This window comes from Aquarana catesbeiana, linkage group LG02 (assembly GCF_042186555.1).
Source record: "Aquarana catesbeiana isolate 2022-GZ linkage group LG02, ASM4218655v1, whole genome shotgun sequence".
NCBI classification, from domain to species: domain Eukaryota; kingdom Metazoa; phylum Chordata; class Amphibia; order Anura; family Ranidae; genus Aquarana; species Aquarana catesbeiana.
The window spans coordinates 88,105,623-88,173,766 of NC_133325.1; the positions used below are offsets into that span (position 1 = coordinate 88,105,623).

The 68,144-nt window shown below is 42.3% G+C and overlaps 1 long non-coding RNA gene across 1 annotated transcript; it reads left to right on the top strand.

The window, feature by feature from the left end:
* Nucleotides 1–48,662: 48,662 nt before the first annotated feature.
* Nucleotides 48,663–59,687, top strand: LOC141127025 (uncharacterized). The gene is made up of 2 exons (XR_012241480.1): nt 48,663–48,738; nt 59,133–59,687. It is a non-coding gene; the product is annotated as an uncharacterized lncRNA (long non-coding RNA).
* Nucleotides 59,688–68,144: the final 8,457 nt, after the last annotated feature.

Here is a 68,144-nt window from a genome sequence, read left to right on the forward strand (position 1 = left end):
TAGTCTGGTGATATAAAAGAAAAGACATGGTTAGATAAGGAAATTTATTTTGTGGAAATAAAAAGAACATACATCTTTGTATAGATATAATGTTGCACATTTGAACTTCATCAATCGTTATGCCAACATACAATGTTCCCTGTACTTTTACCGCAATGTCATGTTATATTGAAGTTTTAAGCAGGAATACAACCACAATACATTTATTGAAATAGAAACATATGACACACATCCTCTTCCTTCTTTCATAACATTAGTAAGTACAGGAGATTTTGTGTCATTAAATGGTGGTATATACTAACAATTGTCTACTTTTTATTTTGAGTAGAAAGTCCCCTCATAAAATGTTTTAATGGGTATCTTTGTGCTTTTATTTATAATTAGACAATAAGTAATAACTTTCGCTAAGTCAACAGAGAAGGCACATGGTGCAAAGTCTTTGCCAAACTTAGTTGCACAACAAACAAAAACTGTAACTATAGCGTGTCAGAATGAATTCCCAACATTTCTCCATACAAAGCTTTGCCTGAATGGTTTGCTATCCCTCGGTTAATTGTACATTGCTGTTTATAAAAGACAAAGGTAAATGGAAGGTAATAGTCCACCTCACTACCTCCTTCGCTCAAACATAATGGACTTGCCAGCGATTAAAATGTTGCAGCTTGTTGTTTTGGTAAACACTAAAAACAAACTACTGTCAATACTGTGGTTACGTAGATTTATGTTTCTGTACTGTTGTGGAATTTGCATCCAAAATCTGTAATGTGTCCAATATGTTGTTCTTATTTCATAAATCGCTGTCACATTATGGTATTGGAAAATTATATTGATTATTTAAAAGAATGTTTGTCTTTGTGCTTACTTAAATTTAAAAGCTCCATTCTAGGTTAACACATTTTTTTTCCATTCACTTCTACCCACCCCCTCTAAGCTAGGGATGGGTGAACGGTTCGGCCCGAGCATGAGTTTGGGCCAAACATTTGCCTGTTCGGCCATTCGCTGAACACCCGAATTTGCAGGGTGTTCACCCAGACAAACACTCTGCAACCCTGCAATGCACTGTGCGCCCCCTTCTGACGTCACATGCCCAGCATGCACCAGTCTGTGACGTCAGAAGGGGCAGTGCCACCGAGAGAGGTAGCCAGGTGGCCCCTCTTTCCTATTTAAAAATAAAGGGGTTGGGAGCCTGGTCCCCAGCCAGTTCTCACCAAGAAGAAAAAAGGGGCAAATGGACTATCTTGGTACGGTGCAGTGAAGATAAATTCAAATGCGTGAACAATTGTAATAATAGTACAAAAGTTTATGAATACATAACACGTAACAGAAAAGTCAGTTGCAAATTAAAAACATGGTTAACAGTCCATGTGTATCACCAAAATAATACTCTCCAAGTAGGGAAGATCACAGTGGGATAGTTGATCACGAATAGCATCTCAACTAGTTTCGCGGACTGAGCCACTTCATCAGGAAGATATCTGTAATTTGATTAGCACATGATCAATAACAATGTAATTAATCACATACATGGGGAAAAACATTGTTTAAAGCAATTTATGCTTGAAAGAAAAGAGCTGGTGGTTTTATTGTTTTATGTAAGTATAATAATTTAATAAAGCCATTTTAATTTTAATACTATACTATGGGAAAAAGTTTGATTTATATGCCAGCCCTATACTAAAGAGCAGAGGGGGAACAAGGGTTGATTTTGGAAAACACGACTAAAGGAGAGAAGGAAAGGAGTGGAAAATTCTGGTGGTTCCTAATTTAAAGAGTTTTATTGAGCGGTTGGAGTCCTGGTGGAAGGGGAAGTAGCTTGGATATCCAAAAAAAACGTATTTATGTGCATTTCATAATTCATGTAGCAGTAAGAGGTCATGGAGATTGGTGAGTCTTTTATTTATTGGGCATGTGAAGTATGACACTGACTTGTGGGACTTTTGTCACTATTTGAGTTTGACATTGTGTAAATCAGGCTTTGACTAACCAAAATAAAACAAATCCTCTAAATGGGACTTTTTGGGGCATCAATCACTACAACGTTATGTACAAAAGTACATTTCTTTATACAAAGTTAAAAAAATATATACCATAACACAATACACTATAATAACAAGATGCAGTTGACATGACAAATAACCATCTGATCAACACTTTGGTTTGATGAAGATCATGTTAGCCCAATGTGTTTCAATATACACAAATGTTAGCTTTTTAGTTATAGTTATCTATAATACAAAAAACAAACAATATTACAACCATGATCCTTTTAACACAAAAGGTGTTGGGGAGAAATGTATGGATATGTCCACTGACCCGTTAAGGTGAGAGTGATTGCATATAAAAAATATGGATTCTAAATCCTTTATTAATTACTGTTTTTTTAGGTATTGCAATTGGGGGCTTATTGAGACACCAGTTGATACCTTTTATACTTTTTGAATATCTGGCTGTTGTCCTTACCCTTCTTTGATGAATAGTCTGATTTTCAAAGTGGCATCCAAAAGCAATATTTCTACCCTACACATCTGGTTATTCGATAGGCCTGCTGTCCTCTCACAAGGACACTTCAGTGTCTTCATATATTTCTAACAAATTCAAGTAAGTCTATTCAGTATTACCTTGGTTCCATTCCATCTAAGTTTAACTCACCTAATTGCGTGTGGTTATGTGTAAATGCACGTGTGTATATGCACATGTGTATGTACATACACATATATGGAACCATTTATTCTATCATTTTATTTTACCAGATTGGGCCGATCTTCAACAATAAGCATATACATGGTGGGGACTATCTATCCCTCAGTGGTTGTGGGTGTGTGTACTCTTGCGGGGTCCTCCATTCCCCGTGGGAATCACAGCAGCAGAGAATAAGCTTTCTTTTTGTAAGCATCAATGATGCGGTTTTATATGAAATCCCTCTCACCTTAATGGGTCAGTGGACATATCCATACATTTCTCTCCAACACCTTTTGTGCTAAAATGATCATGGTTGTAAAATTGTTTGTTTTTTGTATTATAGATAACATCTTTTGACTTGTAATTTCCCCTGAAGAAGAAAAGGCTAACATTTGTGTAAATTTGAAACTCGTTGGGCTAACATGATCTTCATCAAACCAAAGTGTTGATCAGATGGTTATTTGTCATGTCAACTGCATCTTTTTTTTTTTATAGTATATTGTGTTATGGTATAACTTTTTTTAACTTTGTATAATAAAATTGACTCTTTTATATAACATTGTAGTGATTGATGCACCAAAAAGTCCCATTTAGAGGATTTGTTTTATTGTGGTTTATCAATTAGGGATGTGGGCCCATCACTCTTTTCCTTTACAACAGACTTTTCAATTAATCAAGCTTTGACTATTTCATTGCATATTATAATATATGTTTTCATTGAATGGGAAATCTAACACAGGTATATGAAGCATGACATGGATTTTTTGGGGATATTTTATTTTCATTACCTATAGTGCAAAGTTTTGATATTCCACTATATATAAACACGTTTTCAGTATGTTAGAACACTTGTGGGTTTCTATCTTTATTATCTATTCATTACTGACATGGAGCTGGTTCACTTATATAGTTGTATTTATTGAGCACCAGGGGGTGTTTTTTCCCAGTTGCTTGAGGGATGACATTGGAGTTTATCTAGCACAGAGATTCAAATATTCATAAACATTGAAATGTAAAATGTCTTCTTCTACTGAAGGTGTTAAGTTTTACAAGCAAAAAGAAAGTGTATAATATATCACACAAGTCACAATGCAATAACAAACTGCTACAGTCTTTCCTGCCCATTGGAGCTTGCAATGTATATAACATAGTGGAAAACAGAGACATAGTATGAAGGTTAGAGTGTGACTTAGAGCAAATCCATCTCAGCAAGCCCTTGGTGGAGTTTATAGGCATCTTAAAAGGAGATGAATGTGATTGGATTAGAAGAACATCTAATTATTCCATACTACTGCACAATTAGCTTTTTTAAATGATTTGTAAATGTAACCACAACCAGCATAATGTCTACATAGCTATTTGTGGTGGTTGGTTGAATTGGAATTACAGAAAAAAATAAAGATGACCTATATAACAGTCTGTCAACATCGCTAACACAGCAGTTTTTTTTACTTATGATCCTGACAGTGGATCTGTTATTTTTCCATCATTTACTTCTGATTTCCGTTTCAAATAAACTAGCACACAAATATTCATACTTTTTTCGCTCAATGCAGTACAAACAGCAGATGAGCAATATTTATTAGACCAATGTACAGTGCCTATGCTTTGCACATTTGATTTGGTAGATGCTCTCAATGCTTTCTCAGTATAGTGGAATGGGGGGTGGATTAGGTGGAGGAAACTTGTTATAGTGAATGGGATAGAGTTGCCTAAACTAAAGTACGGTTCAACACTGAACAACAAAAAGCGATAAATAGAAGTCTGCACTGAGCTGTTTGGCTTACTACAGCCTTTCAAATGGTTCAACAATTGGCAACTGTTAAAAACATTTTCCAACCTGCTTCTTTTCACATCCATGTGAACTAGCCCATAGGGTCAATTTTTAATAAACAAAGAAAGCTTCTCAAGGTGAGTGAGTCTCCAGTTAATCCCCACACACCCTAGTTAGGTGCTATCCCAGCTTGCATGCTGTCTATCATAAAGCAATGATTCCTGCTCCATCTGTTAACATTAAGCTTCAATAAAGAGGATTTTTGGAAGCGTACCTGTCCAGAATCATTGCTTTATAGAGTCCATTTTTACTTTGCAGACGACATTTCAGTAACATGCATTTAAACGCGTACCCTGCTGCATTGCACATTAATGTTACCTGCTTTAGTGCATGGTAGTGCCAATCGTTTTATATGGCTCTCCAAGTCAATAACCCAACAGACCTCTGAACCTCAGACACGCATGCATTGACCTAATACTGTGCATTGTGGGGTGCCACTTCATCAGAAAAAATGCTACATGTTTTTCTTTTGTCTATTCTGGTGCAATGGGCAGCCTTAAAGGGTTATTTCAGCTTTTCAGGAAAATGAAAAGGTGAGCTGACACCCTACACCCTTCTAACTTCCCTGCTCCATGCTCTACCTACCTCTGTTGGTAAAGAAGCGGTCAGTGCTCTCACAGCACATTCAGCAGTTTGGGGATTCAAAATCATCACTCTTCGCCCTTTTCTCTCTGCAGGGTTTTCAGGATGGATCAGGGTTATGCTGTGTGTTGGTGATGACCAATCATAATTACTTTGATCCATCCCAGAAACCCTGCAGAGAGAATTGGGATAAGAGTGGGGATTTCAAAGCCAACAACTGCTGCCCCAGCTGTGTGGATACAGACAACTTAACAACTATGGTGGTAGGTACAGCGGGGGTGGGAAGGGTGTATGGTGTTAGTTTTACATTTTTTCTGAAAAGGTGAATGTACTCTTTAATGAAATGCACATTAAAGCTCTTTAATGCAATGCACAAGTACAGCAAAGTGTGAACTGGCCCTAGTTCATGCTTAAAATTGTATCACTGGCTAGGGCGGGTTGCCAGTTAATGAAATATCTTTAAAGGCGTATTACAGTTTGCAGTTAATGAGAGATCACATGAGCTATTTCTTCCCTTTTATTTATACATGCCCTAACTGTTAATGACTGGCAACCACTGTCACACATGTACGTCAGAGGACTGAAGTTTGACAGCAATAGTTTGTCCTATATTACGTGAAAAGCAACTATAAATCACTAAGACCATGTACAAAGAATGATTAAGCTTATAGTTATGATACTTGTGCCTTGACTGGTTTACAAAGATTTGTTTGGAGACAAACACATTGTAATTAAACCCATTATTGTTTTGCATTTTATGCTTGGAAATTTTGACAGCTTTTAAAGAGCAGTGTTGCTTGACTTGAGTGCGTAAAATATTTTTTGTTCCAAGTCTAAAGCAAACACACTAGATACATCCATCCTTGCCAGATTTTCTCAGGATTAACACTCTGCCAGTGCCAGTTGTTCTCAATGAAGCACTTGATAGCCTAATGAAAACCGGTTGGGTGAGATAGAACTTTTACACTGCAAACAGCCGGACAAAGCATTGTGTATGTACCAGTGAATGAGAGAATTGTGAACTGAGCAGGAAAGAGACCAAGTCAAATGTGCTCTTATTTTTCTTTTAAATTGTATCTCGCTATCTCCATAGAGTATTTGTCCCAAATGTTCATTATTTATTATGTATTGTTATACAGGGCTTTTTTTCTCAGAGAATAGGTTCAGGAACTCCCCTCTTCAAGTCACCCCTTGTCTTCGCCCCCTATCCACCTCTGAGCACCATCCCTTGGTTCCATCCTCTACCCACCTTCCTGTAAGGCCCTTTTTAGAGAATACAGAACCAAGTATCATTTTGTGGTGCTAAGAGATTTGTATAGATTTTATTAATAAGCATTAAGATATGCACCCTCCTTTTCAACAATAGACCCCCCGCAACAAAATGACCCTCCAGTAACAAAAGATCCACCCTAGTAACAACATATCCACGCCAGCAACAATAGACCCTCCAGCAGCCAGCAACAATAAACCCCTCTCTCATCAGTAGATCCCTCCCAGCAACAATTGCCCCCCAGCAAAGATAGACCCCCCCAACAGCCAACATCAATAGACCCTCCAGCAGCCAACAACAATAGAGCCTTACCTCAACAGTAGATTCCTCCCATCAACAATAGATCTCCCAGCCTTTGCCATTACATACATTCAGTGCATATTTATTCTATACATTAAATATATTTTCTATATTTAATAATCATTAAATGTGTTTTATTGAAAATTGTGTAAGATCCTGAATTTATCTTGGCATCAGCATCTTGTATTCACCTATACAGAAGCACCATGATTGGAAATGGGGGCTCAGGGAGCCCATCTGGCTTTCCTACATGATTACATGCTGGATAAGATTAAAATAGAAGTATAATCTCTTTAGTCTGCTGCTGCACCTTCATCCTCCAATCACAGGCTGAGGTTAGGATGGTGACCTTGTAGGCATGTGCCTAAAATGTTTCTGTTTTTTTTACACTAAGGGGTTAAAGAGTGTTTACTCAGAAGGTAATTGTGTGCTGTAGTGTAACTTCCCCCTGCATGTGTCTCCTTATTTTTCGAAGAGATACAGTAGGAAGTCGCGCTACGGGGTATTTAACCAGATGAGACGTTGGAAGTGAGACCATAGATGAAAGATCAGGAGTGGGGCAACCCCTTAGTGGGACCCTGTGATGGGGCAGTGGACTAAACCTTATTGATCATGTTTATGTAATAAGTTCTAAAGGTATGGACAACACAGTCCAGCTAAAGCCCTGTGCACATGCATTTGCGGGCATCAAATCGTATGGCACCGCAGTATCATACCATGCCATGTGTGTGATCCACCTCTCATTTTTCTTCAAGCAGGCACACAATGGTAAACACCAGCTTTGCTTTGCACTCCATTTCAGTTACACAGCTCTATCTCCCTGCTCACAAAACTATCAACAAAGGGGTAGAGGAGGTGACTTGCCTATAACATCCCCTCCAATAATGGGGTATTGAGAAAAACACAGCTAAGCTCATTTATAAATCGCAACTATCTGCAGGAAATATTTGAAATTTTTCAAGAGCAGATTACCTGCGTTTAGCTGCTATTAGATACAAACATCTGTGTAAATGTAGCTTAATGCTGAAACAAATACTGTCTAAATACAGGAGATGTGTATTGAATCTTTGTGTGCTTTGTGTACTTACATAGTTACATAGTTACATAGTAGGTGAGGTTGAAAAAAGACACAAGTCCATCAAGTCCAACCTATGTGTGTGATTATGGGTCAGTATTACATTATATATCCCTGTATGTTGCAGTCATTCAGGTGATTATCTAATAGTTTCTTGAAGCTATCAATGCTCCCCGCTGAGACCACCGCCTGTGGAAGGGAATTCCACATCCTTACCGCTCTTACAGTAAAGAACCCTCTACGTAGTTTAAGGTTAAACCTCTTTTCTTCTAATTGTAATGAGTGGCCCCGAGTCTTATTAAACTCTCTTCTGCGAAAAAGTTTTATCCCTATTGTGGGGTCACCAATACAGTATTTGTAAATTGAAATCATATCCCCTCTCAAGCGTCTCTTCTCCAGAGAGAATAAGTTCAACGCTCGCAACCTTTCCTCATAACTAAGATCCTCCAGACCCTTTATTAGCTTTGTTGCCCTTCTTTGTACTCGCTCCATTTCCAGTACATCCTTCCTGAGGACTGGTGCCCAGAACTGGACAGCATATTCCAGGTGCGGCCGGACCAGAGTCTTGTAGAGCGGGAGAATTATCGTTTTATCTCTGGAGTTGATCCCCCTTTTAATACATGCCAATATTCTGTTTGCCTTATTAGCAGCAGCTTGGCATTGCATACCATTGCTGAGCCTATCATCTACTAGGACCCCCAGGTCCTTTACCATCCTAGATTCCCCCAGAGGTTCTCCCCCCAGTGTATAGATTGCATTCATATTTTTGCCACCCAAATGCATTATTTTACATTTTTCTACATTGAACCTCATTTGCCATGTAGTCGCCCACCCCATTAATTTGTTCAGGTCTTTTTGCAAGGTTTCCACATCCTGCAGAGAAGTTATTGCCCTGCTTAGCTTAGTATCGTCCGCAAATACAGAGATTGAACTGTTTATCCCATCCTCCAGATCATTTATAAACAAATTAAATAGGATTGGTCCCAGCACAGAACCCTGGGGAACCCCACTACCCACCCCTGACCATTCTGAGTACTCCCCATTTATCACCACCCTTTGAACACGCCCTTGTAGCCAGTTTTCAATCCATGTACTCACCCTATGGTCCATGCCAACGGACCCTGTTTTGTACAGTAAACGTTTATGGGAAACTGTGTCAAATGCTTTTGCAAAATCCAGATACACCACGTCTACGGGCCTTCCTTTATCTAGATGGCAGCTCACCTCCTCATAGAAGGTTAATAGATTGGTTTGGCAAGAACGATTCTTCATGAATCCATGCTGATTACTGCTAATGATATCGTTCTTATTACTAAAATCTTGTATATAGTCCCTTATCATCCCCTCCAAGATTTTACATACTATTGATGTTAGGCTAACTGGTCTGTAATTCCCAGGGATGTTTTTTGGGCCCTTTTTAAATATTGGTGCTACATTGGCTTTTCTCCAATCAGCTGGTACCATTCCAGTCAATAGACTGTCTGTAAAAATTAGGAACAACGGTCTGGCAATCACCTGACTGAGTTCCCTAAGTACCCTCGGATGCAAGCCATCTGGTCCCGGTGATTTATTAATGTTAAGTTTCTCAAGTCTAATTTTAATTCCGTCCTCTGTTAACCATGGAGGTGCTTCCTGTGTTGTGTCATGAGGATAAACACTGCAGTTTTGGTTACTGAAGCCCCCCGATTCACTCGTGAAGACTGAGGAGAAGAATAAATTCAATACCTTTGCCATCTCCCCATCCTTTGTAACCAGATGTCCTTCCTCATTCTTTATGGGGCCAATATGAAAGAATACATCATTCTACATTATTCTTCTTCTTCCAGATCTGCACAATAATCTGGTGTGAAACTTTGCCTCTGTGCAGCAGCTGCCTGTAATAAAGACCACTCGCTGCTACTCTCTCTCCTTGTGCAGGGTCATTGGTCTTGTCTCCGCTCCATCCTGTAGTTATCTGCAGGCAGCCTGTAGTGGGTGGTGTCAGCTGGGCCCCTCCCACAGCTCTGCTCTATGCACAGGCTATGTACAGCATTGTGATGATGTCACTGCTTCTTTTAACCACTTCAGCCCCGGAAGGCTTTACCCCCTTCCTGACCAAGACCTTTTTTGCGATACGGCACTGCGTCGCTATAACTGAGAATCGCGCAGTTGTGCGACGTTGTACCCAAACAAAATTGATGTCCTTTTTCCCCACAAATAGAGCTTTCTTTTCGTGGTATTTGATCACCTCTGCCATTTTTATTTTTTGCGCTATAAACAAAAAAAGAGCGACAATTTTGAAAAAAAAAAAAAAAACAATATTTTTAACTTTTTGCTATAATAAATACCCCCCAAAAATATATAAAAAAAACACATTTCTTCCACAGTTTAGGCCAATATGTATTCTTCTACATATTTGTTGGTAAAAAAAATATCGCAATAAGCATATATTGAATGGTTTGCGCAAAAGTTATCGTGTCTATAAAATAGGGGATAAATTTATGGCATTCTTATAAATTTTTTTTTTATTAGTAATGGCAGCGATCTGTGATTTTTATCGTGACTGCGTCATTGCGGCAGACATATCGGACACTTTTGACACTATTTTGGGATCATTGGCATTTATACAGCAATCAGGGCTATAAAAATACACTGTTTACTGCGTAAATGTCACTGACAGGGAAGGGGTTAAACACCAGGGGGCAATCAAGAGGTTAACTGTGTTCCCTCAGCATGTTCTAACTGTGGGGGGATGGGCTCACTAGAACATGACAGATCACTGCTCCTGATCACTGGGAGCAGTAGGTCCCTGTCATATTGCTAGGCAGAACAGGGAAATGCCTTGTTTACATAGGCATCTCCCCGTTCTTCCTCTCCATGCCACGATCGCGGGCCACCGGCAGACAATGAGTCCGCGGGACGATGCATGTGTGCACGCGCGTCCCGGCTGCGTGCGCGCGCCCGCTAGCCTGCGAATGACACAGCGACCTGTATGTTGTTTTGCGCACCTGTGCCACTTTGCCAGCGTATATTGGCATGAGCCGAGCGGCAAGTGGTTAAAAGGTAATATTTGGGTTTGCATAGGCATTTGATGCTTTAAATCAGGGGTAGGCAACCTTGGCCCTTCAGGCTGTGGTGAAACTACAAGTCCCATGAGACATTGCAAGAACCTGACAATCTCAGGCATGACTCCTAGAGGCAGAGGTATGATGGGATTTGTAGTTTCACCACAGCTGGAGTGCAGACGTTGCCTACCCCTGCTTTATATCCTTACTGGCTAATAAAGAATATATATTAAAATTAATATTTTTCATGCTCTACCTCTCTGGCCGGGGTTTTCGGCTCTTGATTGGATAGATTGATAGCAGCGCAAACATTGGCTCCCACTGCTGTCAATCAAATCCAATGACGCGGGCCCCGGGGGGCGGGGCCGAGTCCGGCATTCTGTGTCTATGAACACAAATGCTGGACTCGGGAGCGCGCTCGCATGGTAACCCCCAGGGAGAGCATTTCTCCAAGTGGGTTTACCGATGCGGGGAGGAGCCGCGAGCACCCTTGGGGGATCACACAAGATGATGATTGGGGCCACTCTGTGCAAAACGAACTGCACAGTGGAGATAAGTATGATATGTTTGTTATTTAAAAAAAAGAAAATGAGGGTTTACAACCCATGTAAACTACATATTGCACCACAGATGTAATTGTTGGCATCAAAATTTACTTAAAGTGATATTAAAGGTTTTTTTAGTTTAAAAATAACAAACATGTTATACTTACCTGCTCTGTGCAGTGGTTTTGCACAGAGCAGCCCAAATCCTCCTCTTCTCGGGTCCCTCGCTGGCGCTCCTGGCCCCCCCTCCTGCCGAGTGCACCCACAGAAAGAAACTTGCTATGGGGGCACTCGAGCTGAGCCGCTGCTCTGTGTGTCCCCCTCTCTCTCCTCATTGGCTCACTGACTTTGAGTGACAGCAGCGGGAGCCAATGACACCCCCTGCTGTCTTAGCCAATAAGGTGGGAGAGTTCCGGACAGCCGAGGCTCTCATGCAACATCACTGGATCGAGAGGGGGCTCAGGTAATTATTAGGGGGGGCTTCTGCACACAGAAGGTTTTTTTTTTATCTTAATGCATAGAATGCAATAAGATAAAAAACCTTCTGACTTTAGAACCACTTTAAGTGTAAAGTAAGGTGAGGTATAAATACGTTAAACATGTGAAGGAAAAACAGTAGTGGTTAAAAATTTTCCTGCACTTGGTTCTTTTGGAGGAGTTGTAGATTGTGTGATATCATAAAACAATATATAGTAAATCAATGTTTGTGTGCATGTGCAATTAACCCTAAATGGATCATGTGAAAAATATTGCAGGTCATATAACAAAAATGGTTTCTTTATACATTCAATCACACTTTCGATTAAGGTAAGTAAGGGAGGAAAAATGTGACAAATTTTGACTTTACTCCTTGATGCAATCTATAAATGAATCAATTCAAAACGGATGCATGTGTGGCTAGCATTATATATTGACAATGACAGAAGCTCTTTATAATCTGACATATTGTCATTTACAGGATGATTAATAATGTACTGTTCAAGCTGCATCCTTTATATCATTCTTATGGCAGAGTTCTCACCTCTGCATCGGAGACAACATCCTCTTCCTTTTCATCATATTTTGTTTTAGTTCATTAACCTGACATAGGTGGAGGAGTTTATATTAGTCAGTTTTCTTCTATCCGTACCTAGAATATGTTATGTATCCCTCTAAATGATCATGCTATTATCATTATAATTATAGGCAATCTCTTTCATTACCAGTCTACAATAATGCAAGAAGAACATTTTCAGCATTAAAACCTCCTTATATAAGCCATAAAACTGAACAATAAATATGCATTCTGTGATCATTCATCCTTTTACAATCATTAGGCTTAATTTGGAATTTGTTAGAAAATTTATAAACAAAACGAAATTAAAATAAATGAATTCCAAAATGAATCAATGAAACAAAATTAGTAACATAACTAAACAAAACAAATGTTTCCTTCCTGCACATGTCTACCACTGCCAGATCACCATACAACTACTTGTAAACCTTGTAGAAAAATTGGAGTGCAGTGGGGTGTTTCCTCAGATATGGCGACCCATCACATTTGGCTACCCTCTGGAGAGCGCATGCGTGACGCGGCCATATGCGTTCCAACACTGTTGTAAGACACCACTTTGCCACAGGGCCCCCTTCGCTCGGCATAATTATAATCTAACTCTATGTCCACTTGGATGGTGGGGCTTGAACCTGGTCTCAGGGGTGTGGCCACAAAATTCTGCGCAAGCGCAGATCGCCATAGTGTTGGAACGCATATGGCGACATCGCACATGCGCAGTCCAGCGGGTAGCCAAATGTGATGGGTCGCCATATGTGACGAAACAGGGGCTGCGGGATTTTCATGGTAATGTCAAAGGACAAATTTGATAGTATTAAAAGCAGTATATTTTGTTACAAACATATACAAGTTAAAAAAAAGTCCATCAGGACAACAAGATTTTTTGAAGATTACAATACATGAAAAGAATTTGGGTCCCTCTTGACGGCTCCTACACCCCCACCAGGGCAGCCACCTCTACCTGAGAAGCCGCTCACTTGTAAACCTTTCTCACTCACATTATACGTAATTTCTCTAACGTTTGTAATTAGTTACTATGACCTGACAAATCAGAGGGATCAGGAAGTTGGTAATGATGTTCATCGTAGTTCACGCTGGATATACGTCATAATCTGTCGCTGTGTTTTTAATCATTTTTGATTTTAACTTTTTTTGGTGAATATGTAGGGGTACAAAGTACCCCATACCCATTCACATAGAGGGGGCCAGGATCAAGGGGGACCCCTTGTTAAAGGAGGCTTTCAGATTCTGATAAGCCCCTTGCCCGCAGACCCCCATAACCACCGGCCAGGGTTGTGGGGAAGAGGCCCTTGTCCCTATCAACATATGCACCACCCATGTTGCGCACATGTGGTCTGGTAGGGTATGGGGGGGCGTTCACTAATTGCCCCCCTTTCCTGCATGCTCAGATAAGGGTCTGGTATGGATTTTGGGGGGCCCCCACACCATTTTTTTTTAAATATTGGTTTGGGGTTCCCCACAAAATCTATACTAGACCTAAGGGTCTGGTGTGGTTTTGGTCGGGACCCCGCGTCATTTTTGTTGTTCATTTTTCATTGCCTGCAATTATTTTTTTCACATTTAGCTGTCAGCGGGATTATGGATGCAGTGGCCGGCTTTCAGGCATGCTCCTTAACAACCAGCTATTCTTAAAGACGCCAGTGGCCGCCTGCTCCAAAAATATGCATCTTAACCATATCTAGAAATCGCAGCTGAACTGCTGAACAGCTGCTTTGGTCATTCACAGTGAAAAGTGAGGGGAGATTTGTACCAGACATGTGCGAACCTAGCGTAAAGCATGGAGGTGGTAATATCCTGTTATGAGGGAAAGGAAAAATGAATGGGGCAAAATACCATCAAATTCTTAAGGGAAATCTGCTACCCTCTTCCAGAAAGTGAGCAAAAATGACCACACAGTGGTTGAAGGAGAAAGGGGTGAATGCTCTTGCATGGCCTAGTCAGAGCCCAGACTTAAACCCTGTTGAAAATCTGTGGAATGACTTGAAGACTGCAATCCACAAATGGTCACCATTAAATTTAACTGAACTTGAGCAGTTCTGCATAGAAGAGTGGGCAAATATAGAAAAATCTAGATGTGCAAATTTAGTAGAGACATATCCCAACAGACTAAAGGCTGGAATAAAAGCAAAAGGTGGGTCAACAAAATATTTTTCCAACTCAGTGATTCTGTATTTAATTTTTTTTTTTGATATGTTGGTGTTATATCTTTGACTTGGATGTTGTTATACATTGCAGTGAGTAAACACAGCTGGATAAAACAAAAACAGTGTCTGTTTTCATTTCAGGCTGCACAGCAACAAAATTTGATTATTTAAAAAGGGGTGATTCTTTTCTTTACCCACTCTAGTTTCATAGTGCCATTTGTTACCTTGTACACACAGTCTATAATAAATAAAATAAAAATAAAAGTAAATCTTCACAATCTAGTGTCAGAACTTTCTGTTTGTTTTCAAACTAATGCCGCGTACACACGAGCGGACATTACGGCGGACTTTGCCCGGCGGACTTTTCGATGTACTTTCCGACGGACTTTCTGAATGAACGGACTTGCCTACACACAATCCACCAAAGTCCGTCGAATTCGTACGTGATGACGTACGACCGGACTTAAACAAGGAAGTTCATAGCCAGTAGCCAATAGCTGCCCTAGCATGGCTTTTTGTCCGTCGAACTAGCATACAGACGGCGGACTTTTCGACCGGACTCGATTTCAACGGATAAATTTTAAACAAGTTTCAAATCTAAGTCCGTCCAACTTTTGAGAAAACAAAGTCCGCTGGAGCCCACACACATCGAATTGTCCGACGAAATCCAGTCCGCCGGGCAAAGTCCGCCGTAATGTCCGCTCGTGTGTACGCGGCATAAGGCATGCTGCATAGCACTGCACTGGTTAAAGTGATTGTAAACCTCTGAAAGGAAAATGAAGGTGAATGAATACATGGACATGAAGGTGAATGAAAAAAATGAAGGTGAATGAATACATGGACATATGTTAATCAATCATTCATGACACTACAAACTGCAGCCACAACATGTGAGCCCATCATTACCGGCATAGGTGTGCACAGCCTATTGCATTAGGGTGTGCCCCCCAAGGTTCAAACACACATGCCTTTCTCTGCAGCCTCAGCTGCAGGGGCAGTGAATCAATGGGAAGTGTTCTGTGTTACATAGTTACATAGGTGAGGTAAAAAAAGACACAAGTCCATCAAGTCCAACCTATGTGTCTGATTATATGTCAGTATTACATTGTATATCCATAGAAGTTGTGGTCGTTCAGGTGTTTATCAAATAGTTTCTTGAAACTATTGATGCTCTCCTCTGAGACCACTGCCTGTGGAAGGGAATTCCACATCCTTGCCGCTATTACAATAAAGAACCCTCTACGTAGTTTAAGGTTAAACCTCTTTTCTTCTAATTTTAATGAGTGGCCACGTGTCTTGTTAAACTCTCTTCCACAAAAAAGTTTTATCCCTATTGTGGGGTCACCAGTATGGTATTTGTAAGTTGAAAACATATCCCCTCTCAAGCGTCTCTTCTCCAGAGAGAATTAGTTCAGTGCTCGCAACCTTTCCTCATAACTAATATCCTCCAGACCCTTTATTAGCTGTGTTGCCCTTCTTTGTACTCGCTCCATTTCCAGTACATCCTTCCTGAGGACTGGTGCCCAGAACTGGACAGCAGACCACAGGCCGGACCAGAGTCTTGTAGAGCAGGAGAATTATCGTTTTATCTCTAAAATGAATCCCCTTTTTAATGCATGCCAATATTCTGTTTGCTTTGTTAGCAGCAGCTTGGCATTGCATGCCATTGCTGAGCCTATCATCTACTAGGACCCCCAGGTCCTTTTCCATCCTAGATTCCCCCAGAGGTTCTCCCCCCAGTGTATAGATTGCCTTCATATTTTTGCCACCCAAATGCATTATTTTACATTTTTCTACATTGAACCTCATTTACCATGTAGTTGCCCACCCCATTAATTTGTTCAGATTTTTTTGCAAGGTTTCCACATCCTGCGGAGAAGTTATTGCCCTGCTTAGCTTAGTATCATCCGCAAATACAGAGATTGAACTGTTTACCCCATCCTACAGGTCATTTATGAACAAATTAAACAGGATTGATCCCAGCACAGAACCCTGGGGGACCCTACTACCCACCCCTGACCATTCCGAGTACCCCCCATTTATCTCCACCCTCTGAACTCGCCCTTGTAGCCAGTTTTCAATCCATGTACTCACCCTATGGTCCATGCCAACAGACCTTATTTTGTAGTAAACGTTTATGGGAAACTGTGTCAAATGCTTTTGCAAAATCCAGATACACCACGTCTACGGTCCTTCCTTTATTTAGATGGCAACTCACCTCCTCATAGAAGGTTAATAGATTGGTTTGGCAATAACGATTCTTCATGAATCCATGCTGATTACTGCTAATGATACCATTCTCATAACTAAAATCTTGTATATAGTCCCTTGTCATCCCCTCCAAGAGTTTACATACTATTGATGTTAGGCTAACTGGTCTCTAATTCCCAGGGATGTATTTTGGTACCATTCCAGTCAGTAGACTGTCAGTAAAAATTTGGAACAATGGTCTGGCAATTACTTGACTGAGTTCCCTAAGTACTCTCGGGTGTAAGCCATCTGGTCCTGGTGATTTAATAATGTTAAGTTTCCCAAGACTAATTTTAATTCTGTCCTCTGTTAACCATTGAGGTGCTTCCTGTGATGTGTCATGAGGATAAACACTGCAGTTTTGGTTACTGAAGCCCCCCAATTCCCTCGTGAAGACTGAGGAGAAGAATTAATTCAATACCTTCGCCATCTCCCCATCCTTTGTAACCAGATGTCCTTCCTCTCCTGCCGCCGATAACGGAGATCTTGCGGCAAATCTGCCGCAGAGACCACCATTATCATTAACAGGACCGCTCACTGAAAAGATGGATGCCTCGGTTATGGCAGCAGCTGCTGCCCTAACAAGATATCCATCTTTAAAGTGCCGACGTATATGTACAGGAGCCGGTCTTTAAGTGGTATAAGTTTTTCCATACAACTTCATCGGTCAATCAAAAAAAACTCTCTAGGCAAGAGGGATGGGCATTCCTCACAACACAAGGAAGGAGTGACTCACATTGTATGGGAAGCAGCATCCACCGCTTGCTTCCTGGTATGTCTCTTCCTGCTCGTGGAACGCACTCGTCACATCCGGTCGTCACAAGGTCACGCCCTGACTAGTTTTGTCGTTACGACTTCCTCCGAGGGAGTGGCCTTACGACGCGATGTCCTACGCATGCATCCTGATTACCTGCACTAGCGGCAAGCAAAATCGTTTTTTATTCTGTAATAGCAGCAACAGAGCATAGAGGACTAGTACATACATATATATGTATATAACAGTACTATACGATCATAATAATCGGTAAACATTCTTAAGACATCACCTGAAATCTAAAACATTATATAAAAAAAGAGCAACATCTTCATGATCAGTAAAATAAGAGGACAATATTGTACATAATTAGTAAAACATCCCCATATTATAGGTAATCCGTACAAGAAAATACATTAAAATGGGGTTAGAATTTAAAAGATTAATTATCATTTTTGTCTTTCTCACAATAATTTTTGGCTCAATAATAAAAAAATTTCCCAAAAGAAAGGCGTGGCTATGGGCACTAAATTTGTGCCCAGTATTGCTAACTTCATCATGGGAGAGTGGGAGGACAAGTATGTGTTTAAGAAGAGAAACGAACTTCTGTTTTATAGATGGTATATAGATGACCTTATGTTCATATAAGCAGGTTCTGAATCCTCCCTGATGGATTATTTGGACTAAACAGTAATAGTAATAATATAAATCTAACCAGTCAGTGGAGTAAAAATCAGGTTAATTTCCTAGATGTCAGTATATATAGGGTTAATGATAGCTTGGAGACTAAGGTTTATTTTAAACCAACTGATACCCCTTCAGAGTGGCCATCATCAGTTATGGTTAAAGAACATCCCAAAGGGGCAGATAATGCGTGTGAAGAGGAACTGTTCAACTATAGAGAACTTTTAGATACAATCAGAAATATTGAAAGAACGTTTTATATAGAAAGGGTATGACCCTCAGAGATTGGATGTGGTCATTAATGAGATAAAGGATATGCCACATGAGGAATGTTTGGGGAATACAACAGTGGACAGGACACATACAGACTATGAATGGAGTTTTATGACATAATTTCATACCCAATACAAAGATGTAGAGTCTATATTTAAAGCCCATTGGCATGTCCTGAGTCTAGATAAGACCCTCAAGCCTGTTTTACCTTTGGTTCCCAAGTTCATATACAGAAAAGCCCCTTATGTGGGAGACAGAGTGGTAAAGAGAGTTTTAAACCCTCCCTCCAGACTGTCCAGTTTTTGGGACAAAGATGGTTTCTATGCGTGCCGAAAATGCAAGGCATGCAGGGAGGTGTCAACCCCTATGAGAGGAATGGTTAAATTGACCTCAACAGTGAATCACAGGGAATTTGAGATAAAGGAATTTATAACATGTAATGTCACGCACGTGGTGTATGAACTGACATGCCCATGTGGGTTGATGTATGTGGGCCGCACAAAAAGGCTGTTGAAGGTCCGTATTGCGGAACATATACAAAATATAAAACTTGGATTTAAAGACCATAATGTTTCATTGCACTTTAAACTGTATCACAATCAAGACCCTATGGGATTAAAGTTCTGTGGAGTAAATCATGTAACACCAGTGTGGAGAGGGTCCAATCAGGTGAGGGAACTCTCCAAACGTGAAACTTATTGGATTTTTTTAATCGGTACACTTTCCCCTAAAGGGTTAAACATGGAGTTAGGCATTAACTGTTTTATCAGTGATTACTGAGGTTATACAGTAACTGCCTCTATTTCTTGTGCCCTTTATTACATTTTTATTAATTATGTATTTTGTGTGGGTATCCCGCTAGTCCCTTATTGTATATTTTATTATGTCATTTTAATATGTCATCTTTGATATTGTAGCCCATACTGATATCAATATATATGTAGTGTCACTATATTATTCATAGTAGTGATGGTTATATTTAATCAGTAATTTTAGGTTTTGATAATTAATCTTTTAAAATCTAACCCCGTTTTAATGTATTTTCTTGTACGGATAATATGGGGATGTTTTACTAATTATGTAGAATGTTGTCCTTTTATTGTACTGATCATGAAGATGTTGTTCTTTTTTTATATAATGTTTTAGATTTCAGGTGATGTCTTAAGAATGCTTACCGATTATTATGATCGTATAGTACTGTTATATATATGTATGTACTAGTCTTCTATGCTCTGTTGCTGCTATTACAGAATCAAAACCAATTTTGCTTGCCGCTAGTGCAGGTAATCAGGATGCATGCGTAGGATTGACATTTTCATGTTGTTCGGTTGGTATATAAGGCCAGGACATCGCGTCGTAAAGCCACGCCCTCGGAGGAAGTCGTAACGACAAAACTAGTCAGACGGTGACCTTGCGACGACCAGATGTGATGAGTTCGTTCCACGACCAGGAAGAGACACACCAGGAAGCAAGCAGTGGACGCTGCTTCCCATACAACGTGAGTCGCTTCTTCCTTGTGTTGTGAGGAATGCACTTCCTTCTTGCCTAGAGAGTTTTTATTGATTGACCGATGAAGTTGTATGGAAAAACTTTAATAAACTTAAGAGAGAAGTTTACACTCACATGAAATTTAATGGCATCCCTGTCTTAGTCCGTAGGGTTCAATATTGTGTTGGCCTACCATTTTGCAGCTATAGCAGCTTCAATTCTTCAAGGTTTAAGAGTGTGTCTATGGGAATGTTTGACCATTCTTTCCAGAAGTGCAATTGTGAGGTCAGGAACTGATGTTGCACAAGAAGGTCTGGCTCAAAGTGTCCTCTCTAATTCATCCCAAATGTGTTCTATCGGGTTGAGGTTAGGACTCTGTGCAGGCCAGTCAAGTTCCTCCATCCCCATCTCGCTCATCCATGACTTTATGGACCTTACATTGTGCTCTGGTGCACATCATGTTGGAACAGGAAGGGGCCATCCCCAAATTGCTCCTACAAATTTGGGAGCATGAAATTGTCCAAAATGTCTTGGTATGATGATGCCTTATGGGTTCCCTTCACTGGAACTAAGGGGCCAAGCCCAAACCCTGAAAAACAACCCCACACCATAATCCCCCCTCCTCCAAATGATTTGGACCAGTGCAGTTCTCTTTCTTCTATACACATCTAAAACCAACAACTCTCATGTAACGAAGATGAACAAAGGCAGGCATGTTTGAAGTTCAGCCATGGTGACAATCAGGCTTCCATAGATACAATGGAGGAGTTAATTACTGTTTTAAAATAAAGGGGAAAAGCCTGAAAGAAGTAAACTAATGCAACCACCACATCTAAGGACTTCTAGGCTTCAATATATAGTTTTTATTTCTGGATGTAGATATCTTTTCAGGTATTTAGCTTTGCCTACAGAGGCAAACCTAAAATATGGTTGTTGTCACTGTAAACCAAGACCAACACCAACACAGGTTGAACTGGATGGACCAATGTCTTTATGCAACCTTACCAACTATGTAACTACGTAACTATGTAAACATTTGTGGCTATGAAATCAGATTTCGGAGCATTAATTTTACAACCCCAAATCTCAATCAAATATGTGTCTAGGGGTGGTTGTCAGGGGGTGCGTGTTCCAATGCTTTGAAGAATCACACTTTTTAAGTATTGATAGCCATATGTCATTATCTGATGAACCTTAAATTAAGTTCTTAAACATAATTGAGTGCAGAGCCAATTACTCTCTATTTCCTTTATTGGATTGATGCTTATATCCAGTGCCGGTGCACCATAAGGGAAAGGAAGGTGTAAATAGACCAAAAATGTTTTGCTGGATATGAGCCACATAGATGCCAGCTTCTGTATCTTGTGGAATGGGGACATCAGTGAGTGCAGCTCCAGCAGTGTACTGCAAACGTCAAAGAAGACGTGGCATCGTTAGGGAAAAGTAGATACTAGAAAAGAAGTTATGACTCCAAATATTCATTAGGCACCAGTGAATCTTGCATGTGTCTTATAAATACATAACAGAACCTCGAGTTAATGTAATCCCAATTTTTGCTTTAAATGATTTGTTTATTCAAGTGTTAATAACATGAACAGACAATGGAAAAAGAATTATGTTCTAATGTAAAAAAAAAAAAACAACAGATTTTCTTTAAAAATGAGAAGCTGCCAAAATCACTAAGAATTAAACATTTAAAACATTTTGTTTGTGCACTCACCCTGTTTATTTCATCATGCTGACTGACAGCCCAGCTTTTATGTGTGTGTGTGTGTAAGTGTGTGTGTGTGTGTGTGTGTGTGGGGGGGGGGGTTGTCAGTGCATAGGTACATAGCAGAGCCACAGAGCCAGAGCACTCTCCCATGGGTGCATAGTAGACCAAGGCCCTTTCTCTGCTGTGGGTTGTCCATGCAGGACAAAGCATACGGTTCAACTAGATTTACCCTTGACATGCAGCACTTACCTACTTTTGCTCTCCTGCCACTCCATACAGCTACCAGGAAAACACTGTGTAATCCACTTGTCATAGATTACACAAAAATGTGGACTGCCTGTGTGACAACACTGAATGGCCCAGCCAATAGAGAGAGGTATGCTCCTTCATATCCTGGTATTGGGTATTTGCTTTAGCTCCCATGGAATGTAATGGCCTGGCTCGCAGTCTCCACTCTAATTCATCCCAAAGGTGTTCTATCGGGTTGAAGTCAGGACTCTGTGCAGACCAGTCAAGTTCCTCCACCCCAAACTCACTCATCCATGTCTTTATGGACCTTGATTTGTGCACTGGTGCGAAGTCATGTGGGAACAGGAAGGGGCCATCCCCAAACTGTTCCCACAAAGTTGGGAGCATGGAATTGTCCAAAATGTTTTGGTATGCTGATGCCTTAAGGAGTTCCCTTCACTGGAACTAAGGAGCCAAGCCCAACTCCTGAAAAACAACCCCACACCACAATCCCCCCCTCCACCAAATGATTTGGACCAGTGCACAAAGCAAGACTCTTCTGTCACTCCATATAGCTATCGGGAAAGCACTGTGTAATCTACTTGTCATAGATTACATAAAGATGTGGACTACCCATTTGGCAGCACTGAATGGCCCAGCCAATAGAGAGAGGTATGCTCCTTCATATCCTGGTATCCTGGTATTGGATATTTGCTTTAGTTCCATTGGAATGGAATGGTGGAAGAGCAAAGCAAAGGTGAGAGTATGCTCTTGACATTCGCAAACCTGTTGCTTTTTAAATAGGCAAAGTACATCTTCCTATGAAAGTATTTGCTGGGGATGGGAATCATCTGGAGTAGGGATGAGCTTCGTGTTCGAGTCGAACCCATGTTCGACTCGAACATCGGCTGTTCGATCGTTCGCCGAATTGCGAACGTTATGGGCCGTTCGCGCTAAATTCGTGTGGCGCGTCACGGCCCATAATTCACTGCGGCATCGCAGTGCATTGCTGGCTGATGATTGGCCAAGCATGCACTATGACCCGCATGCTTGGCCAATCACAGCGCTGTCAGTAGAGAGAGCTGTAATTGGCCAAAGCCAGGGTGGCTTTGGCCAATTACGGCTCAGGGCATTTAGTACACACCCCACACTATATAAGGCCGCCTGCACGGCGGCCCTGTGTAGTGTGTGTTCCGGTGTGCTGAGAGATAGAGAGAGAGAGAGACAGTGTCATTTGATTTGAGTTAGATAGATTAGGCAGAACAGTCAGTCAGTTAGCTGCACTTACAGTGTATTGTGTATATATATGCATCCCAGGTGTTGCATATATATATATACACTGTATTCAGTTTAGCTAGATCCGTTCCTGTTATCTTCTATCTAGACTATTTACATTTAATGCAGTGCGTCCTGCTCACAGTGTTCAGCTAGATCCGTTCCTGTTATCTTCTAGACTATTTACATTTAGTGCAGTGCGTCCTGCTCACAGTGTTCAGCTAGATCCGTTCCTGCTATTTACATTTAGTGCAGTGCGTCCTGCTCACAGTGTTCAGCTAGATCCGTTCCTGTTAAATTCCTACTGACCGGCAGGCTTGTCTGGTTACAGTATATAAAGCTACCTGAAGAAAATTACAGGTGTTCTATTTGATCCTATTAGTACCACGGTCAGGCAGCTAGACTATTTACATTTAGTACAGTGTGTCCTGCTCACAGTGTTCAGCTAGATCCGTTCCTGTTATCTTCCTACTGACAGGCAGGCTTGTCTGGTTACAGTATATAAAGCTACCTGAAGAAAATTACAGGTGTTCTATTTGATCCTATTAGTACCACGGTCAGGCAGCTAGACTATTTACATTTAGTACAGTGCGTCCTGCTCACAGTGTACAGCTAGATCCGTTCCTGTTATCTTCCTACTGACAGGCAGGCTTGTCTGGTTACAGTATATAAAGCTACCTGAAGAAAATTACAGGTGTTCTATTTGATCCTATTAGTACCACGGTCAGGCAGCTAGACTATTTACATTTAGTACAGTGCGTCCTGTTCACAGTGTTCAGCTAGATCCGTTCCTGTTATCTTCCTACTGACAGGCAGGCTTGTCTGGTTACAGTATATAAAGCTACTTGAAGAAAATTACAGGTGTTCTATCCCAGCTTAGTGCAGCTACAGGCCATTAGTATGTCTGGAAGGCCAAGAAGGAGAGGCAGACAGTCACAAGCCAATAAGAGAGGGCAAGCAGGCTCTGTGTCTAGTGCTGGTCGTGGAGACGGTGCATCCTCATCAGCACGTGGCCATGGGACACGCTTGGCCTTTTTTTCGGCAGCTGGCCATGTTGAGCCGCAACATGCGGAAGACTTGGTCGAGTGGATGACCAAGCTGTCCTCATCCTCCTCATCCTCTCTCACCCATGCCCAGGGTGCTTTGTCTGGCAAAGCAGCGGCCTCTTCCCTCAGCTCAATGTCATCAGTGACTCCTTCCCTAGCTCCACCATGTCCTCATGAGGATTCCCTCGAACTGTTTGACCACAGTGTTGGGTACATGCTCCAGGAGGATGCCCAGCGTTTGGAAGGCTCTGATGACGATACTGAGCTCGATGAAGGCAGTAACATGAGCGCGGACAGAGGGGGTGCCCAAGAAGGACAGCAATCTGGCAGTCATGCTCCCCCTGCTGCAGCATACTGCCAGGTTTGCTCCAGTGATGAGGAGGGAGGGGATGATGAGGTCACTGACTCAACGTGGGTGCCTGATAGGAGAGAGGAGGAGGAGGAGGAGGAGGAGGAGGAGGAGGAGGAGGAGGAGGCGGCAGCACATCACCAACGAGGCAGGATGCCCTCCAGGGGCCAGCCTAAGGGCAGCACATTGACTGCATCACACCCCAAAGCTCCACATGTGCAGGGCGCTGCAGTCTCTGCGCGTTATTCAAAAAGTTCTTTGGTGTGGGCCTTTTTTGAGACGAGTGCATCAGATCGCACCGCTGCTATTTGCAACATATGTCTCAAGCGTATCTCGCGTGGCCAAAATATCTCCCGCTTGGGTACCACATGCTTGACCAGACATATGTTGACCTGCCATGCAGTTCGTTGGCAAGCGTATCTAAAAGACCCACACCAAAGAACAAAGAGGATCTCTCCTTGCTCCTCATCAGCTGAGATTTCCAACCCCACTAGACCTTCAGTCCTCTCTGAGACCTGCAGTGAGAGGAATGAAGGTGTAGAATTAGGTGTGTCACAGCCAAGTACTTGTGGGCAATCTGCTTTTGGTACACCGACGTCAGATTGTACCAGGCAAATTTCCCTGCCCCAGCTGCTGCACCGCCGAAAGAAGTTTGCTCCCAGCCATCCACATGCCCAGCGGATGAATGCTAGCTTGGCAAAATTGCTAGCACTTCAACTGCTGCCTTTTCAGTTGGTAGACTCTGCCCCCTTCCGTGAGTTTGTGGAATGTGCGGTTCCTCAGTGGCAGGTACCCAAACGCCACTTTTTCTCACGGAAGGCGATTCCGGCTCTCTACCGGCATGTGGAAGGCAATGTCCATGCCTCGCTGGACAGGGCGGTCAGCGGTAAGGTGCATATTACCGCTGACTCATGGTCCAGCAGGCATGGACAGGGACGTTACCTAAGTTTCACGGCGCATTGGGTGACTCTGCTGGCAGCTGGGAAGGATGCAGGACAAGGTGCAGTAGTGTTGGAGGTTGTTCCGCCACCACGCCTCCAAAATGCTGATTGTGACACACCTCTCTCCTCCACCCCCTCCTCTTCTTCTTCCTCCATGGCCTCTTCCTCGGAACCAGCGGTGCTCCGTAGGCGTTCAAGGGGCTACGCAAGTACGCAGGCCAAAAGATGCCATGCGGTGCTTGAGCTGGTGTGCTTGGGGGACAGGAGCCACACTGGGGCAGAGGTTCTGTCAGCTCTGCAGGGGCAGGTTCAGAGGTGGTTGACGCCACGCCAACTTAAGGCAGGAATGGTGGTTTGCGACAATGGCACCAACCTCCTCTCTGCCCTCCGACAGGGACAAATGACCCATGTGCCCTGTTTGGCTCACGTCCTTAACTTGGTGGTGCAGCGGTTCTTGGGCAGGTACCCGGGCTTACAGGATGTCCTGAGGCAGGCCAGGAAAGTCTGTGTGCATTTCCGCCGGTCATATAATGCCAGTGCTCGGCTGACGGACCTCCAAAAGGAGTTTAACCTGCCCAAGAACCGCCTAATCTGTGACATGCCCACCAGGTGGAACTCAACGTTGGCCATGCTGCAGCGGCTGCACACGCAGCAGAGGGCCATCAATGAGTACCTGTGCGACTATGGCACCAGGACAGGGTCAGGGGAGCTTGGTTTTTTTTCCCCACGCCAGTGGGCCATGATCAGGGATGCATGCACTGTCCTGTCACCATTCGAGGAGGCCACGAGGATGGTGAGCAGTGACAGTGCATGCATCAGTGACACTGTCCCCCTTGTCCACCTGTTGGAGCACACGCTGCGTGGAATAATGGACAGGGCACTTGAGGCAGAACAGAGGCAGGAAGAGGAGGACTTCCTTAGCTCTCAAGGCCCCCTTTATCCAGACAGTGTTCCTGCGTGCCCGCCGATCACACAGGAAGAGGACGAGGAGGAAGAGGAGGAGGAGGAAGATTGTGTCAGTATGGAGGTGGAGCCTGGCACTCAGCATCAGCAGCAGTCTTTAAGGGATCAGTCCCAAGAAACACATGGACTTGTACGTGGCTGGGAGGAGGTGGCTGCGGACCATGTCGTTCTTAGTGACCCAGAGGACTCCGGACCGAATGCCTCAGCAAACCTACGCTGCATGGCCTCCCTGATCCTGCAAAGCCTGCGTAAGGATCCTCGTATTCGTGGTATCAAGGAGAAGGACCAATACTGGCTGGCAACCCTCCTTGATCCACGTTACAAGGGTAAGGTTGCGGACCTTATCTTGCCATCGCAGAGGGAGCAGAGGATGAAACATCTTCGGGAGGCCTTGCAGAAAGGTCTGTGCAACGCGTTCCCAGAGACTGGGAGGTTACAAACTCCTGTTTCTGGACAACGTGTTGCTGAGGCTTCGGTCAGTCAAAGAAGGAGCGGTGGAGAAGGTGGCCGTCTGACCGATGCGTTCAGACAATTTTTTGGTCCGCAGCCCCAAGGTATGATCGGTTCCAGCAACCATCGCCAGCGTCTGTTTTACATGGTGCAGGAATACCTAGGGGCAAGATCAGACTTGGACACCTTTCCCACCGAAAATCCTCTGGGTTACTGGGTCTTGAGGATGGATCACTGGCCAGAGCTTGCACAGTATGCAATTGAGCTACTGGCCTGTCCTGCATCCAGCGTTCTTTCGGAACGCACATTCAGTGCTGCTGGAGGCGTGGTAACCGATCACAGGGTGCGTCTGTCCACCGACTCGGTCGATCGGCTGACCTTCATAAAAATGAATGAGTCTTGGATCACCACCAGCTACCAAGCACCTGATGCTGATGTAACCGAATAATTTTTTTTGAAATCTCAGATCCCTTCAAAGACTGCCTATGCTGATGCTGAGTGACTATCCCTGAGTAATTATCCTCTTCCTCCTCAATCATCACGCTGATAGCTTGTAAGAACATTTTTGGTTCTGGGCGCCACCACCAGTGCCTAAGGCCCAATTTTTCAGCCCCTGTCTAACAGGGGCGTGTAATTACAATTTTTGATGCAATACTTTGCAGCAGGGCTCGTTCCTGCGTTCCAACTAGAGTGTCTGTGAGGGGTTGCAGTGTTGTGGCACCAGCACCAGTGCCTAAGGCCCAATTTTTCTGCCCCTGTCTAACAGGGGCGTGTAATTACAATTTTTGAAGCAATAATTTGCAGCAGGGCTCGTTCCTGCGTTCCAACTAGAGTGTCTGTGAGGGGTTGCAGTGTTGTGGCACCAGCACCAGTGCCTAAGGCCTAATTTTTCAGCTGCTGTTCAACAGGGGCATGTAATTACAATTCTTGATCTAATATTTCACAGCAGGGCCCTGTGAGGGCTTACAGTGTTGTGGCCACAGCAACACCTAAGGCCCAAATTTCTGCTGAGTATATAGGGCAGGACCCTACTTTCAAACATCTAACTTACAAACGACTCCTACTTGCAAACGGAAGGAGACAACAGGAAGTGAGATGAAATCTACCCCTAGGAAGGGAAATTCTCTCCTGTAAGAGTTAATATGGGAAAACAAGTTCTCCTTTCCACTGATGCTTTCCAATCCTTGTTCCACAAAAAAACCCAAATTTTCAAAAAACATTTTTCATTGGGACAAAAAAGTGAGGTGAAATCTTCTGAAGAGGAGGAAAGACAGCAAAACAAATGTCACAGGGGTGATAACCCTTCCCTATGTTTTCCAAAAAGCTTAGAAAAGATTTTTTGGCTGGAGCTAAACACGTTAAAAATGTTCAAAATTACAAACAGATTCTACTTAACAACAAACCTACAGTCCCTGTCTTGTTTGCACCGCCTGTATACTGCTGTTCAGAGTATATAGGGCCTGGTGGCCCCACACCTTTCCTTATTTTAATTTGGGTGCGGGGTTCCCCTTAATATCCATACAAGACCCAAAGGGACTGGTAATGGACTGGGGGGTACCCATGCCGTTTGTCTCACTGATTTTCATCCATATTGCCATGACCCGACATGACATTAAACCCGCAAGCAGTTTTAAATGAGATTTTTTCCTTTAAAAATGACATTTGGTGCAGGGACTGTTCTAAACATGGGAAACACGCGTCACTTTACAGGCATACTATAGACACCCCCCAGGTACGATATTTAAAGGAATATTTCACTTTTTTTTTTTTACTTTAAGCATCATTAAAATCACTGCTCCCGAAAAAACGGCCGTTTTTAAAAGTTTTTTTTGCATTGATACATGTCCCCTGGGGTAGGACCCGGGTCCCCAAACCCTTTTTAGGACAATACCATGCAAATTAGCCTTTAAAATGAGCACTTTTGATTTCGAACGTTCGAGTCCCATAGACGTCAATGGGGTTCTAACGTTCGTGCGAACTTTCGGTCCGTTCGCGGGTTCTGGTGCGAACCGAACCGGGGGGTGTTCGGCTCATCCCTAATCTGGAGTACAATGGTGGCTCCTTTTGAAGTGCTATGGGCTGATAAGTATATACTTCCTCTACCACTCTTTGGCTTCTTTTGTGCATGCACTGTAGGAATACTCATTTTATCTCCATATGTTGATTTCATATATGGGCAACAGTGGTTTCATTCGTCATAGCCAGGATTTTATTGTGGGTTGCTTAACAAGTTCCCGTCTGGCCTACAGCAGACTGATGACCAGAGGGGACTCTCCTCCTTCCAAGTTGGCATCATATGACGTTCTCCCAGTTATGCCATTCATGCGTGCCCCCTGGGTCACTCAACACAGCGATTGGTGGTAAGCCATGTCCCTCAGACACAGCACATCACCGATCAGGGTAAAGAGCTAATGACATTGGCTCTTTACCATGTGATCAGCTGTGTCCAATCACATGTAAACAAATGCCGGTTATCGATAAACTTAAAAAACCTAAAACAGGAGGGTGGGACTTTGAATGAGGCGCGAGGTGTGTAGAGCCAAGCGCCTCCATCCCCGATAATTTGGACAAGGAAAAGGAACCAAAAAAGTGGGACTTTAAATGAAACATGCACTCCAGGAGACAACACCGCAACCATGAATATGGCAGGTACCCAAAAATAGAGCAGAACCAAAAACGTTGAGTAGAAGCATCACATGACATCAATTGGCATAAAATGGTTTAATAATGTAAGATGGTAACAAAGGTACAGATTGTAACATGGTCCATATTGGTACTATAAAAAACCCAGATCTATGAAAACCAAGTCTTACATCATAAATAAAATGTATCATAAATACAGTGTAGTAAAAATAGGTTTATATTGTAAACATTGTATATTGTAAACATTGTAGAAAACAGTTTCATAGACAGCAGGTCTCCATAACAATCCATTGTAATCTTAGTTGGTAGATAATATCCAATTAAATGTAGAGTAGGGATAAAAATAAAAAAAAACTGATGCAATTATAGACAACGGGGGGGCAAATATTGGCTCGTAATCCCATAGTGGAACAACCTAGTTGGTTCATGCCATAAATAATGTAGATAGCCAAGTTCACTGAGGTGTGTCTCCATGGTAGATGATTATAGTCATCGTTGATTGGTGTAGTCCAATTGGTATGTATATAGTAGTGGAATGATAATAATATGGTATAAACGTAGGGGCATCTATTGGCTCAACGCGTTTCGTGGCGAACGCCACTCTTCAGGAGCAAGTATGAGGTAGGTGTCTATAAGTATTAAAAAAAATCTATATTAGAAAACATCTATAATAATGAATATTGTATATTCAGTCTGTGTAAATGTGGAGGAGGGGAGAAAAGGGGGGGTAGAGCCCGATTCTAAAAACTACTTACAGGTAGTCCTATGAGGTTGGGCATAGGCGTGGAAGGCTGGGGGTCAACCGGCGAAACATCAGCCTGTTGGGAGCTGAGGTGGACTAGCCCAGAGCACACAGATTGAGATCCGATACCAGACAGCAGTCCCCAAAGGAACATCCCCATGGATACGGAAATGGGTGTGATCCACGTGATAGCCATCTAAGAGCAAAGGGATACATAGTGAATATGTACATGTGTGTATGTATGTGGGGAGGTGACTAGTGTGAGTGGTGAAAAAAGTGTGTTGGTGCAAGTGTCGGTCAAAAAACAAGGAAAGATAACAGAGAGTGGGAACAGTGTAGAGTCGTGAGAGGATTGAACACCAAAGGGGAAGAAAAGGAGGGAAAAGAAGGACAAAGGATGGTGGAAAAAGCCAAGAGAGTTACCTGGAAGAGGTGTATGCCATGTAAACCGGGAGTGCATACAAGCCGTGGGGATGACCAGTGTGTGGGGGCTGGGAATGAATCGGAAGGAGAATATGTACTCCAATGTGATCATGGGTGTCCACCAACGGCACGCTGGCAGCCAATAGGAGGCGATGGCGCCAAACAGCTGAGCAGCGTCAGCTGCCCACTGTCCGACGGTCATCATCTCGTGTAGGATGCTAGATGGAATCGACAGCGGCGGCGCGCCGACGTCACAGATAGTGACGCAGTGCGCGCCAGCGCCGGAAGCGTGACTTCGATGCGCAACTGGACGTACACCCGATCCTCCACGTCACTCAGAATGAGGAGAGGGGGAAAAAGGGGAGGACCCCAGGAGCGCATCGCAGCTCCCAAAGATAGGCCAAGAGGCCGGCAGGGCCAGACCAGCCCACCTCCCAACCCAACACAATAACAACACAGAAAGACAGCGTGGCTATGCACACACAATAAGAATAATAGTGTGGGGCAGTAGCATAGTATGATAGACTCCTCCAGACTGACACCAAAGAAAGAAAACAAGATTCGCAGTGTAAAAATTAATTGATGCTTGAATATAGAAGAGGCACCTAAATAAATAAAGATAATGGACAATATCAATATTCAAATAATATAAAAAGGTAAGGGGTGCATGTTTCCATCCCTTAATGAATACGATAAACTTAAAAAACCTAAAACAGGAGGGTGGGACTTTGAATGAGGCGCGAGGTGTGTAGAGCCAAGCGCCTCCATCCCCGATAATTTGGACAAGGAAAAGGAACAAAAAAAGGGGGACTTTAAATGAAACATGCACTCCAGGAGACAACACCGCAACTATGAATATGGCAGGTACCCAAAAATAGAGCAGAACCAAAAACGTTGAGTAGAAGCATCACATGACATCAATTGGCATAAAATGGTTTAATAATGTAAGATGGTAACAAAGGTACAGATTGTAACATGGTCCATATTGGTACTATAAAAAACCCAGATCTATGAAAACCAAGTCTTACATCATAAATAAAATGTATCATAAATACAGTGTAGTAAAAATAGGTTTATATTGTAAACATTGTATATTGTAAACATTGTAGAAAACAGTTTCATAGACAGCAGGTCTCCATAACAATCCATTGTAATCTTAGTTGGTAGATAATATCCAATTAAATGTAGAGTAGGGATAAAAATAAAAAAAAACTGATGCAATTATAGACAACGGGGGGGCAAGTATTGGCTCGTAATCCCATAGTGGAACAACCTAGTTGGTTCATGCCATAAATAATGTAGATAGCCAAGTTCACTGAGGTGTGTCTCCATGGTAGATGATTATAGTCATCGTTGATTGGTGTAGTCCAATTGGTATGTATATAGTAGTGGAATGATAATAATATGGTATAAACGTAGGGGCATCTATTGGCTCAACGCGTTTCATGGCGAACGCCACTCTTCAGGATCAAGTATGAGGTAGGTGTCTATAAGTATTAAAAAAACATCTATATGAGATTGAGATTTTTGACCGACACTTGCACCAACACACTTTTTTCACCACTCACACTAGTCACCTCCCCACATACATACACACATGCACATATTCACTATGTATCCCTTTGCTCTTAGATGGCTATCACGTGGATCACACCCATTTCCGTATCCATGGGGATGTTCCTTTGGGGACTGCTGTCTGGTATCGGATCTCAATCTGTGTGCTCTGGGCTAGTCCACCTCAGCTCCCAACAGGCTGATGTTTCGCCGGTTGACCCCCAGCCTTCCACGCCTATGCCCAACCTCATAGGAGTACCTGTAAGTAGTTTTTAGAATCGGGCTCTACCCCCCCTTTTCTCCCCTCCTCCACATTTACACAGACTGAATATACAATATTCATTATTATAGATGTTTTCTAATATAGATTTTTTTTAATACTTATAGACACCTACCTCATACTTGCTCCTGAAGAGTGGCGTTCGCCACGAAACGCGTTGAGCCAATAGATGCCCCTACGTTTATACCATATTATTATCATTCCACTACTATATACATACCAATTGGACTACACCAATCAACGATGACTATAATCATCTACCATGGAGACACACCTCAGTGAACTTGGCTATCTACATTATTTATGGCATGAACCAACTAGGTTGTTCCACTATGGGATTACGAGCCAATACTTGCCCCCCCGTTGTCTATAATTGCATCAGTTTTTTTTTTATTTTTATCCCTACTCTACATTTAATTGGATATTATCTACCAACTAAGATTACAATGGATTGTTATGGAGACCTGCTGTCTATGAAACTGTTTTCTACAATGTTTACAATATACAATGTTTACAATATAAACCTATTTTTACTACATTGTATTTATGATACATTTTATTTATGATGTAAGACTTGGTTTTCATAGATCTGGGTTTTTTATAGTACCAATATGGACCATGTTACAATCTGTACCTTTGTTACCATCTTACATTATTAAACCATTTTATGCCAATTGATGTCATGTGATGCTTCTACTCAACGTTTTTGGTTCTGCTCTATTTTTGGGTACCTGCCATATTCATGGTTGCGGTGTTGTCTCCTGGAGTGCATGTTTCATTTAAAGTCCCACTTTTTTTGTTCCTTTTCCTTGTCCAAATGCCGGTTATCGGCATTTCATTTCCTCCTGCGCTGTCACTGTGTGAGAAAAGGAAAGCCAATAACCGGCTTTCCTTTGACAACAGCCATTTACACTGATAATCAGGGCATTGATCATCAGTGCCCTAATTATCAGTGCAGCCCCATCAGTGCCAATTAGTGTCCATCAGTGCAGCATATCAGTGGCCTTCAGTGCAACCAGTGGCGTCTCCAGCTTTCATATTTAGGGGGGGCACATGGGGGGACAGGGACAAAAATAGGGGGGCAATATAAAATGCAGATAGATAGATAGATAGATAGATAGATAGATCTATCTATATATTTTATCTATCCTGGGGCCCTTTACCCCTTTACTACGATCCCACAACGGCCCTTTCACATGTTCTGCAGTGAGCTCCCTTCCTACTGTATTGGGGGCCCCCCAGGGTGACAGAGAACAAGAGATATATGTCACCAGCATACCAAGAAAATATAAGGGTCCAAAGCAGTGGGAGAACTATCAGGGTTGCAAAGGTTGTCTTGCCACCCGGCCCAGGTGTTCTGTCACTGTGGGGTTCCCCAGCCTCCTCTTGCTGTCCTGCCCCTGCTATTGACAGCGCTGGTCTGGCATTTCTTGGAATTTACAGGCTCGTTCTCCTGTCCTAAGGACGGGAGAAATCAGTCTGTTTTTTCAGTAACTGAGAGTCCTGGTGGAGTCCTTCCTGCAACTCGCTCTTCTCCCTGCCAATGAGGATGCAGGGGAAGGAGCCGTGGTTGTGTGAGCGCTTGCATTATGCAGTGTCAGCGAGCAGAGGGTGGGGGGAGGAATCACCTGCAGGAGCTGACTGGGGACGTTCTCCTTCTCAATAGAGACTGTGTTACCCCAGCGGTGGCCCGAGTAAGATGCGGCACATCCGATATGAATACAAACAAAAAGAAATTGCCTTTTTGTAAAAAAAAAAAAAAATTAAAAAAAAAAAAAATTTTTTTTTGGGGGGGGCACATGGTGGGGCCCAGCATAATGTTGGGGGGGTCAGGGCCCCCTCTGGCCCCCCCCTAGGGTCGCCATTGAGTGCAACATATCAATGCCCATCAGTGCACCATAGTGCTCATCAGTGTTGCCTATCAGTGCCACCTTATCAGTTCAGCCTCATCAGTGCCTCTTCGTCAGTGCCCATCAGTGCCCATCAATGGCCATCAGTGCAGCTTATCAGTGTCCATCAGTGCCCCCTCATCAGTGCAGCCCAATTAGTGCCCATCAATGCAGCCTATCAGTGCTCATCAGCGCAGCCTATCAGTGCCCATCAGTGCAGCCTCATCAGCGCACATCAGTGAAGAAGAAAAATTACTTAGTCACAAACTTTTATAACAGAAACTAAGAAAAGTTTTTTTTTTTTTCAAAATGTTTGGTCTTTTTTTTGTTTGTTTAGCAAAAAATAAAAAAAACCCAGTGGTGATTAAATACCAACAATAGGAAGCTCTATCTGTGTTGCATGACCGCACAATTGTCATTCAAAATGTGACAGTGCAGAAAGCTGAAAATTGGCCTGGGGGGTAATAGGGTCCAATAAGCAAGTGGTTAATTTAGTAGCTTAGCTCCTGAATTTGTGGGTTGTGGTTTCTTCAAGAAGACCTATCTAAAATTATTTGTCACATGATTCATCTGTCATATATTAGTGAACTTCACATTTTTTTTTTATGGTTATAACACATACTGCAGTTATACAACAAACCTATATAATGCAAATTTCAGCTTCCTAAAAACTAATCTTAATACTCGCTTAAGAATTCACCCATATTTTAATACACAGTATCTACTTATCTGCTGATCTTTATCATGTTTAAGAAGCTTTAGAAGTCTAATTGCTGTAAACTATGATCTGTTTTCCGAAGACAGAAAATTAAGATAAACACTGATTGTTAACAAAACATCACATGTGGTCATGGTTATTAGAGCTTGTAAAATTTATGCCTTTAATGTTTTTTTTTTTATCTAACACCATGAGATGTATTCACTAAAGTAAACAACAAAAGGGAAAACTAACATTTAATTACCATAAGGAAACTTAAAGGGCAGTTTTAATAAAAGGTTTTTTTGCAACTGACCATGGGTTTGGCAATACACGGAAATAAATAACAACTATTGAAACAAAAAATGTATTCTGGTATCTCTATAGCTGTTTACATGTTTTAAAATTTTACCTGATTTTTTTTTTCTTTATTTTAATTTTCTCCACATGCAGACCAAGCTGTCCAGCAAAAGTAAATGTTACAGAGTTTGTGACAATCCATATAACATCACCAGGAGTGTTTACAACTGTCAAATTGTTCATTTTTTGGTATAAACTTTTTTCTAAAAGTAAATAGGAACTGTTGCTGTAACTGCTTAACAAGTGTTAGCTGAAATATGCTTTATTTGTTAGCTTTTATTTTAAATCCATTAATCCATTTATTACTATAAATCCATCTAAGACTATCCAGTCTACAGGGTGACAATACTGCTGTGTGATTTCACTGCAGAGGGAAGTTCATTGTCACTATTGGTGCACCGAAATGAAAATTTTGGTGCCGAAACTGAAAATTCAGGATGCAGTTGGCCGAAACCTAAACCAAAAATGAAAATTTTTTAAAATATACAGTTTCTCATAAAAGTGAGTACACCCCTCACATTTTTGTAAATATTTTATTATATCTTTTCATGTGACAACACTGAAGAAATGACACTTTGCTACAATGTAAAGTAGTGAGTGTATAGCTTGTATAACATTGTAAATTTGTTGTCCCCTCAAAAAAAACTCAACACTCAGCCATTAATATCTAAACTGCTGGCAACAAAAGTGAGTACAACCCTAAGTGAAAATGTCCAAATTGGGCCCAATTAGCCATTTTCTCTCACCAGTGTCATGTGACTCGGTAGTGTTACAAGGTCTCAGGTGTGAATGGGAAGTAGGTGTGTTAAATTTGGTGTTATTGCTCTCATCACACACATAGGTTGGACTTGATGGACTTGTGTCTTTTTTCAACCTCGCCTACTATGTATGTAACTATGTAACTAATGTAACTCTCTCATACTGGTCACTGAAAATTCAACATGGCACCTCATTGTCAAAGAACTCTCTGAGGATCTAAAAAAAAATCATTGTTGCTCTACATAAAGATGGCCTAGGCTATAAGAAGATTGCCAAGACCCTGAAACTGAGTTGCAACACGGTGATAAAGGCCAAACAGCGGTTTAGCAGGACAGGTTCCACTCAGAACAATTCTCACCATGGTCAACCAAAGGGGTTGAATGCATGTGCTCAGCATCATATCCAGAGGTTGTCTTTGGTAAATAGACGTATGAGTCCTGCCAGCATTGCTGCAGAGGTTGAAGGGGTGGGAGGGTCAGCCTGTCAGTGCTCAGACCATACGCCGCACACTGCATCAAATTGGTCTGCATGGCTGTTGTCCCAGAAGGAAGCTTCTTCCAAAGATGATGCACAAGAAATCCCGCAAACAGTTTGCTGAAGACAAGCAGACTAAGGACATGGATTACTGGAACCATGTCCTGTGGTCTGATGAGACCAAAATAAACTTATTTGGTTTAGGTGGTGTCAAGCGTGTGTGGCGGCAACCAGGTGAGGAGTACAAAGACAAGTGTGTCTTGCCTACAGTCAAGCATGGTGGTGGGAGTGTCATTGTCTGGGGCTGCATGAGTGCTGCTGGCACTGGGGAGCTACAGTTCATTGAGGGAACCATGAATGCCAACATATACTGTGACATACTGAAGCAGAGCATGATCCCCTCCCTTCAGAGACTGGGCCTCAGGGCAGTAATCCAACATGATAACGACCCCAAACACATCTACAAGATGACAACTGCCTTGCTTAAAAAGCTGAGGGTAAAGGTGATGGACTGGCCAAGTATGTCTCCAGACCTAAACCCTATTGAAAATAGTAAAAAGGCAGTACAGCGCATACATAGATTCTACAATAAAATAAATTAAAACAATCCTAAAATAAAACAATCAATAACCATCCATATGCAAATAGTAAATGCAGGCAAAATCCAGCAATTCCTCCTGTGGCACACGTGACATGTAAAGCTTGTCGGGTGATTATAGTGAAATAGACCTCCACCTTCAGTAGTACAAGCCGCTCACCTCCATAGATGGACCCCTGAGTAAATCAGTCAGGTCAGCTGAGCAGTTCCCTTACAGGGATAAACAAGAGATGGTATATACAGAACTCGATCAAGCTTCAGTAACTGGTACTCTTGCGGTGGTTACATGGAAGAAGTGCAAAAGGAATCTAGTGCTCTCTGTGTACCACTAAACGTTTTTATTCCAAGATAAATAAAAGCACTTACAAGCATAGCACTGTACCCCAGTGCGAAGGACAGTCAGCGTGTGTGCGGATGGATGATCCACGTCGGATAGGCGAACGGAGCGCGGGTGACGTCACGATCCAGTCACGTTGATGATGCCGTACGCGTTACGTCCCTAAAGGGGGCGGGACTTCCTCAGCGGCGACGGCTAGACGTGACAGCACCCGCTTAAATGCCTATCTGTAATGTGGAATGGCCAATCAACACCAAAGCGTACCTCTCTCCATGGCAACGCAGGAGGGGATACTTGGCGGAGCAATGTATAGACAGGAACCATTGCGAAACCCTTTCACTGCGGGAACCTGTTATATACAGCCTTTTTTATATAGGTGGCCCTATTATGTCTATAAAAGCTAAAACATATATAAAGAGATTAAAATTTGACATCCTGCGCTCAGAGAGAGTATCCTAGGATCATCCATCTTACATAATACAAATAATGGATTAAAAAATGCATCGACAATCAAAACAACATATCAATCCCTAAATTCATATAATCAGATAGAATCAGAAAAAATCAAAAAATCAAAAATAATCAGAGAAAAACAAAAATAAAAATAAAATAAAAAAATAAAAAACATAAATAAATCAACTACTAACGATCGGAGATAAAGCAATTCACGTCAAAGTCGACGTTCAAACCCCCAGGGGTGAGAACCATGGTTTCATGTATCCAGTGGGATTCTCTACGACTTAATTGACGTAAGAAATTGCCCCCCCTCCAATGTTTATTTACTCTCTCAATACCCCAGAAGCTCACAGCCGGTCACAGCCGATGTAGGGTCCTTATACACTATTATAGGACATGAGGATACTATATCCTCTGTCCAATGGGCCCTATCTTTATACTCCGACCTTTCTGGGGTACACAAGAAGTTACTTTTGAAATGTTTGAAATTTTGCCTGGCCAAAAATTACTTTTGGTTTAATCGTCAATTTTTTCTTCAAAAAAGGGGTGTTGCAATGGGCGCACGTTTCGCTCCCAGTGTGGCCAACCTTTTTATGGCCCACTGGGAGGAAGACGTGGTGTTCAAGCATCGCCCCCCAGAACTAGTGTGCTACAAAAGGTACATAGATGACCTTATCATGATTTGGGAGGGTGATCAGCTGGGTCTGGATGCCTTTATACAGAAACTGGATAGCAATACCAAAAACATCCAATTATACTGGTGTTTTAGTAAAGAAAAAATAGTATTTCTGGATCTTGAGATCTGGAAAGAAAGCGAAGGGTTTAGACTGTGTAATTATCTCAAACCGACGGATCGTAACTCCTACATCCCCCTGGGAAGCTACCATCACAAATCATGGCTTTGCAACATTCCCAGGGGGCAATTCGTCAGACTTAGAAGTAACTGTACACGTGACAGTGATTTTATTGCTCAATCCACGTTGCTTACGTCTAGATTTGTTGAAAAAGGTTACGACACACATAATTTGAAGAGTGAGGTTGAGAAGGTTTTGGCAATGGATAGGGTCTCATTGATTGTTGACAAAGTAAAGGACACTAACTCTAGTGTCTCCAATTTCAAAATGGTGCTTAACTATAATGTTCAATATAAACAGTTTGAAAAATTAGTTAAAAAAAACTGGTCAATTTTAAAGCAGGATCGTGTGCTGGGTCCCCTGCTGCCACCACGTCCGATGTTCATTTATAAAAAAGCTCCATCGTTGCGTGATCGCCTAGCCCCAGGAGTGGTTGATCCCCCCATACAATCCGAAAACCGATTGTTTTCTTTTCTCTCAGGCTTTTATGCCTGCGGGCGTTGCACAGCCTGCAGGCACTCCAAATGCAATAATAAAAAACGCAAATGTTTCAGGGCTACGGCTACTGGTAAGGAATATAAAATAGATCAACTTATTACTTGCACAACAGTAGGGGTTGTGTACATGCTCCAATGTGAGTGTGGCCTACAATACATAGGAAGGACTTCCCGCCCCCTACATGTACGTTTAGGAGAACATGTCAACAATATTAAGAAGGGATTAAAAGCACATAATGTCTCCAAACATTTTAAGGTAGTGCATGGTCAAAACCCCAGAGGATTGAGCTTCTGGGGTATTGAGAGAGTAAATAAACATTGGAGGGGGGGCAATTTCTTACGTCAATTAAGTCGTAGAGAATCCCACTGGATACATGAAACCAAGGTTCTCATCCCTGGGGGTTTGAACGTCGACTTTGACGTGAATTGCTTTATCTCCGATCGTTAGTAGTTGATTTATTTATGTTTTTTTTTTTTTTTTTTTTCTCAGATTATTTTTGATTTTTTGTTTTTTTCTGATTCTATCTGATTATATGAATTTAGGGATTGATATGTTGTTTTGATTGTCGATGCATATTTTAATCCATTATTTGTATTATGTAAGATGGATGATCCTAGGATACTCACTCTGAGCGCGGGATGTCAAATCTTAATCTCTTTATATATGTTTTAGCTTTTATAGACATAATAGGGCCACCTATATAAAAAAAGGCTGTATATAACAGGTTCCCACAGTGAAAGGGTTTCGCAATGGTTCCTGTCTATACATTGCTCCGCCAAGTATCCCCTCCTGCGTTGCCATGGAGAGAGGTACGCTTTGGTGTTGATTGGCCATTCCACATTACAGATAGGCATTTAAGCGGGTGCTGTCACGTCTAGCCGTCGCCGCTGAGGAAGTCCCGCCCCCTTTAGGGACGTAACGCGTACGGCATCATCAACGTGACTGGATCGTGACGTCACCCGCGCTCCGTTCGCCTATCCGACGTGGATCATCCATCCTCACACACGCTGACTGTCCTTCGCACTGGGGTACAGTGCTATGCTTGTAAGTGCTTTTATTTATCTTGGAATAAAAATGTTTAGTGGTACACAGAGAGCACTAGATTCCTTTTGCATTTCTTCCATGTAACCACCGCAAGAGTACCAGTTACTGAAGCTTGATTAAGTTCTGTATATACCATCTATGGAGGTGAGCGGCTTGTACTACTGAAGGTGGAGGTCTATTTCACTATAATCACCCGACAAGCTTTACATGTCACGTGTGCCACAGGAGGAATTGCTGGATTTTGCCTGCATTTACTATTTGCATATGGATGGTTATTGATTGTTTTATTTTAGGATTGTTTTAATTTATTTTATTGTAGAATCTATGTATGCGCTGTACTGCTTTTTTACTATTTTCTATTGTGGGATTTGATAAATTTACCCTCAGTACCAAGCTGCTTTTAGTTAGGTTTTATGGTCCGCGCTGGTTGATTTCTTATATATTTGCTAAACTCTATTGAGCATCTGTGGGGCATCCTCAAACGGAAGGTGGATTAGCTCAAAGTCTCTAACATCCACCAGCTCCGTAATGTTGTCAAGGAGGAGTGGAGGAGGACTCCAGTGGCAACCTGTGAAGCTCTGGTGAACTCCATGCCCAAAAGGGTTAAGGCAGGGCTGGAAAATAATGGTGGCCACACAAAATATTGTGCTTTTGGGCCCAATTTGGACATTTTCACTTAGGGGTATACTCAGTTTTGTTGCCAGCGGTTTAGACATTAATGGCTGTGTGTTGAGTTATTTTGAGGGGACAGCAAATTTACACTGTTATACAAGCTGTATACTCACTACTTTACATTGTAGCAAAGTGTCATTTCTTCAGTGTTGTCACATGAAAAGATATAATAAAATATTTACAAAAATGTGAGGGGTGTACTCACTTTTGTGAGATACTGTATACTTGTATTCTATTCAACTTTTTAATTAATATCATGAATTTAAAGTGGAGGGCCACCCTGAAAAAAAAATTCACCAAAAATCCTAAAAAAAATTAAAAAAAAACATTTGAAAAATTTTTTTTTTTTAAACTTACCTAAACCCTTGTTGCTAGGCAGTCTTCCTAATCTGCCTCTTCCTATTCCGCTGCGTGTTCTGCTCCTCGGTGAGCGGCCCTGTTGTCTTCTGGGAACTGTGTGTGTTCCCAGAACACCACGGGGCCATTCACAGAGCGCTGCGCCGCTTGCACGTGCGCAGTAGGAAACTGGCAATGAAGCCGCAAGGCTCCACTGCCTGTTTCCCTTACCTAGGATGGCGGTGCCGGGACCCGAGAGCCGAGGGACGTGTCGGCCTCGGGCAGCCGACATCGCGGACACCCAGGACAGGTAAGTACTTATTTAAAGTTAGCAGCTACAGTGTTTGTAGCTGCTGACTTTTACATTTTTTTTTTTACGGCCGGAATCCCGCTTTAAATGAATATGAATTTATTGTCGACCATTATCGGCACCTTTCGTGCAAGAAAAGCTCAAGAAAAATGCATCCCTTTAAATTCTATGTATGTCTTCACACTGGTCCATTACACTTCCATTGTGGTGTTAAAAATCTTGCTTGCCGCATTTTTGGTCAGTTAAAAAAACTGCACCAAAAACGCACCTCCCCATTGAAATGCATTGAAAACACAACAAGAACACATCAATAAAGCACCCGTGTTGCTTTTTTAATGTGGTTTTTGAGTCCCATGACCTATGAAAAACACACCATAAGCACAGTAAAATCACGTCAAAATTGTGGTAAAATTGTGTCAAAATCGCAGTAAAATCACATCAAAATTGCATCAAGATCGCGTGCATTTTCGGTGCTGCTATCTGCACCTTCTCTTCTTTCGGTAATCTGCCGATATCCTTATTTTCGCCTGAAAATTTTCGGTGGACGAAATTTCGGTGCATTACTAATTGTCACCCTGTTAATGTTTCTTTTCCTGCCCCCAGCCACACTGACCATCTTATGTTCACAGCCAGTTTTCAAAATCTGATGAGCCAGGCTTGTGCATGCACTTTAAGGCTTGGTTCACACCTGTGTAGTTTACACCTATGCAGTTTGCTTTTGAACTGTTTCTGCGGTGCCTTTTGCAGTACGTTTTGCATTTTTGCACATGCGTTTTTGACACATTTTGCATTTTTTTATGCTTTCTTTTTTGAGCTAATTTTTTGTTGGGCAGATTAAAAAATGCAAAACTTAAATCATGGTAAAATCGTGGAAAAATCACGGAAAAATCAATGCAAAAATCTGCAGCTTCTCCATTGAAGTCTATGGAACCAAAAAAGCACCAGTTTGCATTTAAAAAAGTCCCTGAACCTGAAAACACAGCAGCTGAAAAAAAGCATAGATGTGAACGTATACCTTATAAAACCATGCTGTAGTGCGTTTCTGCACCAAAAAAGGCATAGGAGTAAACCAGGACTTAACTTTCCTTTCATTACTATGGAGAGTTTGAATTATGACTATAGCCTGAAGTACAAACCTTTCATAAGATTGGGTGGAGTGTATGCTATACATATGTGGACTCGGCTTTGGAAAGCAATGACGATATCTTGCTGAATTGGGAACAGTTGAGTATAGGATTGGATTGACAGGAGGACCTGTAGAGGTAAAAGGTACAATATAATGCCGCGTACACACGACCAGTTTTGCTGTTGGAATAAACTCCGAAGGTTTCTCCGGCGGAACTCCAATGGAATTCCATTCAAGCGGTCTTGCCTACACACGGTCAACCCAAAGTCCGACCAAAGTCCGACCGTCCAGAACGAGGTGACGTACAACACTTACGACGGGACTAGAAAAAGGAAGTTCAATAGCCAGTAGCCTATAGCTTCTGTCTCGTACTTGCTTAACAGCATGCGTCGTTTTTGGTCCGTCGGAACAGCATATAGACGATCGGTTTTCCTGATAGGACTTGGTTCTGTCAGAAATATTTAGAACATGTTCCATTTCTAGGTCCGTCAGAATTTTCGAAAAAAGAAGTCCGATGAGGCCTACACACGATCGGAATAGATGATGAAAAGCTTCCGTCAGACTTTTTCTGTCGGACATTCCGCTCGTGTGTACGCGGCTTAAGTGTAACTGCAACACTTTGCTGCTTGCCCAGTTGCAGCTCTCTGATGTCATTGTGTACAATGAAAGACCAACAGTGTCAAACAGTAGTGCATTCTCTCTTCTCTCTTTATTACAGAATGTTAATTAATATGTATTGTATTTGTCCTGGTAGGCTCAGTTCTCATAGACTCACTTTGGGTAACTCTCTACCTATGCCTACATATCCCAATTTACAAATATGTGTAGTGGAAACAAAAACTTCGCTAAGTTAAACTAAAATCCGAAACAAACAGCTGCACCATACCATGTCATATAATAACATAAGAAGTGAAAATAAAAAAATGTTGCACAAGAAAAAATGACCACCTATTACAAAGACAGTGATAGAAAATAGAGAAATGAAGTCCACAATAATCCCAGTGATCCAATATCAATTTGTGATAAGTGAAAAAGTCAGAAATGCAATGATCATATGCGCTATTTGGCCGCTAGCGGTTTTAAAGCAGCGCTTTGCCGGCGGTATGGCGGCGCTGCCCCATTGTTTTCAGTGGGCCGGAGTGGTGTATACACCCCTGCAAAAAAGCTGCTGGAAGGACTTTTTGTGACGCCCTGCCAGCGCAGCGCCCTCAGTGTGAAAGCACTCAGGCTTTCACACTGGGATTGCAGCTGAGGCTTTTTTCAGGCACTTTATAGGCGCTATTTTTAGCGCTAAAGCACCTGAAAAACACCTCCAGTGTGAAAGGGGTCTTAATGTGAAAAGTACTTTTTATTTGGAGGATATGTGAGTGCTATTACCTATTATTCAATAAATCACGTATATACAGAGTTATGCTATGTGAGGTCTCTCTGTTTGTCTCTGAAATATACATTGTGGAGTAACCAGTTACCAGGGTGTGTAGTGGTATTGCCCATGATGGTCTACCACCATCGAGGATTAAAGGATATCACATGCGTAAATTGACCTATCTGTAGTAGATGGTCAATTTTGTCTGGTAAGCCTTGTGTTTGATCACTGGGTGGAGGTCTGGACAGAGCACATTTTTTCCATTGGAAGTTGTCATTGCACTTCTGACTTTTTCACTGGGACTATTGTGGACTTCATTTTTCTATTTTCTAACACTGTCTATGTGATAGGTGGTCACTTTTTCTAGCGCAACATTTTTTATTTTAATATCCAAATTTACACCAGTGTGGCTTGAATGGAGGCATATGTGAGGAGTTACCTAGAGTGAGTCTCTGGGGATTGAACCTGCTGGGACAATACATGATAATTAGCACTCTGTAAACAAGAGAGAAGGCTTTCCTTTGATGGCCATTGTTCGGCAGCTGGGTTGATGAGATACCTTTCCCTTCTATGCTTGTGAAAACAATGGCAGATATTACTTCAAAAATTTAAGGGAGACCCATAAGATCAATAGGCACAAATAGGGGGAGCACTCAATAAATCCAATTATTATTTTGTATATTTTGCCATGACTTATTAAAAAAATACTGATGTATAATAAAATGTGAGATCATTTTTTAATGAGTTCCAAATGTACTTAATTTTAACAATCATTTTATTTAGATTTTTAAATTTTAAACATGAACAGATATCACTGTTCATTCAAACATAGCTAAAGCAAGGTGGCATCATTTCTTCATTTCTTCCACGCTCCTACTGCCCATGGGACACTGTCTAGAGCCAAGTTTGTCCACAAGTACGTATAAGAATCCAAAAAAATTTAAATAAGAATTATAATTGTACAGGTGTTCGTCCTTGTGGCAGATCCAAATCCTACAATTATCTGTGTTCAAAACAGGCTTTCAGTGCCTGTTTTGTTTGTCTTGAAAACAAACTAATAAAAGGCTGCCAAGTCTTAAAATTGGTTCACTGTACCCTATATAAACTGCTGAATAACTTTTCTCATTAGCAGTATATAGCAGTCTTGTGACTTCTGTCAGTGTCTGGTTGTAAAGCCAGAAGGTTTTTTATCTTAATGCATTGTATGCATTAAGATCAGGGCTTTTTTTCAGCAGGAACTTGGGGGAACTCAGTTTCACCATCTCTGGCTCAGGTCTTCTGCTCCCTGCTCACCACTATCACTTGGTAACACTGAGGTCCAGCTTCTGCATTTACAAGTGATAGCTTATCTGTCAGTAGTTCCCACAGGTCAGATCTCCTGCGCAGATCCCACTGAGTGCCGGACAGGGACAAGGGAGATACAGAACAAATAACCAGGGTTCAGTGCAGTCATGGGCAGGAGAGGGTGCGTGGTAGGCTGCACCCTCTGTGTTCTCCATTTTTTCCCTGGCGACCAGTTGTTGATGCTCCTACTGCATGATCTCCCTTGCAAATGACTGTAGTATAGTATAGTATGCTGGGAGGTACTACAGCTGGATATGTGCTTCAGCTTAATATTGCCACAAAGGTTAGAAATATGACAGATGGTAAAGCTTTTAAGGGGGGGGAGGGAGATGAGGGCAGTGGAGGGAGGGGTTGTATGCAGAGGGAAGAGCTACTATTTGATGCCATTTGTAAGGTATGTGTGTGTGGTGGGCATGGTTGAGTTCCTGCACCTATTCTCTGAGAAAAAAGCCCTGATTAAGATAAAAAACCTTCTGTGTGCAGCAGCCTCCCTAACACTTACCCGAACCCCATCTCTGTCCCGCGATGTGCACGAGTGTGCACGAGTGTCTCGGCTGTCTCCCTCCTGATTGGTTAAGACACAGCAGCAGCGCCATTGGCTCAATCAAAGTCAGTTAGCTAATCAGAGAGGGGGCGCGGCTCAGTGTCTGAATGGACACAAGGAGATGCGGCTCGGGTCAGGTGCTTGCTGTGGGGGCACTCAACAGGAGGGAGGGGCCAGGAGCAGCGAAGAGGGACCCAAGAAGAGGAGGATCTGAGCTGCTATGTGCAAAACCATTACACAGAGCAGGTAAGTATAAAATGTTTGTTATTTTTAAAGAAAAAAAAAACAAGACTTTAGTATCACTTTAAAGCTTGCAGGAGGAGTTTTAATTCTCACCTGTTTGTCTTATGAGGCTGCAGGACCCCTGACTCTCTGGACAGTGCTGACTGGCCCTGTGCTAATCACATGCACTCTCCCAAGTAAAAAAATACTCTCAAGCAATACACACCAAACTGAGCATGTGTAGCTTGCCCCCAAGGCATATCAGCTGATATAGCTGATATATGTTATATCAGCAGATAGATTGGGGACAGTGGAAGAAGGGTAGGTTAAGAGAAGACAGGATCAACCAGCCTTTTTACACAATGCAGAGGATTAACCCCACAGTGAGTATAACAAGCATGCTTTACTGCACATACAGATTGATTTTACTGTTGTGGGTTTAGTAACACTTTAAGGCTAGGAGCTGCTGGTTTTCTGCCTCCAGAGTAAGGTAAACTCTCTGGTTCAACACACATATATGGTCCTGTTTTAGATTTACATACAGAGCACTTACTTGTATCTATTTATACCAACAAGAGCCTGTTTAGTGCTAATCTAATTTTGTGCAATAGTGTCAGTGATATTTTTTGATAGCTACTATATCTGACTTCTTTATTTAGTGTGACAGTGGCTTTATGTATATTACATTTATAATGAGAGCCATCTGGGCTCTAACAGCCCAACTAATAGTGGATTTTATTATTTTGTCATTGAAGCTCAGACTTTGCTTTGACTTTTTCTGTTAAGCAAGAGGCTCTGTAGGACGTTATAAAATAAGTAAAATAAGTAGCCTTGGGGTTGGTAAGATATGTAAGATAGTTAGTGGGTTTTAGCCAATCACCTAATCATCCACACATTTTATGCATGAAGGTAAACCCCCCCCCCCAATACTCACCTGAGCCCCCTCTCGATCCGGAGATGTGCACAGGAGCCTTAGCTGTCCCAGGTCTCTTTCTCCTCATTGCCTCAGACACAGCCATTGGCTCCCACTGCTGCCAATCACAGCCAGTGAGCCAATGAGGAGACAGCAGGGGATAGGGCCGAGTCTTATGGATGCATAGAGCAGGGCTCGAGAGCAAGCACGCACCAGAGCCCCCCATAGCAAGCCGTTTGCTATGGGGGGCACTGGTCAAGGGGGAGGAGCCAGGAGCAGCGGTAGGGGAACTGAGAAGAAGAGGATCGGGGCTGCTGTGTGCAAAACCATTGCACAGAGCAGGTACATATGATATGTTTGTTAGTTTTTTTTTTTTAAACATTTAATATCAGTTTAAAGGTAATTCAGGATTGTAAACCACATACTAAAAATCCTATCGCCTACTTTTTGTGCTCAATTATTGCTCATGGAAATGTGTCTAATTCTTCTTCTCCTTCTCCTTCCATTCCATTTTTTAATACAAAAAGCCTTATTTTTATATATTGTACATATCTTACTTTATCTAAATCTTATATTCCTGGTATGGATATAACAGTTTAGGGAATGTCACCATGCCTTCTACCTGAGAAGGAGAGTGGTTGATCTTTTTCTAGAGAAGGTCTTCTCAAAATAATAATAAAAACACGTGCAATACATGCACATTTCCTCATGTTTTTCTCTTTAACCACTTGACCACCTGAAGGTTTTTCCCCCTGTGCTACTGGCAGTTGGTCGTCATGCAACACTGTATGCAAATAACATTTTTATCATTGTTTTTCACACAAATAGAACCTTCTTTTGGTGGTATTTAGTCACCACTGTTTTTTTTTTATTTTTTAATACAAAGAATTTTGAAAAAAACAACATCTTTCTTCATACATTTAGGTCAAAATGTAGTCTGCTACATTTCTTTCGACAATAAGCTGTAAGCTCCATAGAGTTGAGCTTTATGGCTAGAAGAAAGCCATTACTGGTATTTTCAAAGATCACCTCATATGCATGCAGGGAATAATAGAGGCGTGCAATAGTGTAATTCTGTTTAAAAAAGATTTAATGGCAACTAAAAACTCATCACATTGCACTCACATTTAATATATTCCGGTCTGCAGTCCCAACGTATGGCGTTTCCCTTGTACTATTTTCTCCATAGCACTTCCTAGTTCCTTGTGCATCAGTCAGCCAGATTCCTCCTAGACTCCTCCTAGACTGGCTGACTGACGCACAAGGAACTAGGAAGTGCTGTGGAGAAAATAGGACAGGGGAAACGCCATAAGCCGGGACTGCAGACCGGAATACAGGTGACCATTTCACCCTTTCACACCAGCACAGCTCAATGCGGTTTTTAACCCCTTGCCGCTGCGTACGCATATATGCATAGGGGGTTATACCGGGATGATGCTGCAGGCACTGGTACCGTTTTTTTAGAGCAGGCGATCAGCTATCCATCGATAACAACCGATGCGGCTAAAAGTCACTCAGTTGTTATCCCGGAGGAGCGGGAGTGGGAGGGGACATCCCCCCTCCCGCCGCCTTCCGCCGCTCTTATCGGGCCTCCCCTCCCACCAGGACATATGGCTTCGTTCCAGTCTTCTCTCTGTAAACACGGAAGTGACGTCACAACGTCACTTCCTGTTTACTCGGCTGCCAATGGCGCCGGCTTTTTAAAAATATACAGTATTCAGAATCGCCGTTTAAATGGCATAGTATGCATTAAGATAAAACGAAACTTCTGCCTTTACAACTCCTTTAAGTCATTCGTAGAAGGTAAAGATTTTTGAGGTTACTTAGCCTGTATGGGTGTTTTTTCAAAGATAATTTCCAAAACACATAATAGTGGGTGCAGTATGACATAGAAGGGTCAGAGTTGAGACCATTATTGAACAATAATTGCAAAAGTCCTTTCTTAAAGCAGATAATACAAGGTGCATGTTAATACCATTAAGCTGTTAGCCAGAAAACCATTCTTTAAATGTCTTTATCATTTAGAATTACTGTTTTATTAGATGCATAGCAGTTGGGCAGATCCCAGTAGTAAAAAAAAAAAAACTAAATTAAAGCGGGGCACGGAAAAGTGGCTTTTGGCCAATAAAGGCACATTCTGAGATTTCATGGTATGCAGGACTTTTAGTATCAAAAAAACTTTGCTTTGTGCACTGATGTGCAGTCGTGTTGGAACAGGAAGGAGCCATCCCCAAACTGTTTCCACAAAGTTAGAAGTATGAAATTGTCCAAAATGTCTTGGTATGCTGACGCCTTAAGAGTTCCCTTCACTGGAACTAAGGGGCCAAGCCTAACCCCTGAAAAACAACATAATCCCCCCTCCACCAAATGATTTGGACCAGTGCAAAAAGCAACGTTAATAAAGACATGGATGATCGAGTTTGGGGTGGAGGAACTTGACCAGCCTGCACAGAGTCCTGACCTCAACCTGATAGAACACCTTTGGGATGAATTAAAGTGGAGACTACGAGCCAGGCCTTCTCGTCCCACATCAGTGCCTGAACTCACAAAGGCGTTTCTGGAAGAATGGTCAAACATTCCCATAGGCACACTCCTAAACCCTGTGGACAGCCTTCCCAGAAGTGTTGAAGCTGTTATAGCTGCAAAGGGTGGGCCAACTCAATATTGAACCCTACGGACTAAGACTGGGATGACATTAAAGTTCATGTGTGTGTAAAGGCGGGCGTCCCAATACTTTTGTCAGTATAGTGTAGTTGAGAAGAGTTTAGTCAGGAAGACCACCGCTCTCTTGATCCTGCCCAGACAGGGTCCAGTCTTTGAAGAGGAGCTAGATTAGGGGTCGGGGCGATGGGAAACTGATGGAGGCTGTAAAAAAACAATATGTAGGAGATTAGACTCCCTCAGGGAAAGCTAGCTTTGGGATAAGAGGATGAGAGATTGTGCAACAAGATCTTCATATATCGCCAAGAGAGAGGGCACACATGTTTTCTCTTCTGGGGAACAGCTGGGATACTCAGGTGCATTACTATGACAAAGTAGGAAAAAATAAGTATATGATCTTTTTAAAAGTGTTAGCACCACAACACCCCGCCTGTGACACCCAACAATGGATAAGTTACGTTCTTAAAGGGGTTGTAAGCCCTCGTGTTTTTTCACCTTAAGGGCAGTCACCCGCCCCCCAGCTCCCCTATTTTACTTACCTGAGCCCCTTCATCTTTTCGCCGGGACGCGCTGTCCCTCTCTGCACGGGGTCCCGGCTCTTGATTGGATAGATTGATAGCAGCGCAGCCATTGGCTCCCGCTGCTGTCAATCAAATCCAATGACGTAGGTGCCAGGGGGCGGGGCCGAGTCCGGCATTTGTGTCTGTGGATGCAAATGCTGGACATGGGAGCGCACCCGCTCGGGAGAGCGCTTCTCCTAGTGGGTTATCTGATGCAGGGAGGAGCCACAAGAGCCGCCAGGGGACCCCAGAAGAGGATGTTCGGGGTCACTCTGTGCAAAACGAGCTGCACAGTGGAGGTAAGTATGACATGTTTGTTATTTAAAAGAAAAAAAATGATCCTTTACAATCACTTTAACTTAAAGTGGTTCCAAACCTGAGATATGAAATGTGAACAAAGTACATCCTTCTATAATGTGTACTTACCTCTATACAAAGCACTGAGTCTTGTTTCTCTCTGCTGCCTAGTTCTTCTATTATCAGCATGACTAACTGACTTCCTGGCAAGAGATAAAAAGGTGACAGGGAGGAGAGCTCCAGCATGCAGTGTGTGACTGATATCCTCGGCTCTGCGTTGTTCTCTTTGTACTGAGAGGAGGGAGTGTGTCCCTTTCCTCCAATCAGGGCTCAGAGCTCCCCTCACTGAGATCTGCAGTGTAAAAATTCAGATCCCTGCCACCTGCTGCTAGAGCTGAGAAAAAAGTCCTTTGATCTATTTGTTTTTAGAACGAACTATAGGAGAAATGGCTTCAAATAAACAAGTACAACTTATGTAGACGGATTTGTTTTCATCACTGTGTATCACCTGAGGATAGTCACTTGGGTATATGGGTACACTGGGTACATATGAGGGTTTTCAACCACTTTAAAAAAGATATGGACTTATTAACTAAATGTATAAATAAGCTTAGAATTAAATAGACGTTTCCCTTTAATCTTTTTCTAAGCTTGTGCAATAAACATTTCAAATGATCTGTGCCTCAGTGACGTGTTTGGTGAATATGAGAGCACCAAAGTGAATCTTATATTTCCAAAACCTAGCTTGGTGATAAGGCAGCTGAAAGCAAGGTTTGTGCTGCTGCAGCTTGATGTGCCATACTGATAAATGAATCCTTCTGTGAAAATAATTGTACAGTCCTGCCTTCTCTTAAAGCGGAGTTCCACACAAAAATGGAACTTCCGCTTTTCGGAACCCTCCTCCCCTCCGGTGTCACATTTGGCACCTTTCAGGGGGGAGGGGGGTGCAGATACCTGTCTAAGACAGGTATTTGCACCCACTTCCGGCATAGACTCCCATGGGAGTCTACGCCTCTTCCCGTCCCCACCACACTGTCTCCTGGGAAACACACAGCTCCCAGGAGAGAGCGGGGACCACTTGGGACGCGCAGCGTGACTCGCGCATGCGCAGTAGGGAACCGGGAAGTGAAGCCGCAACGCTTCACTTTCTGATTCCCTCACCCAGGATGGCGGCGGCAGCTGCCGAGAACCGAGCGGGTTCTCGGCGTCGCCTGCCGACATCGCTGGACCCTGGGACAGGTAAGTGGCCATATATTAAAAGTCAGCAGCTGCAGTATTTGTAGCTGCTGGTTTTTAATTTTTTTTTTTTTTTGGCAGTGTGGGTGGATCCCCGCTTTAAGACCAACTATCACTAGCGTGAAATTATTATAAGTACCCGTGAGTAGATGGTGCTTTAAAAACATTTTCATTCCATGTAGTCTTAACAGTGAACGTAACCAAAATGTGACTCTCTCTAACTGTGTGAAAAATCCGTCTAATAAAGAAAAACAATTGAAAGTGAAAATACTGTACAGCCAATACCTGGGTAGGGTAGTCAAGTGATATGTGTCTGGTTCTGGTCCAAGGTGGCTGGAGGTCTAGTGAAGAGGGTCCATCTGCTTGGCTTTGGTGGGAAAATGTCCCCTGGTTGTACGCACCTGGTAACATCATTTCTCATGGGCCTTGGGTGTTCAGTGGGACCACCCTGAAGACTAGACCTCAGACAAGTGTCACAGAGAGGCCTCTCCTCTCGTAAGTGTGGAACAAGAGATTCCCGATGTACTCCACCTAAGGCTGAGAAGAGCAAAAGAAAACTGATATGAGTATACCGGAGAGTTGGTTGCTAGGATTTCAGACCCAGTAAGAAAAGGGACTTTGGAGTAGACCACAGTGTGAACTTGCTTATCAACTCTGGTCTAGGGGGCACTACGACATCGGCCAGCTTAACAGTCCAAAATCACACCCAGTGAGTATCACAAGCTGGGAATATGTGTATGCCAGTCTTTTGTGTCCAATTATAATAGAATTGTATACTGTAGGTACCTTTGTATCTGTTGACTAAAGCATACAATTCTTGTACTCACCCAACTTCCTGTAATAAACAAAAAGTATAAATACAAATTCTTGACCATTTTACGGCTGTGCACTAGGGTGAGATACTACTAAATGACAGTATACATAGAGCAGATTTGAATGCAGAAATCTGGGGCTTCATTTGGAAAATTTGTTTTCATCTATGACAAAGAGTTTTATCTGGTTTCTTCAAAACTGGTAATATGGGGTGAACTTAATAAATGAACTAGTGTGACTATTGCACTCCTGTAAGGCATGTTGGTACAATACAAACTAGTTTCTATCAATGATTTAATGCCTTGCAAACCAGAACTGTTGGATTAACATTCACATATTTAATCTTGCTATATATTGTACACAGCATGACTAAGAAAGGGCCCCAAGGTAGCATAGGGCTAAGAGGATATTAGAGGATTGTCAACAGAAGGCACTCATCCATGAGGAAGCCAACTGGTTTTAATAGATAAAGAAAGGAGGAAGGCAAAACAGGGCACAGAGGGAAGTGAGGGGTGGGGGTGCCATTCAGTGACAGCTGCAAGCATTTCAAATATTAGATATTAATAGAAATAGAGAGACCACTGCAGTTTTTCAGGATATACTGTATATAATCTAACTATGGAGGTCTATGCATTTAGGAAAGTGTTCATAAAATCTAAGTACCGTAATAAGCTTTTCATCGATTATGATCCCGTTCATTGTTTTTAACTTCCTAGAAGCATAGAGAAAGGGAATTATTTTGCTTGTACTGTTTAGCCTCAGTAAAAATATTTTAGTTTGAGTTCATGCCTTGTGCTGTAGTTCCCTATTTAACTTTGCCTCCCAGGGGTTCTGCGAAGAGTATGGAATTATATAGCCAGGTTCAAAAGACTTGCCAGTGCTTGTGGTGGTAACATTTGAGGCATTGGGAGATGTTTTTTTTGTCTCATTTTCCTTTCATACGTATTTTCTGTGCAAAATTTCTACTGAAAAACTTTTTTTTCAGTCTTGAATAGAGTCGGTTAGGGGTAGACCCTCTATCAAGTATTTATTGCTGTCCCCACTAGTATATTCCTTCTCTATTTGTCATAGTTTATCTGGATGGGTGACAGTGTCACTAAGAGGCACCACCATCCCTGAACAGTATGTAAATCTAGAAAGGGTAATTTTTCTACCTGGCACCCTTAAAGTCCCACCAAATTACCCTTTCTAGATTTACTTCTGTATTTGTCCTGGTGATCATTGTCACCAAGACAGAATATTAAGGGAAAACAAAACGTTCTATAGCTGTCATAACAAAAAATGAGGGTAAATCATTCAACAGGGACACCTGTTCCATTGACAACCAAGAAATGAATTTCCTTCACTATATAACATTCCTTGGGGAGATTTCTTCTCATCCCCTGTTGTCTCCCAATGGCAGGATGTAAAAGGAAATCTCCCTATAGAAATACAGACAGCAAAAATAACTGACTGGAGTTTAAACCCTTTCCCTACTCTACAAAATAAAAGTTTTAACTTCCCAGTGTGCCTTTACATACATTCAAAAGCAAATGCATCAGTGGTAAATCAAGCCAGAAACAGATAATGGCAGAATGGGGCCATAGGCAAAATAGCAGCTTTGGCACTCCATCCTTTTGACTGACATGAATAAGGGTTGCAGTTGCCACAGAGAAGCTACCCCATCAGCCTGGTTTGCTTCGGAATGGACCACTCCATCAGATGCCAATTTCCTGCAGGTGCATTCTTCCTTGTAAAGTGACAGGCAGGTGCACAGCATTGACAGCATAACAGTTGTAGCCGGGCCCCATGGACATCCACCAAGCCCTAAGCCACTTCCCAGGTTGGCTTGTGAATGATGCAGCTAATATAAAAGGTGACTTTAATGTGCAGAACCTACAGGGATGGGAAGTTTTCAATGGCAGGTTTTATTTCCTGCTACATGCCAGAATCTTAATGGAGCTATTTTCTTTTCTAAACAGTACATCTGAAAAAACAAAAAGCAGGCACGGGAAAACAGATTTTAACAATAAAATGTACTAATCCAGTGCTTTCCCTGCAGTTCTTTATTTGTTTTCATAGCTGTCTAGCATCTAGTGCACATAATTCTTTTGGTCAATAAAGAACAAGTTGGACTTCTTCCACTGGACACAGTCCATGATGTGATTCAAGAATCTTCACAGACAGAAACAAATGGTGGTAGATAATAGTATTATTAATTGTTTTCAAATCTATTAATATTGCATTTCCCATAAAGACAGAGCTGCGCTGTAAGACTGGGGCATAGAGGAGCTTAAAGGTCTGATTTAAAGCTACACTGTTTCAAAAAAGAAACTCTAAGAAGACAGCTGTCCCTGCAAGGAAAATCTCTGAAGACGCTGACACTTCCCGGAGTTTCTGTATTCTGCATCCTTTGCTGCACTCAGTGGTTCCTCCATATCATCACTCTGTGTGTCCCATGTTATCATGGATGTGGACAAAAGGTGTGTGTGGCCAAAGGTGGGCTTGGCCGAAAAGTGGGTGTTTCTTCACAATCTATTCCCTTTGTATAGACAAAATAGGGCCTTAGGATAGGGACTAAAGAGATTGTTGGAGTAAAATAACCCCAAATAGAACCAGCAATGATAACCCCCAGCAAGTTAGGGTCAGCAATAACCCCCAGCAAGTGTAAGGGCTAGCAATGGTAATATTCCAGTATATGTCAGGGCCAGCCATAACCTCAGGACTGTGTAATAATTAACTCCTGGCTTCGAACAATAATTAGCCCCAAGCACAGAACAATAATTAACCCCAACCACAGCAGAATAAAAAGCCTCCAGGATTGCACAATAATTAACCCACTAGCTTGTCACAACAATTAACTCCCAGCATGGCACAATAATAAACCCCCAATTTAGCACAGTAACTCTCAGCACAGCACAGTAATTAACCCTTAGGAATGTGCATTATTAACCCAGAACTACACAATAATTAACCCCCAACATCATATAATAAATAACTTCCAGGGTTCTAGCAGGCAGTGTGCCCCTTTCCGTGGATTATACAACAGTGTATAGAATGAAAAGGTCAGCATTAGCCAGCTCCTCTATATGGGTGGTCAAGGTGCCTCCTGTATATTGATGGTCAGTGGGCACAGAGTTGCCATTGGAAATTATGGGGTCCTATACAGTTTACTTGACAGGATCCTGCTCCCCCACTCAGTATGACTGTCTGTACTAGTGCATGCAATTTAAGCTTTAGTATGTGTGTAGTATAAGTGCAGAGCAGTATGCATAGAAAGTAAAGTAAGGAGTATGCAGTGTGGGGCAGTGAACATTAAGAAATGTCAGTGCAGAAGTGTGAAGTGTGTGGTATGCAGCAGGAGGAAAGTGCAGGGGAGTGACCAGCATACAGTGAGCTGTGTATAGTACTAAACAAGTAGGGCTGTGCACAGTACCTAGTACCTGCAGAGCAGGCCGGAACCTGTGTGTACTGGCAGTGGCAGGATAATATGCAGTATGTAGTGGCAGGGCATTCAGTGAGCACTATATAGTCAGGGCAGTCAATGAACAGTAGATAGTTGTAGGGCAGTCAGTGAGCAATAAGTAATAGTGGGGCAGTTAGGGAGCAATATGGGCCACTGACTGGGGGTTGTGTGCAGTATACAGTGGGAGCAGTGAGCAGTATATAGTGTGGGGGGGGCATTGTGCAGTATTTAGGGGGGCAGGCAGTGAGCAGTATACGGGGGGGGCATGAACAGTACACAGTAGTGGGGGGCAGTGACCAGTATACAAAGAGGGGGCAGTGAACACTAAACAGTGGGGGGAAGTGAGCAGTATACAGTGGAGGGGCATTGAGTAGTATACAGTGAGGTTAATTTGCAGTATACAGGGGGGACAGTGAGCAGTATGCAGTGGGGGCAGTGAGCAATGTACAGTGGGGGGCAGTGAGCAATATACAGTGGTGGGGCAGTGAGCAATAAACAGTGGGGGGGGGGGGGGGGGGCAGTGAGCAGTATGCAGTGAGGGCAGTGAGCAATGTACAGTGGGGGGGCGGTGAACAATAAACAGTGCGGGGGGCAGTGAGCAGTATACAGTGGGGGTAGTGTGCAGTATACAGTGGGGGCATTTGTGTGCAGTGCAGTAATCAGAGTAGAGAGCTGAAGCTTTACTGATTGAGGAAATTCCTGCAGGAGATAACCTTTCCTAAATAGTCACTGACCACATGGCTGGAGGTGAAGACTCCCGGGGGTTGCCATCTCTGCTCCTCCTGCCAGTCCTCCCCACTTTTTAGCCAGAACAGGTACCTGTGCGTGTAGAAGAATTCGGCCACACCCCCACCCTGCCCACCATCTCCGTCAGCCCGGGAGAAGCTGCTGGCTGAGAGAGAGGGGGCTAGGGCTAGGCTACTCACTGGCAAGAGGGTAAAAACGTGTTACAAAGAGGCTTGAACATCTATGTTATAAGTATGTAGGGTGGTGTCTGTCATCCAGCCCCTAGAAAAACTTGTAGACACAATAGGTCCCAAACAGGGGGGGTGGGGGGGAGAAAAAAGTGGGGGCTTATTGAATGACAGAAAACACGTACCAGGTAATATAAATTATAAGCAATTTATTGATTAAATATAAAACATGGTAGTTACCTAAGGTTACTAGTGCTAGGCTAGCTCAAAAATGTTTTGGCTAGTCACAGTGGACTGGCCAAACATGTACACATATATGTGGGACATAAACAACATAAAACAAATACAAAAGGCGTCCGGACGCCAGGTATTTTGGTGCAGGTTGTACCCACTCGGAATATGCCGAGTGTTCAGCAATAGCTGTGAGTAAAACAACCAACAAGCACCAACCCCCTGGATGCTTGAGCCATGGGGAAAGAGGGGTGAGAGAAGTAAAGGAAGGAGGCTGTGGGTGCCAATCAATCCTGGATCCTATGGGGAGACTGTGGATTGGCTGTAGTAGAATCAATAGCACAGTAAGAGGCGGACCATCAGGAAAAAATACCCATCAAAGTCTGTGGCATCAAAAAACCTTGAGTAAGCCTAGTATTAGGTATATCCTAATATGTATATAAGTCAAGGTTAATAAGTGCTAGATGGAAATATAGAGGTAGCGTTTGCCTCCTCAGTGATACGTTACCACTCCTGGTTATTGACTTGGTTGTTGACTTGGGTCAAATTTGTGTAGTTAGTCTTCCAAAATAGCGCAGCTCAAGATTAACCGTGTCTCCTTGTCTGAAAGAATTCCCTTCCGTTCAGATGTCATCTGAAAGAGCAGTGCTTCTGCCAAAGCCAAATAGCCTCCACTACTCCCCAGATAGGGGTGATGTAGGTCAGTGGAGATACAGTATGTCCTTCACTGGCTTCCCTCTGCCCCTCAAATGGAATGATTACCCATCGATATCCCAAAAGGTTCGCCAATACAGCGGGGGATACCATCGTAGCGTGGCGTCCGGAGGGAAATGATGTCAACGCTTTTCACAATGCTATTGTGTAGCTTCATCTGACAAGAAGCTGCAATACACCTGAGGGAGAAAGCCAGAGGCAACCTGTTACTCCTTATGGACGGCCCCTGGTAGCAAAGATGGTGGTGTTAGCAATATTTTTGGGGATGCTGTAGCACACCCAAGCACCTTCCGGTGCCGCCCCTGGACAGTCACTTTAAGAGTGCTGTTTTAGCATAAAGCAGGAGAGTGCTCTTAATGTTTTTTGTTTTACTTACTTTAAAGAGTAACTCCACTTTTGTCGAGAAAAAAACATTGCCCTCTGGGTAATACAATTATTTTTTTTTCCAAAATTTTTATTGTTTTCTGGATAATTTGTACAAACAAATTATACAGAATGTGCCAAATAACGCTTATATTGGAAGAAAAACTTTTGTTGCAGATTCCTACCTTATGTTATTCGGAAGAAATCCCTAAATGTTTTAATTATCAATTAGCTACTTCACCTGCAGAGCTCTAATGAGGAAAACTGCATCCCTTTAGATGTGATTTCCTATTGGCAATATCTCACCAAAAAATAATTTTTTGTTGCAGGGGATGCCTGAAATCTGACTTATATCTTAGTGCAGATTGTCACCTTATTTGTTGATAAGGTAGACACCTTTTTTTTTTAAACAAAAAAAAAAAAAACATATTGACATTATCTTACCATTATTTTATTATTTCACTCCATGACAGTCTTTCTTTCTTCTTTTTTCCCAGAGGAACCTTTTTGAGGTCTTGGGGAACCCTTGCTAAAATCAGTTCATTGGCGGTTAGTGGGAAAAATGCCTGCTAGATACAGCTGGCTCTGCCAAGTATTGATGGCCCTGGAACTATGCAGACAACATCAAATGGGAGATCAATCAGCCACAGCTCAAGGGACACTTGGCAACCTTTGGAGGAACCCTGGTTGAATAAGCCTTTACAAAAGTGTTTTGTCAATAAATGTTAATGATATAGCCATACCACTTTTGTTTTATTTGCTTTTACAAGTGTGTACAAATTGTCTAGACCCCTATGTGCCCTATTATTTCTAGCACATAGTCTGTTCTGTTCCATTAAATGGTATTTCAGTTCTTTTTCTACAAGATCTAATGAAAAGTGTACCAGCACATTTGTAAGAAACTAGCAATTTGTTCCCCAGATTAAGAAAGCTCAGCTGTTTTTCCGGTGATACACTACTATGCACCTTGGATGCGCAGAGATTATTTTCTGTGATTCACTATAATTAAGGTATTTTGTAAATTCTGTAAATAAACTACCCAAGATCTTTGACACATTGTACTATTTATTTCCTACAAGCTGCTTTGGAGCTGCATTAGAATTATATTTTTTATTTGGAATTAAATTGTAGATGCAAACTCAGAAAATAAGTTTAAGGCTGTTATGGAGGTAAAAAAAAGATATTTATGGAAAATCCTATTATATTACTTTATGGATAATACATTTATCTTGTGGAAAGACACTGAAAAACAGCTCAACTAGACCCCAAGTGGCATTAAAGTGGTTGTAAGCCTCAGACATGAAATATGAACAAAGCATATCCTTCTATTGTGTGTACTTGTCTCAGTTAAGTGTCACCTTTGTCTGCTGCTTTGTTCCACTGCTATCAGGCCTGGACAGGGACAAAAAACAGGCCCGGCATTTTAGACTGAGCAGCCAACTTTTCCAGGGACCGGGGGGGGGGGGGATGGGGGACAGTGCGATCCACTTTATATCACAGCGTCCCATTATATTATATTATATTACAGTGCCCCCAGTAATAACAGACCCCCATCACAGTGCCCCTTGCAATCATGCCCCCCCTTCTCTCTAATCACGGTGCCACCTTTTACTCTCTGCTCACTGTGCAGATCTCCAGCTCCTCCTGCCCCCTGCTCCCTTACATCAAAGTCTGCACAGCCCCCCTACATTAAAGTCTGCAGAGCCCCCCTTGCATCACAACCCACAGAGCCCCTCTTACATCACAATCCACACAGCCCCCCTTTCATCTGAGTCCACAGATCCCCCCTTACATGAGAGTCCACAGAGCCCTCTTTTTATCAGAGTCTACACAGCCCCCTTACATCAGAGTCCACAGAGCCCCCCTTACATCAAATTCCACACAGTCCCCTTACATCAGAGTCCATGCAGCCCCACTTAGAGTCTGCAGAATTTCCACTTACACTGTAAACGGGGAACTCTGTGGACTCTAATGTAAAGGGAAACCCTGATTTAAGGGGAAGCCTGAAATTGGAGCTCTGATGTAAGGGGTGTTCTGGGAACCCTGATTTAAGGGGGGGCTCTGATGTAAGGGGGAATGCTGTGGACTCTGGTGTAAAGGGGAACTCTGATGTAAGGGGGTCTCTGCTCACCAAAGTCCCCCTTGCATCAAAGTTCACAGAGCACCCCTTAAATGAGTTTTACACACTCGGAGGCAGGAGAGAGGGTGAGCTTACTCACCCCAGGATGGAGGCTCAGGCATAGGTTGTCAGCAGCTTTCCTCTTCGGTGTTCAAACTTCCCACCACACACCCTCAGGGAGTGTGGGTGGGGCAGACACAGGAGGATTGGAGCAGGAGGAGGAGCAGATGAGCTCACTCTCCTCTCCCATCCATGTAGGGAGAGGGGGGGAGAGAGTCAGTGCTGGCTCTGAGACTGAGCTGTGTGTGAGAGAGACGGACAGCTCAGCCCTGCAATGAGCAACATCATTGGTAGTTCTGCCGGAGGAGACACAGGCATGTCCGCATAGTGGGAGGTGAACAGCGGCCAAGGTCTGTGTTAGCGCTGTCCAAGCGGCGGTCGCTGCTTACCTCCTGTTGTGCGGCCCGGTCATCAACAGGCCACAGACCGGGCGGCCCCAGCCCCTTTTTTCTGAACTCTCACACAACCTTTAAAATGCAGCACTTTGCAGCTGCATTAGTTTTTTAGCTCATTAGAAAATGAAAACGAATGCAGCTGCATTCGTTTTCATTTTCTTAGGCTTTTTTCCCCTTGCTTTTAACCTGATAATCCTGACAGTAAGACACTTTCTGTTGAAAGCTGGCTATACAGCATGGACCAATCTTTTTCTGTGCCTATTGAATTTTGGCATCTGGTTCACTGTCAAAATACCTGAACAGGGGCTGCATCTGGATTGGATGCAACTGCCTTTCAGCTGACAATTTTCTGCTTGGCTGCTTTGATTTTTCAATTAAGCAATATCAACCGGAGGACAGCCGACAGGCCCACCCAGTGAAAAAGTTCTGACCAGTTCCTCGGGAACCAGCTGAAATTCATACAGTGTATGGCCAGCTTTACGGTGACAACGATCACTCACTACACTGGATGAATGAAAATCAATGCATACGACAGGATTGCCCTATCCCCCCCATTCTCCTTAAAGTGGAGCTCCAGTCTCCAGTCCAGATAGCTTGAGGCTTCACATGCTAGGGCCCACTGCACATGCGCGAGCGGCACTGCACTCTGTGACTGGTCCCGAAATCTTCTGGGACCTGTCATGTGTCTCAGATGTGTGAAATAGTGTCACCGGCGCAAAAAATATATATATATATAAAAAATTGATCTGCTGTAGTTGAAATGTCCTATATCAAAGATTCCAGAAAAAATGAAGTCAAATGATGTAACTGCGCTAATCCAAGCAAGTGCTCATACAATGATACCACTAATACGTGTTTGTGCATTACAAGCCAACCTAGCTCTTTAAATATATAAAGTGCAATGTGACAATAAAAAGTGCCAATTATTATAAACTGCAATCTATCACAATCTTAAATCATAAACATATGCTATTAGTCCCCAATGTCCATTGCCATTTGTCATATGTATTCAATGTGCTCATGTGCTTCAGTTTTCATCCGTGCTTTGTAACAATGATGTTTCACTGCTTCATGTGCCACCACCACCTTCTAAAATGGTCACTCACCAGAGCCTAGAAAAAGTTTTGCCTTTGGTTCATATAGGGATAACCACTGCACTATCCTGGCATTCCTCCAACTAGTTAGCCCCTAGACGCTCCTTATTTCTCCATGCCAAATATTGATATCTCATAAAAATTTAATATTTATCATTGGGCAGTTTGTTTAAAAAAGGGGGTTTATTTACAGCCAGTAAAATTGCATATTGCCGGGAATGAGGAATGGAGCGGCGCAATAGAGCCCCATAGCAGAACGCTGGATAGACTTAGTGCCGGTCTAAGTCAATACAAAATGTGAGTGAACAATTTATATGCAATTTTACTGGCTATAAATAAACCCCCTTTTATAAACATACTGCGCAATGATGAATATTTAATTTTTTATGAGATATCAATATTTGGCATGGAGAAATAAGGAGCGTCTAGTGGCTAACTAGATGGAGGAATGCCAGGATAGTGCAGTGGTTATCCCTATATGAACCAAAGGCAAAACTTTTTCTAGGCTCTGGTGAGTGACCATTTTAAAAGGTGGTGGCACATGAAGCAGTGAAACATCATTGTTACAAAGCACGGATGAAAACTGAAGCACATGAGCACATTGAATACATATGACAAATGGCAATGGACATTGGGGACTAATAGCATATTTTTATGATTTAAGATTGTGATAGATTGCACTTTATAATAATTTGCACTTTTTATTGGCACGTTGCACTTTATATATTTAAAGAGCTAGGTTGGCTTGTAATGCACAAACACCATATTAGTGGTACCATTGTATAAGCACTTGCTTGGATTAGCGCAGTTACATCATTTGACTTCATGTGTCCCAGAAGACCTCGGGAGGGAGGGGGGAAGGAGAGCTTCTCATTGCCTAAGGCAGTCGGAGCGCAAATGGGAGTGAGTATCTGTCAAAATCAGGTGCCCGCTCTCCCCCCTCCTACCCAAAAGCTCTATTTCACCGACAGGAGTGGGGGAGGAGGCCTTAAAGCGGAACTTACCCTTTTGGGTTGAGCTCCACTTTAATATAGCAGAAGGTGTAAACAAACAAACGAGCACTCCAGCGCTGAAAGGATTGTCACCATATCAAGTAACTGTGTGGAGTCTATACTTATTCTAATGAAATGCTTCAAAGATGCAGCCCTCCCCAGACGGGGAATCCAAAATAAAACTACAAACAAAAAACACACACACACAGGAGGGTGCAAATGCCAAGCGAATTACCCAAGTTTTATTAATACAAAGGAACCAAAAAGCCAAATGGACACTCACTGTAGGTGGAAGTAACAAACATGACAACATATGAAATCATCAACCAGTGTGGCATCGAGTGCCCTTACTGGTACATAGCAGGATCAGCAAACTGATGCGTTTTGAGGACACACCCCTTTTCTCCAAGCTGTGGCTGACTGGTGTTCCCCTCCTAATAAGTGCATTTGCAGCTCTAAGGATGAGGGTGCATCCCCGAAAAGCGCCAGCTCACCGGCACTCCTATGTACCAATCAGAGAGAATAGAAATACCAATGCGCTAACAAGTGTGACAGGAAAAATAATTAATCAAATAAATAAAAATAAAGCAATAGATACAGCTGCCAATCCCTGTAGTGTCACCACATACAATGAACATATGAATAAAAAAATATGGAACTGCGCTAAATCTAATCACATAAAGTGAAATAAAGATACATACTGTATATATATATATATATATATATATATATATATATATATATATATATAAAATAAAAAGATGCTAACAAAAGTCTAAAATGTATTTAGATAATTCTTAATTTTCAAAATCAACACTGTATCTGAACAAATGTGCAATAAAGACAGAAATATTAGATAATGTGCAACATTCAGCATGTGATGCATAAAAGTCCAGTAATAATAGGATATAGAAATAAAAATACTAAATTGTGATAAATCCAAGTCCGGTGCAAACATGAAGGTAAACTAAAGAAAAGTCTATATCGATAAGTACTGTGATCCAATGAAATCAAATAGTGATTCAAAACGCTTAGTTGTTGGAATTGAGCACTGTTTTGAGTCACTATTTGATTTCATTGGATCACAGTACTTATCGATATAGACTTTTTCTTGGTTTACCATCATTTTTGCACTGGACTTGGATTCATCACAACTTATTATTTGTCTTACTATATCCTATTATTATAGCAGAGGAAGTCATCAGTCAGATTTCTGACAGGATCAACGGGTATTTTTGCACATATAAAAACACTTTCCAGTTCTGTCGGTTAAAAAAATGAATACTAGAATATTCAGCTACAGGTATCCATTATTAGATATTATCAGTACAAAAATGTGGCAAGACCGGCCTTTATTATTTTACAAAAAGATTCTTTGTTTATTTCAGAGGTTTACAAGATGGTCATGATCAATTGTATTATAACATTTTAGGGGACAGGTTATAATGTAACAGGTATCAGAAATGTACAATAGTATAATAAGACACAGGGTAATCATAAAAAATAGATGGGGCTACAGTCATGGGGTAATAAGATGTTTAATCATAACAAATATATGTTGCTATATTGAGAAGAACAGGTAAAGCAAGACATTATAGCATTAGACATTATTAGTTACGTAACAGATACAATTTGTTTTTGTGAAAAACAAATTGGCTGAAAGCGCTGACTGGAGTGTTCTGGCGGGGGGGGGGGGGGGGGGGGGCTATGCTGTCCCCCTGTCAGAACACAATAGCTCAGCAGGGGAGATCACTGTACTAATAATGGATTGTTCCGATCTGAGCTAGTGTGTGCTAGGCTTTATTCACACATGCAGCAAATGTAGGGCTGATATAGACAAAGTTGCATGTTCTACTAGATTTACAGTGAAACAGAGAAGAGGCACATATCCTTGAGTTGTAATTGCAGTAATGCAACCATTTTAAAGGGGGCGCTGTTTGCCATCCACATAATGGTAAGGACTGGGATGTATTATGTGTGATAGCACCATCTCACATACAGTTTGAAATGCCCTTCTGAGTTAATGCATATTGGTACATATGGTATGGTTTGAAGAACATACAAGTAGTATCAGACATGTTGTAGTACCGAAGGGATCCTCTAATATGCCTTTAGGATATTTTGAGGAGGTAAGCCATAGGACCTCTGATCTAAGATTGGTCGGTTGGGATTTGGTTGCTTCATTACCTAGAGGTCTAGATCAGGGATCCTCAAACTACGGCCCTCCAGCTGTTGCAGAACTACACATCCCATGAAGCATTTTAAAACTCTGACATTCACAGACATGACTAGGCATGATGGGAATTGTTGTTCCTGAACACCTGGAGGGCCGCAGTTTGAAGACCCCTGGTCTAGATCATATTTGAAAGAGCAGTTTGCTATAGTTTTAGACAGAATTATGCCCTGTACACACGATCGGACTTTCTGACAACAAAACCGTGGAATTTTGTTCGAAGGTTGTTGGCTCCAACTTGTCTTGCATACACACGGTCACACAAATGTTGGCCAACAATTCCGAACGTGGGAACGTGGTGACGTACAAGACGTACGGCTAGCCGTGAAAAAGGAAGTTCAATAGCCAGTGCAGCTCCTTCTGCTTGATTCTGAGCATGCATGAACTTTTGTGCGTCTGACTTGTGTACACACGATCAGAAATTCCGACAACAAAGTTTTGTTGGCGGAAAATTTGAGAACCTGCTAGCCAACATTTGTTTGTTGGCGGAAAGTCCGACAACAAATGTTCGATGGAGCATACACACGGTCGAACTTTCAGCCAACAAGCTCACATCCAACATTTGTTGTCGGAAAATCTGATTGTGTGTATGGGGCATAAGGAAGAGTTAGGGGCATAAGGAAGAGTTAGGCTGGCCATACATTATACAATTTTCTTCTACAATTTTCCTTTAGATTTACCAAAACCATATAATATGAGGTCAAACCTAAACACTTTCAATTTGTATGCAATCAGGCAGGCCCTTAAGCCGCGTACACACGATCAGACAACGGAAAATGTTCGATGACAGGCTGTTGGCGGACAATCCGACCGTGTGTATGCTCCATCGGACAATTGTTGTCGGATTTTACGTGGACAAATGTTGGATAGCAGGTTTTAAAATTTGCCGAGCGTGTGTACACAAGTTCATCGGACAAAAGTCCAAAGTACAAACAGGCATGCTTGGAAGCAAGGACGAGCCAGAAGCGGTCGGTCTTGTAAACTAGCGTTCGTAATGGAGAATTAACATTCATGACGTGGCAAATTATGAAATCTTGAAATGCAGCGCACAAATCTCTTTTTTTTTTTTAATGGGATAATAATGAAGCTGCTTTGCTGGTGATAATGATGGAGTTATTGCAAACTCATTTTCAAAGGCTTTTTTTTCTAGTGATATCAAGAATAATATTATTATGCTATTTTTTTTTTTTTTTTTGGGCAACTTACCACAACACCATTATCCCGTAGTTTTTAAGATCAAATATACAACTATGTTGGTGTCCCTTGTTAATTTTACATTGTGTTTTTTTAAATGTAACTGCCTACTCCCAAACTGTCATTTGAAGTAAAACACATAGCCAAGTATTATTCTCCACAATTTTTGCATTGTGTATTAAAAAAGAAAGAAAAGAAAACAAACAAAATTAGTCATGCTATCTGCCAATAGAATGGAATCCCATGATTAAGTCTTCATGACAAAACATGTCGGGGCGTGGCTACAAGGCAATCGAACGCTTGTGATGTAGGACGCTGTGACAGGGAGCGCCATACGAGGAAGTGCGGAAGTGGGTCCTAGCAACACCAGGGATCGGGTGAGATGTGTATTAGAGAGCGCAGTACCTGGGTCCGCCGCGACCACCATACACTGGTTTTACTGTTTGGAGTTTGTGCTGTGACAGCTTGCTGTGCTGTGCTGTTTTGAGCTTGCAGTGAATTTTAAAGATGTGAGTATAATGGTGGAGGAGTGTGTTATTTTAATAAATATCATTACGTTATTGCACTATTGGATCATTTTCTTTTTTTCATGTGGAGAGAGCTCTTTAGCATTACACTCTGGATATGTAAAGGTGAACCATTGGAGACCATTTACTTCCCCTTTCTGTGTGGGATAAAGCTTTATGGCCCAACACGTGAGTGTGGGCGAAAGGAGCTGGTGAGTGTATTAACTAGGGATGAGCCGAACACCCCCCTGTTCGGTTCGCACCAGAACATGCGAACAGGAAAAAAGTTCGTTCGAACATGCGAACACCGTTAAAGTCTATGGGACACGAACATGAATAATCAAAAGTGCTAATTTTAAAGGCTTATATGAAAGTTATTGTCATAAAAAGTGTTTGGGGACCTGGGTCCTGCCCCAGGGGACATGGATCAATGCAAAAAAAAGTTTTAAAAACGGCCGTTTTTTCAGGAGCAGTGATTTTAATAATGCTTAAAGTCAAACAATAAAAGTGTAATATCCCTTTAAATTTCGTACCTGGGGGGTGTCTATAGTATGCCTGTAAAGGGGCGCATGTTTCCTGTGTTTAGAACAGTCTGACAGCAAAATGACATTTTGAAGGAAAAAACTCATTTAAAACTACTCGCGGCTATTGCATTGCCGACAATACACATAGAAGTTCATTGATAAAAACGGCATGGGAATTCCCCAAAGGGGAACCCCGAACCAAAATTAAAAAAAAAAAATGACGTGGGAGTCCTCCTAAATTCCATACCAGGCCCTTCAGGTCTGGTATGGATATTAAGGGGAACCCCGGCCAAAATTTAAAAAAAAAAATGACGTGGGGTTCCCCCTAAATTCCATACCAGACCCTTCAGGTCTGGTATGGATTTTAAGGGGAACCCCGCGCCAAAAAAAAA